The following is a 72089-nucleotide window of genomic DNA, read 5'->3' on the forward strand; positions in this document are numbered from 1 at the left end:
CTTTTCACAAGGAGCTGCCCAAACATTCACCATGTCACAAGCCATCTATGGCCAGCTCACCTTTAGTTCATTCACACCATAAGCAGCTCAAACATGAAGGGACACCTTTCTCAAACATTGTGACCTTTCATGAATGATGCTGCCCATGAAGATGCCTTTTCATCAAGGAGCACGTTGGTGAAGGAATTGCTAGCATTGGAAGCTTAAATCACCAAGAGACTTGAGATAGAGCTCCAAGCCTATTCGGTCACACCACATGCCTTGCACATGGAAGCTTTGGCGCCAAACATGATAAGGCACATGACTATTCAGCCAAGGAGAGGAAATTGGCGCCAAAATGAACAAGCATGCACCATTCGGCCAAGGGAGATGTCTCTCCACCCTTTGACCGAATCATTAAGGCCTTTCATGAAGAGTTAGCCGAACCATCACAAGCCCAAAGGACTTATTCATTCATCTCAAGCATTATGTATTTTCCTAAAGACATGTTTCTAGCCGAAACATCATGTAACTATTCGGCCAAGCCCTCTCATTTCCTATAAATAGAGTGGCTTGCCTTCATTTGTACTCATCTCATCTCTTATATAAAATATACTCTTGTGAGTTATTTCTCTTCAAAGTTCTTTGTGAACTTTATCGATTAAACAAGTATAGTTCCTATACTTGTGGCGTCATTCCTTCCATTTTGATTCCAAAATTCCTAGATTGATATCTAGTGGGTTGAAGACACTATCACCACCCCTCAAGCAAGTTTGTGAAGACCGGGATTGTGCTTCATAGCATAGTTTCCTCTTTGGCGTGTTTGAGATACAACATCACCACCATTTCCATTTCATCATCACCATCATCCATCTCTTCCATCAATTCCGCAGCCATCTCTATCATTTCTTTATTTCATTTCATTCTTATTATTTATTTTCATTACTTATATTATTATCCCCTTTATTAATTCCATTATTAACCATTCTTTTCTTATCTTATTTTGCAGCCCAAACTTATAAATTCAAGGACATCAGTACTTGTCAATCCTAGATCGGTACAAAATAAGGCTATCTACTCTCTTCCATCAAAGCGTGTAGATTCGCCTTACATCACATCTTCAAAGCCGAATTCATCCTCTCTTGATGTGAACATGTTATTTCATTTCCTTGCATGAATTTGGAGGAATGTTTCATTGTAGGTTCGGCCCCCTTTCGAATGCATGCACCAAGTGTGAACGTGACTCATAGGCTCCCTTCATGTACTTTGATTTGGTGAATGAGTTTGAAAATAATGCATCCATCTCCCTTGAATGTGAACAAGTCCTTTAGCCTCATTGTATGATTGTACACGCCATAAATGGATTCATGAAGGTGGAAATGCATCAGGTGTGAACATGGCTCTTTATTTGGTGTAAATCGCGTACTTATTTCCAGCCTGCATTGTCTTATTTAATCTGGGCATATCTTGAGATCCCAATATCGGATTTATATTATTCAAAGTGCGTTGGAAAGATAAGAGATAGGGGATTAAATTTTAAGAGACTTTAGCACCCAAATATGCTTGGAACATGTTCAAAAATGATGATCAATCTGACTGACGTGAACTGTCCATCCAACTCTTCATTTGCCTTTTATTCTACTTAGCATCCAATGTACCTAGACAAAGTATGTAAACAAATAATTAGATAGGAATTGAGCTATTATAATTATGAATGTATGCTTCCACCTATGCTAATAATACAAATGAGTTAATTATGAATGCATATGCATTGAATGAGTTATATAAAGATGTGAATTAATAAGTCATGCATGAATATCATATATTATACATATAAATGACAGAATATAATATTCAAAAAAAATCAAGAATAAGATAAACATATTTGCATGACATGTAATGCATAAATGAGTAAATAAATAATAAAATAAGGAAAGACTCCCTTGGAATCAACAAGGTAGAAGGTCCATGAAGTGATCATGTGTTGAAGAAGTTTGGTCATTGGAATGATCTCATCATTCCTGATGTGAGCACGTTTAGCACCGGCTTTCTCCGTGAAATAAACACTTCAAGGATGCTCTACCTTGATTACTCTAAGGGAGTAATTCCTTACTTTATTACTTATTTACTTATTTATGCATTACATTGCATATTAGTATTTAAGTTTGTTTTAGCATCTTAGGATAAGATTTGCATATCATTCATAATTTCATACATGTCATGCATATTACTAGTTTTGAATTCATGTAAACATGTTTCTATAATAACATCACATGCATCCATAGTTATCTCATTTGCATATCATGCTACTATATTAGTTTTGTATCATCTTAGCATGTTCACGTGTTATTCATGTACTCATGTTCTTACTTTCACATGATTGCATTTCGTTTATATTGTTCATTGCATTCCAATATGTTTCACGTATATTCATAATATGCATTCAACATAAAACAGCATGTTTATCATTTATTTTAACTCATGTGCATTCAATTAGTTTCTTGAATTTTGTTTACATGTTCATGGCATTTTCTAGTTATTAAATCATGCATGTTAGCTCCTAAGTAAACACATACACACACGGAAATTAACCCAGTCCAGTACACTTCATTAGATTATCTTATATGCATCTTTCACGTGTTATTTATTTAGTTTAGTGTTAAAGCAACTTGGTTCCATGGCACAAAAATCAGCAACAAGCTATTATAATATGGAAGCACGTTGGAGCCTTATTTTCACAATCAATTCCAGCTCATAACATAGCAGCATTTGTTCTTGTTTTATAACAGCACTATCACGTTAATATTAGGTCATTTGCACTTGTAGGGAACACAAAGCTCATGCTCCATACTGGACGGTTTTTGAGGAGTTCTTTAACATATCTTCATGGCACAAGACACGGCAATAATGGTATTAGAATATGGAACAAGTTGAACAGCATTTTAGAAGCATTGTCAAAGCATTTTCACGATTAATAGATGATGGAGTAAGGAGTATTAAATGGCAGCATGATAAGCACTAAAGGGGACATGAATAAAATGCCCATGATGGACGGTTTTAAGGAGCATTATCCAGATTCCTACCAGCTCATAAAACACGTATGAAAGCTAGAAAAGGGGGCACACATTTTGGAAGCTTTTTGAGGATTAAAGAAAACAAGAACAACTCATCAAATTGGATCACCGCCAGCTTCATTATTATAATCTTCCCACTAGGATCAAGCAAATTAAAATGAAGGTAATACACGCCATTTGCTGATCTGCAAACAGCCCATGTGCGTGAAAAGGAGGCACTAGACACCCCATGTGTGTGAGAAAGAAGTGATCTGCACAACCCATGTGATTCCAAAGTTGTTTGTCTCCATTTGTTCTCTAATGAAGGATGCACGTGCTAAATCAATCAAGGAGACAAGCTTCTACAACTCCACTTGCCCTTGTCTCCACGTAATGTTGTTTTCCACCAGCTATCAAAGGAACATTCGGCCATTAAGCTTTGTCCACCACTATAACCGAACCCACCCCTAAATTATGCATGAAATTATGTCTTTGAATTGTAATTATTCGACCATGCATTAGTTCATCTAGCATACATGCATTTCTAGTTCTATAAGTAGTCTTCATATTACATTGTAAGGATGGACTTTTGTTTTAATGATAATTTGAGAGTTTTCTCTTAATTGAGTCATTCGTGACTTTTATCGACTTATCAAGTAATTCGTTACTTGTGGCGTCATTCCTATCACCTTGATACTTATGGTTCCTAGTTCTTATAACTAGCGGGTCAAAGTCCGAATTACCATCCCTTATCGAAGCAATATAAATTTGGGTCGTTGTTCTATAACATCGGTTCTTCTTTGAGTCTTGTTTAAGATACTATCGTTTTTACCATTCCATATTTCATTATCCATATTATTACCACAACCGAGTCTTCCGCTACCATTTCTTAAACCGACCATATACCATCACCTTTACCACCGTAAATTATCCGTTTCTTATGTTTATCTTATGCAGGTTGGTTCGCTTCCTTCCTAGATCCATAATCGATCGTCGAGGCCCGACGTGATCGCGTCATTTGGTATCAGAGCTAGTTGGAAGAAGCACCATACATCAAGCGAGATTATCGTATCATGCGATAATCAGAGTTTTGGTGGAAGAAGCAACGCACAACGAAAATACAAAAAAAATACAAAAAAAGTGCAACTCTCTTGTGCAAGAAAAGGAAATCGAAAATTACAAGTTGCAAGTGAAAAAAATCGAAAATCAGCAAAAGAAAGAAAAGTCGAAGCATTCATCAACAAGTTTATCACCGAGCCATTCAAAGAAAGCCTTTGATTGATTGTGGTGATAGAAAGGTTGTGAAGTAACGTGTGTAAGTAACATTTTTTTTTCTTTCTATTTCTAAGACACCTTTGTATATTTTTGTTTTCCATTCCTACTAACCTTTTTTGTAGCCGACGCACATCGAGTAAAATCTACTTGATACGGTTTTGAGTAAAGTCATTTTAGGACTTGACATAAAGAGAATTGAGCGGTAAAAGGCAAGAGTGAACATCAAGGGTAAAAAGCCATCCCGAGTTAAACACGAGTGTTGAACGACATTCAAAGTTTTCTTTGGAGTGTATTGGTGATATTCTTTTTATGTTAGTGACATTTATTTTTTATTTTTATTAACCTATTTCTTTTCATTATGTCTCGAAAGTACACAAGACCAAATGATTATACAGGAGATAACGAACGAGATTTTTTATCAAATTCTCAATTTCAAGATTTCAGTCGAGAATTGAGGAGTTTGCTCAAAGAAAATCTCAACCCAATCATAAAGACGATGGATCGTATAATCGAAAAACGTTCTTGTTCACAAACACCTCCGCCGAAGATCAAAGGCGAAATCAAGAGGAGAGACGACACTCAATCCTGTTCTAGTTCTATACGCAATTGTAGCAGAAGATCTTACCAGGAGGATTCCAATTTTCTAACAAGAAGCAATGTTAAAATTTCAACGAGAAGAGAGCCAAGGAATTTTGCATGTTTTAATCCCGAAAGTCTAGCTTGTCTTCAAAAGTGTGTTGACAATTTCGTCAAAGAAACACAATTGCAAGAACAACTACAAAAAGAAAGTGTTTGAAAAAAAGAAGAAGAAGTAAAAGTTGAAACCGACATTGAGAGCAATAAAAAAATTGATGAGAGAAATGTTGGAGTCCAAAGTGAGAACGAGAGTGAAAATAAAGAGCTTGAAAAAGAAATTGTTTGTGCAAAAGAAAAAGAGTGTCAAATTTCAATTTGCACTAACACCCTTAACAATTCTTCTTCTATTCTTGAATTTTCATTGTTGCAGGATGACGTGAGGAGTACCTCCAGAAACATGTCAAACACATTGATGATCGAGCATCGTCATGTTTCAAAGAAGGAAGTTGTACCCAATGATATCATTAAGCTTCATCCAAGGTTTGCTCTTTCCAAACCTTTTGTTATTGATTTACCTACTAACTTTTATTTACCATTTGGAGGGACGATTCAAAAACGTGGAATTGATGTATTGAGTTGCGAAGATAAGTTTCTTTGAAATCTTGATAAGAAATTACCACTCTCCAATTTGCAAATAAATGTTGTGAAAGAAAAGCTATCAATCCACCCTCATGATGATTCAAGGAAATATAAAGTTACCAAATACGAAGTCAAGGGGTTGACCATTGGAGGAAGGTATGAGGATTCAATCCATCCTACATCAAGAAGGTCTTCAATGAGAAATCATTTCGATTTGAGGACAAATCGCCAAAAAGAAAGGGAGGATGATGTGAGCACGTTTAGCATCGGCTTTCTCCGTGAAATAAACACTTCAAGGATGTTCTACCTTGATTACTCTAAGGGAGTAATTCCTTGCTTTATTACTTATTTACTTATTTATGCATTACATTGCATATTAGTATTTAAGTTTGTTTTAGCATCTTAGGATAAGATTTGCATATCATTCATAATTTCATACATGTCATGCATATTACTAGTTTTGAATTCATGTAAACATGTTTCTATAATAACATCACATGCATCCATAGTTATCTCATTTGCATATCATGCTACTATATTAGTTTTGTATCATCTTAGCATGTTCACGTGTTATTCATGTACTCATGTTCTTACTTTCACATGATTGCATTTTGTTTATATTGTTCATTGCATTCCAATATGTTTCACGTATATTCATAATATGCATTCAACATAAAACAACATGTTTATCATTTATTTTAACTCATGTGCATTCAATTAGTTTCTTGAATTTTGTTTACATGTTCATGGCATTTTCTAGTTATTAAATCATGCATGTTAGCTCCTAAGTAAACACATACACACACGGAAATTAACCCAGTCCAGTACACTTCATTAGATTATCTTATATGCATCTTTCACGTGTTATTTATTTAGTTTAGTGTTAAAGCAACTTGGTTCCATGGCACAAAAATCAGCAACAAGCTATTATAATATGGAAGCACGTTGGAGCCTTATTTTCACAATCAATTCCAGCTCATAACATAGCAGCATTTGTTCTTGTTTTATAACAGCACTATCACATTAATATTAGTTCATTTTCACTTGTAGGGAACACAAAGCTCATGCTCCATACTGGACGGTTTTTGAGGAGTTCTTTAACTTATTTTCATGGCACAAGACACGGCAATAATGGTATTAGAATATGGAACAATTTGAACAGCATTTTAGAAGCATTGTCAAAGCATTTCCACGATTAATAGATGATGGAGTAAGGAGTATTAAATGGCAGCATGATAAGCACTAAAGGGGACATGAATAAAATGCCCATGATGGACGGTTTTAAGGAGCATTATCCAGATTCCTACCAGCTCATAAAACACGTATGAAAGCTAGAAAAGGGGGCACACGTTTTGGAAGCTTTTTGAGGATTAAAGAAAACAAGAACAACTCATCAAATTGGATCACCACCAGCTTCATTATTATAATCTTCCCACTAGGATCAAGCAAATTAAAATAAAGGTAATACACGCCATTTGCTGATCTGCAAACAGCCCATGTGCGTGAAAAGGAGGCACTAGACACCCAATATGCGTGAGAAAGAAGTGATCTGCACAGCCCATGTGATTACAAAGTTGTTTGTCTCCATTTGTTCTCGAATGAAGGATGCACGTGCTAAATCAATCAAGGAGACAAGCTTCTACAACTCCACTTGCCCTTGTCTCCACGTAATGTTGTTTTCCACCAGCTATCAAAGGAACATTCGGCCATTAAGCTTTGTCCACCACTATAACCGAACCCACCCCTAAATTTTGCATGAAATTATGTCTTTGAATTGTAATTATTCGACCATGCATTAGTTCATCTAGCATACATGCATTTCTAGTTCTATAAGTAATCTTCATATTACATTGTAAGGATGGACTTTTGTTTTAATGATAATTTGAGAGTTTTCTCTTAATTGAGTCCTTCGTGACTTTTATCGACTTATCAAGTAATTCGTTACTTGTGGCGTCATTCCTATCACCTTGATACTTATGGTTCCTAGTTCTTATAACTAGCGGGTCAAAGTCCGAATTACCATCCCTTATCGAAGCAATATAAATTTGGGTCGTTGTTCTATAACATCGGTTCTTCTTTGAGTCTTGTTTAAGATACTATCGTTTTTACCATTCCATATTTCATTATCCATATTATTACCACAACCGAGTCTTCCGCTACCATTTCTTAAACCGACCATATACCATCACCTTTACCACCGTAAATTATCCGTTTCTTATGTTTATCTTATGCAGGTTGTTTTGCTTCCTTCCTAGATCCACAATCGATCGTCGAGGTCCGACCGTGATCGCATCAATCCCCCCTTCTTTAGAGCGATTTGTCCTCAAATCGAAGGCTTATTTCATTGATTGATACATTGGTGTAAGAAAGTATAAATGAAGATCATTATGTCTATTAGGGTATGCATGAATTTCTTTGAATCCTTCAAGTAGGTAAGTCACGCCAACTTTATTCTTTGTACCCTTCCACATTATGAATCTTGAATAGTTGGATAATGCTCGCTTCTTTTCCTTGAATTGATGATCACAATCAAGAACACTTGCAAGTAAATGATTCAATGTGCTGCAAAAAAGAAATAAGTTAGAACATGAAACATTATTAACAATGTGAATGAACGTACAAGATTCATTAAAGTTCATGAATGAAATTTGGTTCGTTGAAACTTCCCTTTCATAAGGTTGTTTGAACTTTGAATGTAGAATGAATGTACATCGAATGTCAAAGAGCACATGCTTTGGAATACCAAATGTTACAACCTTTGGAACTTCAAAGGACAAATGTGATTCATCAATTTGCAATGGTATGGCCTTTGGAATAACCTACAAATCAAATGAAAGAATAGGAAGAAAAGACTGATTAGTATAGAGTAAAACTTCCTTCTCCTCACATTCTTTTCTCTCATGCTCATGTTTGTTTTGAATTCTCTCTTCAATCTCACTCTCATGTTTTACAACACACTCATCTTCACTCTCAATGCTCTTACTCTCATTTTCAATTACTTCAATGGATTTCTCACGCAAAATCACTGATACAGTTCAACCTAGCCTCACTTGGATAGATGGTGAAGTTAAGGTTGTACCTTTGATTGTTTCGATCTAGGAAAGCAACAAGGATCCTGCACAAACAAGAAAGATCAAAAAATAGTTAAATGGAAGTAATGAAATGGAAAGATAAATATGACAGCGGAAAGTATATATAAGTTGGTGATATGTTTAAAGGAAATGATGAAGTATGGTAATGGAAATAGAATGAAGGTGATGGAGATGAATATGAAAAGTAGTATCTCAAAGAAGACTCAAAGAAGAACCAATGTTAAAGAAAAAAGTCCCAGACTTTATATTACTTCTTTAAGGGATGGTAAACAAGGACTTTGACCCGCTATCTATAAAGAGATAGGAACCATAAGTATCAGGGTGACATAGATAGGGGTGACGCCACAAGCATAAGCTTGATAAGTCGATAAAGTTCACTTAAGAAATAAAGAGAGAAACTCTCACAAATATTTGATTAAACAAAGTGAATTGGTTTATTTTACAAATGAATGGAAAGCTATTTATAGGCCTAAGAGTGCATGGTGTGAATACAAAACATTTAATGAGTGAACCTTCATGGATGAGTGTTCATACTTTAAGTAGATACAAAGCATGGCTTAGGTGAATGAATTTTGATGAATGGATATTCATCTTTTAATGGAATACATCCTTTGGCCGAATTCATCCCACCTTGTGTGAACTTGTTGATTTGTCTTCTATGGATGAATGTTCATGAATGTATCTTGGCTGAAATTCTTCCCCCTTGTGTGAACATGACTATTTGGCTTCTTGCATGAATAGATGAATTTAAAAGCCTTTGAATGAATCCTTGCACCTCCTCACAAATGTTCTGATTCATTTTAATATTCTTTTCTTGTCCATGCATGTCTTCATTAATTCCTCCCATGCATAAGTCCTTTAAAGGAGATGAATGGTTGCAAATCCCGTATTAATTTCCAGCCTGCATTGTCTTCAGTAATCTAGACATATCTCAAGTTCTCAATATCGGATTAATGTGATTAAAAATGATTTGGAAAGCTACGAGATAGGGGATTAAATATTAAGAAGACTTCATCACCAAAAGATGCTTGGAACATGTTCAAAAATGTAGATCAATCTGACTGACGTGAACTGTCCAACCAACTCTTCAATTGCCTTTAGTCTTCTTAGCATCCAATGAACCTAGACAAAGTATGTAAACAAATAATTAGATAGGAATTGAGCTATGATAATTATGAATGCATGCTTCCACCTATGTTAATAATGCAAATGAGCTAACTATGAATGCATATGCATTGAATGAGTTATATAAAGATGTGAATTAATAAGTCATGCATGAATATCATATATTATACATATAAATGACAGCATATAATATTCCAGCAAAAATTAAGAATAAGATAAACATATTCACATGACATGTAATGCATAAATGAGTAAATAAATAATAAAAATAAGGCAAGACTCCCTTAGAATCATCTTGGAAGAACTTGAAAGTTGTGAGCATGTTTTGTTTGAACTTGGTGGTCGGTAGGATCACATCATCCCCCCATTCTTTAAGGTGATTTGTCCCCAAATCGATGCTTGGTACATAAGGGAACAACTTTGATGTTCTTTTTAATGGAAATTCTTTCATTCTCATCTTTCATCGTTTTCTTTGCTCAAAATGCTTTACATGTTCAAGTCTTTGCTTTTGAATCAACAATCTGAAAAATAGAACAAAGTTATCAAAGGAAAGGAAAGGATTAAATTCATGAATGAATGAGTTTGGACTCTTAATGTTCTCCATGGTTAGGTTCATTGAATCTTCCCTTTTATAAGGTTCATTAGATCTTGAGTATGAGGTGAATGTACTTTGAAGGTTAATGAACATGTTCTTTATAATTTTAAGTGACACATCTTTTGGAATTTCAAAAGAAATTATGCTTGAATCATCTTGAATGTCCCTTGGAATGACCTGCAAATTCAAAGAATGAATAGAAGAAAAAAATTGATTAGTATAAAGCAAAACTTCCTTCTCCTCGCATTCGTTCCTTTCATGCTCATGTTTTTCAACACACTCATCTTCACTCTCATTTTCAACTCTAAATGTCTTGGTTTTCGCACAATGTTCTCCTTTGATTTGTGCATGTTCAACTCCATCATATATTTTAACCAAAACCTCACTTGTAATCTTTTCATTTTCTCTTCTACACGCACTTCACCCTTTGCTCCCAAATTCAATCTTTTCAACTTTCTCATTTTCGACTCCAGCGTTGCTCACATCAATTTTCTCATTTTCATTCTTATCTCCCTCCACTATTATTTGTTTCTCACGTGAAACTTCTCTTTCAACTTTCTTCATGGCTTTAGTTTTCTTCCATTCCTCTATACGTGATTTGACGATAACTTGGCATTCTTAGACTTGATTTGGGCACATTGGAACCAACGTGATCTTTCTCCCTTGGTGTGTGAATGAATACTTGTTGGAGAACCCATCATACAATGCTCGTTTATCAAACTGCCACGGACGTCCGAGGAGAAGATGGCTTGAATTCATGGAAACAACATCACACAAGACCTCATCTTCATATCTCCCAATTGAAAATGACACAAGTACTTGGTCTATGACTTCTAACTCTTCATCTTCATTTAATCCTTACAAAACATATGGACTGGGATGTTTGGATGTTATAAGCCCCAACTTCTCAACCATGTATGTGCTTGCAAGATTTGCACAACTTCCACTATCAATGGCTACAAGGCATACTTTATCATTCACATGAAAATGAGTATGAAATGGATTACTCCTTTGCTGTTTGTATTCCATTTGAAAGATGGGAGAATTGTTAGTGAAAATTTAATAGTTGAATAAGATTAAAGGACCTTACTAATAATCACTCACAAATCCTCACGATCACTCCAAAAAAATGATGATGCTCCACTCAACGCTCATGTTTTCACTCGGGAATATAAATTGGCTTTTGCAATTCCCCTTCTGATCTCACACACTCAGTTAGTCTTTTTCCACTTGTTCCTCTCTTGTAAAGTTCTTAAAAGAACTAACTCGAGACCTTTCAAGTGCTATGGGCATCGGCTGAAAAATTTGTTAGTGTAGAGGAAAAAAAAGAGAAAGGTAGAAAGATTAAATAATGAAGGGTGGTCTTATAAAAGGAAGAAAAAGAAAGAAAAGTTCACTTACTATGCAAAGATACTCACCACCTTCCTAGAAGAAACAATCAAAGGTCTTGAAGACTACTTTAGGATTGGTTGCAATGATGATGTTGCTTGTCACCTTTGGAACCTCTTTGCATTTTTCTTTCTTTGTTTCCTTTCTTTAGTTTTTCTTCACTTGGAATCCCTTGTTGATGTTGGGATTAACTTGCTGATTTTTTTTTTTGCACTTCTTTTTTATTATCTTTTTATTGAATGGTAGGATGTTGCTTTTGCTTGTTCTTGTTGCAATCCACCTCGACTCTGATTACCATATGATACAGTTCAACCTAGCCTCACTTGGATGGATGGTGAAGTTAAGGTTGTACCTTTGATTGTTTCGATCTAGGAAAGCAACAAGGATCCTGCACAAACAAGAAAGCTCAAAAAAATAGTTAAATGGAAGTAATGAAATGGAAAGATAAATATGACAGCGGAAAATATATATAAGTTGGTGATATGTTTAAAGGAAATGATGAAGTATGGTAATGGAAATAGAATGAAGGTGATGGAGATGAATATGAAAAGTAGTATCTCAAAGAAAACTCAAAGAAGAACCAATGTTAAAGAACAAAGACCCAAACTTTATATTGCTTCTTTAAGGGATGGTAAACAAGGACTTTGACCCACTATCTATAAAGAGATAGGAACCAGAAGTATCAGGGTGACATAGATAGGGGTGACGCCACAAGCATAAGCTTGATAAGTCAATAAAGTTCACTTAAGAACTAAAGAGAGAAACTCTCACAAATATTTGATTAAACAAAGTGAATTGGTTCCTTTTACAAATGAATTGAAAGCTATTTATAGTCCTAAGAGTGCATGGTGTGAATGCAAAACATTTAATGAGTGAACCTTCATGGATAAGTGTTCATACTTTAAGTAGATACAAAGCATGGCTTAGGTGAATGAATTTTGATGAATGGATATTCATCTTTTAATGGAATACATCCTTTGGCCGAATTCATCCCACCTTGTGTGAACTTGTTGATTTGTCTTCTATGGATGAATGTTCATGAATGTATCTTGGCTGAAATTCTTCCCCCTTGTGTGAACATGACTATTTGGCTTCTTGCATGAATGGATGAATTTAAAAGCCTTTGAATGAATCCTTGCACCTCCTCACAAATGTTCTGATTCATTTTAATATTCTTGTCTCGTCCATGCATATCTTCATTAATTCCTCCCATGCATAAGTCCTTTAAAGGAGATGAATGGTTGCAAATCCCGTATTAATTTCCAGCCTGCACTGTCTTCAGTAATCTGGACATATCTCAAGTTCCCAATATCAGATTAATGTGATTAAAAATGTGTTGGAAATCTAAGAGATAGGGGATTAAATGTTAAGAAGTCTTCATCACCCAAAGATGCTTGGAACATGTTCAAAAATGTAGATAATTCTGACTGACGTGAACTGTCCAAGCAACTCTTCAATTGCCTTTAGTCTTCTTAGCATCCAATGAACCTAGACAAAGTATGTAAACAAATAATTAGATAGGAATTGAGCTATGATAATTATGAATGCATGCTTCCACCTATGTTAATAATGCAAATGAGCTAACTATGAATGCATATGCATTGTATATAAAGATGTGAATTAATAAGTCATGCATGAATATCATATATTATACATATAAATGATAGCATATAATATTCAAGAAAATATTAAGAATAAGATAAACATATTCACATGACATGTAATGCATAAATGAGTAAATAAATAATAAAATAAGGCAAGACTCCCTTAGAATCATCTTGGAAGAACTTCAAAGTTGTGAGCATGTTTTGTTTGAACTTGGTGGTCAGTAGGATCACATCAATCACACTCTCATTTTCAACTCCAAATGCCTTGGATTTCTCATGATGTTCTTCTTTGATTTGTGCATGTTCAACTCTCTCCACTCTTATTTGTTTTTCATGTAAAACTTCTCTTTCAACTTTCTTCATGGCTTTAGTTTCCTCCCATTCCTCTATACGTGACTTAAGGGTCTCTTGGCATTCATGGACTTGATTTGGGCACATTGGAACCAACGTGATCTTTCTCCCTTTGTGTTTGAATGAATACTTATTAGAGAACCCATCATATAATGCTTGTTTATCAAACTGCCAAGGTCGACCGAAAAGAAGATGGCTTGAATTAATGGAGGCAACATCACAAAAGACTTCATCTTCATATCTCCCAATTGAAAAGGGCACAAGTACTTGCTCTATGACTTCGAACTCTTCATCTTCATTTAATCCTTGCAAAATGTATGGGATGGGATGTTTGAATGTTGTAAGTCCTAACTTCTTGACCATGTATGTGCTTGCAATGTTTGTACAACTTGCACTATCAATGGCTACAAGACATACTTTGCCATCTTTACCGTTTACATGGCAATGAGTATGAAATGCATTCTCTCTTTGTTGAATGTTCTCCATTGCTTGGGAAGAGGAAAGATTAAATAACATTGTTAGTAAAAATTTGAAATGTGAAAATTAGGACCTTACCAAATTTCACACAACAAAACCTCACGGACACTTCAAAAAAAACATTGTGATGTCACTCCACTCAAGCACTCGTGTGTCACTCGGGAATATGTCTTTGGCTTTTTTAATTCCCTTTCTGATCTCACACACTCGATTAGCCTTTTTCCACTCGTTCCTCTCTTGTAAAGTTCTTAAAATAACTAACTAGAGACCTTTCAAGTGCTATGGACGTCGGCTGAAAATTTGTTAGTGTAGAGGAAAAAATAGAAAGGTAGAAAGATTAAATAATGAAGGGTGGTCTTATAGAAGGAAGAAAACGAAAGAAAGGTTAACTTACTATGCAAAGATACTCACCACCTTCCTAGAAGAAACAACCAAAGGTTTTGAATACTACTTTAGGATCGGTTAGAATAATGATGTTGTTTGTCACCTTTGACGCTTCTTTGCATTTTGCTTTCTCTGTTTCCTTTCTTTAGTTTTTCTTCACTTGGAATCCCTTGTTGATGTTGGGATTAAATTGCTGATTTTTTTCTTTTGGCACTTCTCTTTTTTTATTTTCTTTTTATTGAATGGTAGGATGTTTCTTTTACTTGTTATTGTTGCAATCCACCTTAGCTCTGATACCATTTAATACAGTTCAACCTCGCCTCACTTGGATGGATGATGAAGTCAAGGTTGTACCTTTGATTGTTTCGATCTAGGAAAGCAACAAATATCCTGCACAAATAAGAAAGCTAAAAAAATGGTTAAATGGAAGTAATGAAATGGAAAGATAAATATGGCAGCGGAAAATATATATAAGTTGGTGATATGTTTAAAGGAAATGATGAAGTATGGTAATGGAAGTAGAATGAAGGTGATGGAGATGAATATGAAAAGTAGTATCTCAAAGAAGACTCAAAGAAGAACCAATGTTAAAGAACAAAGACCCAGACTTTATATTGCTTCTTTAAGGGATGTTAAACAAGGACTTTGACCCACTATCTATAAAGAGATAGGAACCAGAAGTATAAGGATGATATAGATAGGGGTGACTCCACAAGCATAAGCTTGATAAGTCGATAAAGTTCACTTAAGAACTAAAGAGAGAAACTCTCACAAATATTTGATTAAACAAAGTGAATTGGTTTCTTACAAATGAAATGGAAAGCTATTTATAGGCCTAAGAGATGTCTAGGATGCACATACAAGATTTAATGATTGAACATTCATGGATGAATGTTTATCCTAAAGTAGATACAATGTACGTCCCCTATGCAAGTTCATGGACTAATAAAGTAAATGAATGTTCATCCATTTAAGTGAATACATCTTCATAGCCGAATTCATCCTCTCTTGATGTGAACATGTTGGTTCATTTCTATGCATAAATTTGGAGGAATGTTTCATTGTATGTTCGGCCCCCTTTAGAATGCATGCACCAAGTGTGAACGTGACTCATAGGCTCCCTTCATGTACTTGGATTTGGTGAATGAGTTTGAAAATAATGCATCCATATCCCTTAAATGTGAACAAGTCCTTTAGCCTCATTGTATGATTGTGCACGCCATAAATGGATTCATGAATGATGTGATCCTCTCTAGCACCAACTTTCTGCATGACATACTCACATCATTGAAAATCCATCAAACTCAATATAAGGGAGTTCTACCTTACTTTATATTATATTTACTCATTTATGCACTATATATTATTATGAGCATACATTTTCATATTAGACTATGCTTGAATTATCATAACATGTGCATTCATTCATTATGTCCTCTGGTTTGCATCATTGATTGATATTCATGCATATAATCTATAGTTATAATAATAATATTCATTCATGAGTTATTATTATAACCTATAGTTCACATCTTTATAATATGCACATTCTTATTACTTTATAATAATTCATATACTTAGCTTATATTATGCTTTCTTTTGTAGGTGCATGTTCGGCCATATGATGGGAGCTGACTTAAAGCTAGCATTGGAGTCCAAGAGCTATGGAAACTTAACTAGGACAACTCCGGGACAACCCAAGAACATTTTTGGACAAAGTTGCCAGCTGACCCCCGAGCTCATAGCTCACTTGAACTGGACTTTTGAGCTAGCTAGAGACCTTATTTCAGCTTGAGAGTTGCACCGTCATCTTCACCACACAGAACACTTCAAATATGGTGTATGTCAATTTTTGTGGATTCGTATCTTTTCGCGAATAGTTGTCATTCCAAAAGGTTCCTTTTCACAAGGAGCTGACCTATGACTCATCTTCATGTAATTCATCTATGGCCAGCTCATCTTCAGTTCAAACACTTGTAAAGTAGCTCAAATGATGAAAGGTTACCTTCAACATAATGTGACCTTTCATGACAAGTTGCTGCACATTGAAGGCCATGACACCTAGATGCATGTTGGAAGCCAAGTCACGCCTAGTTGCTGCCATATTCATTCCATGGACTTCATGATAGGGAAGCGGTGGCGGATTGATGAACGTTGCTCTTGTTGAAGAATCAAACCTAGAAAGCTCTAGACTCGATGAAGAACAAAGGGGATGAATAGGGGAAGGTGGCGGTAATAATTAGGATTATTTAGGGTTTCTTTTATGTGCTGGAATCAAGGCAATAAGATTAGAATAAAATAAAAAAAAGATAAATAAACGGAAGATGAAATAAGATAATAAAGAAATCAGAAGATCTCCCTTATGAAGGTGAACGGTAAAGATGATTGATGGTGCAAATGGATTTGTGGATAATAGATGGATAAGTGTCCTATCGAGCCCTCCTAGTCGCAATGAAAAGGCAAACACGATAAATGGCTCTAACCAACCCTCCTATTCGTGATGAAAAGGCAAATTGGAGTGTGAAGATTAATCTCCCTCACAAGAACTTGAAAGAACTCCAGGAGAAGAAGCTTCGAAGGCACAAGGCAATCAGCACTTGCAAAAACAAACTCTCGTTGTATTATTGATCAACGAAATCTGATTTACAAAGTTGAATGAAGCCTCCTTTATATAGGAGCTGAATTCTAAAGGTCCTAAATAACTAAAGAATAAAATATTATTAAACTAAACATGTTTTAACTCTAATTCCTAATAAAATAATAATAACTAAAAATATTGTTTTAACCCAACCTTAATTCCTAATAAAATAATAAATCTGATCCTAAAAGATAATTAATCATCCTATATTAAATTATATTACAAATAATCAATATAAATATTGAAAATTCGTAATATTTACAAAATAACGTATTAATCCCGTATAGGATTTCTTGCATGCACCGTCTTCAGTAAAATGATCATATCTTGAGTTCCCGATATCGGATTGATGCGATTCAAGAACCGTTGGAAAGATAAGAGACAGACGGTTGTATCTCCAGAAGACATATCGACCGGATAACAACTGGATACCCTTCAAAAAGTTGTTACAAATATGCTGCTATTAGACCCTTCCGGATGAATGCTTAAACTGCGATTTGAAGCTTGTCTTTAAGAAGTTTGGTCCGGCCTCATGTGATAGGGCCAAGTGGTATAGTAAATTCATCATCCTTAGCTTTAGGGCATGTGGTGCATGTATCATCTCCCCCTTCCTTAAAAGGATTCGTCCTCGAATCTGAAATATCAAAAGGAGATAAGTCAGAAACATTAAAGGATGCACTCACGTTATACTCACCGGGAAGATCAATGCAGTAGGCATTGTCATTGATTCGTTCAAGAAATTGGAATGGGCCATCGCCTCATGGGTCTAGCTTGGATTTCCTTTGTGTCGGGAACCTTTCTTTTCTCATGTGAACCCATACCCAATCTCCTGGTTCAAAGGTGACATGTCGTCGGCCCTTGTTAACTCGGTTTGCGATTGCCTCGTAGGTTTTCTCCATCTTGAGTTTGGCTTTGGCGTGAATGTCTTTAACAAGGGCAGCCTTCTTTTCACCATCTAAACTGGCAAGCTGATCTAAAGGTAAGGGAATAAGATCCAAAGTAGTTAGTGGGTTAAAACCATAAACTATTTCGAATGGAGAATAAACTGTTGTGGAGTGAATGGATCGATTATAAGCAAACTCAACAAAAGGTAAACATTCTTCCCAATTATGGGTATTCTTACCTACCACAGTTCTTAGCAAAGATCCTAGAATCCGATTTATTACTTCGGTTTGTCCATCGATTTGAGGATGACAAGAATTGGAATAGAGAAGTTTTGTGCCAATCTTACCCCATAATACCTTCCAAAAGTGGCTTATGAACTTAGTGTCACGATCGGACACAATGGTGCGTGGAATGCCATGAAGGCGGACTATTTCTCGAAAGAATAAATTAGCAGTATGTGTGGCATCTTCCGTTTTATGGCAAGGAATGAAGTGTGCCATCTTTGAGAATCTGTCCATAACCACAAAAATACTATCTCGTCCTTTCTTAGTGCGGGGTAAGCCAAGTATAAAATCCATCGATAAATCGATCCAAGGAGAAGAAGAAATTGGTAAAGGCGTATACAAACCATTAGGATTTACATTTGACTTTGCTTGTTTGCACGTGATGCATGATGCACAAATCTTTTCCACTGTTTTACGCATGTGCGGCCAAAAGAAGTGTTCGATGACCATATCATGTGTTTTGTGAATACCGAAGTGTCCCATAAGTCCTCCGGCATGTGACTCGTGAACCAAGAATTCTCGCAAAGAGCTTTGTGGTATACACAACCTGTTCATGCGAAAAAGAAAGCCATCTACAAGATAAAACTTGTTAAAAGCACCTTTTACACATTGTTTATAAATCTCAGAAAAATCTGGATCGTTAGGATAAAGTTCTTTGATATGTGCAAAACCCAGAACAATAGCATGCATTCGAGTGATAAGTGTGTATCGTCGGGATAATGCATCAGCTACGATGTTATCTTTCCCTTGTTTGTATTTGATGATGTAAGGGAAAGATTCAATGAACTCACCATTGGTGCTCGGACGAGTGCAAGAAGTTCCTTATCGTAGGTAGAGTAGTTCAATTGTGCACCTTTTAACTTCTCACTAAAGTAAGCGATAGGTTGTCTTTCTTGCATGAGGACGGCACCAATGCCTATGCCTGAAGCATCACATTCTAGCTCAAAGGTGTTAGAAAAATTGGGAAGACGAAGAATAGGGCAGAACATAACTTATCTTTAAGAAGTTCAAAAGCTTTTTGTTGTAGTGGTCCCCATTTGAATTCAACTGACTTTTTGATGATCTCGGTTAATGGTGCAGCAATGGTTGAGAAATCTTTGACAAAGCAATGGTAGAAACTTGCCAAACCATGAAAAGATCTTACCTCGGTAATGGAAGTAGGCATGGGCCATTCTTGAATTGCCTTGACCTTCTCTTTATCTACATGAATACCCTATACACTAACTATAAAGCCTAAAAACATAAGCTTATCACTGCAAAACACACACTTATCCATGTTAGCATATAAATGTTCTCGTCGAAGAACTTTGAGAACCATTCGAACGTGAATGACATGAGAATCAAAAGAAGATGAGTATATAAGAATGTCATCAAAGTAAACGACAACAAATTTACCTATAAACTCCTTAAGAACGTAATTCATTAATCTCATGAAGGTGCTTGGAGCGTTTGTGAGTCCAAAGGGCATAACAAGGCATTCATACAAGCCGAACTTTGTCTTGAATGCTGTTTTCCATTCGTCACCTTCTTTCATTCGAATTTGATGGTAACCACTCTTTAAGTCAATTTTGGTGAAGATACTTGCACCATGTAGTTCATCCAGCATATCATCTAGGCGTGGAATAGGATGCCTATACTTGATTGTTATCCGATTGATAGGTCGACAATCTACACACATTCGGAATGTGCCATCTTTCATTGGAACTAGAATGACGGGAACTGCACGAGGACTAAGACTCTCACGGATGTGTACTTTTTGTAATAATGAATCTATTTGTCGTTCCAATTCCTTCGTTTCCTCAGGATTGCATCGGTAAGCAGGGCGGTTTGGTATGGTTGATCCAAGGATGAATTCGATTTGATGTTCGATTCCTCTTGTAGGTGGTAAACCATCCGGTGGGTTGCTTAAGGCATCTTGAAACTCCTGTAATAAAGAAGAAAACACACTAGGCAAATCTGTGATGTTAGTGATAGTTGATAAAATGGAGTCCTTGAAACGGACTAGAACGCACGACCTATTTTGAAAAAGGGTATCTCTCATGTCTTTTGCACTCGCATAAATGTTTTGAGACACTCTTTTATTTTCACATTGAGGTTCACTCACCACCCGTGGGTCATTTGTTTGGCTTTTATCGGTTGTGACCTCTTTTGCCTTTTGTTTCAAATTCCCTGTTTCCTTGAGAATTCGTTGTTGATCTATGAGAATCTCTTTGGGGGGTAGGGGGTTAAGTCAGAACGGTTTACCTTTTATTGGAATTGTGTAAATGTTCTTTCGACCATAATATGTGACGTCATTGTCGTATTGCCAAGGTCGTCCTAAGAGAATGTGGGATGCTTGCATCGGAATTACATCACACCATACGTCGTCACAATACTTTCCCATCTTGATATTAACGAGGCATTGTTTAACCACCTTCATCTCGGCACTCTCATTAAGCCATTGTAAGCAATAAGGTTTCGGATGTCGTTGGCAAGGAAGTTTGAGTGATTCAACAACATTGGAGCTAATGACGTTGACACAACTACCATTATCAATGATGATGGAGAATGGTTGTTCCTTGATTAGGCAGCGTGTGTGGAAGATGTTGGAACGTTGTATGTCAGACTCGTCGGATGCTTGGATGTTCAATGTATGACGGATCACCAAGATTGTGCCATTATACTCATCGCTTCCATAGTCATCACTATCTTCTTTGGCTTCGGCATGTGCTGGAATGTCAGTGAGGTCGTCATCAGAGTCAGAATTGTAAGATCCATCACCTAGTATGGTTAAGGTCCTCGTGTTTGGACAATTGCGGCTGATATGGCCTCTTCCTAAGCATTTAAAACACTTGATGTCTCTTGCTCGGGTGTCGTCTTTAGGGGCTGGAAGTGTCTCATTCTTCGCTGGTTGTTTTTTTCTTTGTCGAGTTTGTCATCTCTTGACTTTTTTTGAGAAGATAGAGTAGAAGATGAGGAAGGATTTGAAGTATTACCTTGGTAAGAGAATGAAGTACCTTGGTAATGTTCTCTGAATCGGAATCTCCTTTGTATTTGTGCTTCGATTGTCATTGCTTTCTTTAGTGTATCTTCGAGGTTTTCGTACCCATGGAGATCAAGAAGTTCAGTGATGTTTGAGTTTAAGCCAACGACGAATCTTGACATGACGTCCTCTTCTTCTTCAGTTATGTTAGCCCTATTGAGTAAGGACTGCATCTCCTTGTAGTAATCTTCAACTGAACTTCTACCTTGTCGAAGTCGGTGTAGTCGTTGTTTAACTTCTCGTGTATAATGTGTCGGTAGAAATCGGTTCCTCATGGCATGTTTGAGTTCGGTCCAAGACGTGATTGGTTGAATTTGGTAGTTGTCGATCTTTTTCCTTGTTTACATCCACCAAGTGTGAGCATATCCTTCGAATTCCAAGGTGATGAGGGGAACTTGTTCAGCTTGGGGGCAGTCATGGTATGCGAACAAGAGATCAACTTTTCCTTCCCAATCGATGTACTTGTCTGGGTCGTAGTCTCCTTTAAAAGACGGGATCGTGAACTTTGGTCTTGCAAAGAGTTTGGGTGTTTGAAAACGTGGTTGTGCTCGCCTGGGGGCCAAAAGTTTAGCATTGTTTGGCCTTGGATTCTGGTTTGGTTGATCCAGTTGTAGTTCTTGCCGTTCTCTCAAGGCATTGTTAAGTTGATCAAATTGAGTTGTGAGTCGTTCAAGTGCGGCTAAGATAGCCGTAAGTGTCTCATTGTTATTGTCGCCCATCCTGCAATTATAACACTCAAAAGAAGATTTTAAAGTAGAATAAAATAAAATAAATTCAACAAAGCAATAAACCTCACAAGTCACTCCAAGAAAGTAACACAATGAGAGGCAAGTAAGCCGATCTTGTACTCTTTAAAACTCACTTTACCAAGTAGTCTTTCACAGTTCGTATCGGAGTTTGATTACTAGCAAAGGCGATAAGAAAAACCTAAAAGCTCTAAGAGGCCAAACAAAGGTTAGACTCCAAGAGAACGAGAATGCAAAGAAGGAAGAAGTATGCAAACTCTTTAGTCCTACTAACACAAAGAAGATAATGTGTTAGATAATGCAAAAGAACAATAACAAGGAAAAACAAAAGAACCTAAAGCACTAAGAGTCAAAGAAAAAGGGACCAAACCAGAAAACCTAGAAAACGCTGGATCAACTTGAGCAACGTTTTTGAGAGGGTTACTGGTGTCCAAAAATTCTGAAAAATTTCTTGAATGTCTTTCGATGCGTTAAGAAACCACCTGTAAAATTTCAGAACCAAATACCTTCAGTAGTATCCAGTAGACTCTGTTGAACGGTGAGTCCTCAAACAATCTATTTTTCTTGATCACTTTTTTCGAAGTTGTTCTTGATCTTCAAAAATTCTGATATTTTGTGTGAATTATCTTCAATATATGAAGTTTTAATCTGGAAATTTTCACCACGAAATTCATCCTGTAAAATTTTCAAGAAATTCGACAAGATTCTAAACCGAATCTGCCGATGAAACTTGAATGATGTATTTGAAGGCTCCAATGAACTCCGATTGGGGTGAAATTTGGAGTGGGGATTATTATTAGAATGAATATAATATGTGAATAAAATCAACCCTAAATACCTTCGTTTGCAATTTTTTTTGAAATTTTGGCTTTTTTGGTTTTTTTTTTGTTTTTTTTGTTTTTTTTTTTGAAAAAAAATAGCAAACTAACAAGAAGGATTTAAATCTAAATTAAAATTAAATAAAAAGAACCTGAAACGCTGAATCGTTTGTGAACTAGCTCCGTTGGGGTACCTTGACGGTTTTGTGTGCAAGAACAAGCAAGATTGCTTGTTTCGCTCCAAGAATCGGCCCAAATCTTATACCAATTGATAGGGAAGCGGTGGCGGATTGATGAACGTTGCTCTTGTTGAAGAATCAAACCTAGAAAGCTCTAGACTCGATGAAGAACAAAGGGGATGAATAGGGGAAGGTTGCGGCAACAATTAGGATTATTTAGGGTTTCTTTTATGTGCTGGAATCAAGGCAATAAGATTAGAATAAAATAAACAAAAGATAAATAAACGGAAGATGAAATAAGATAATAAAGAAATCAGAAGATCTCCCTTATGAAGGTGAACGGTAAAGATGATTGATGGTGCGAATGGATTTATGGATAATAGATGGATAAGTGTCCTATCGAGCCCTCCTAGTCGTAATGAAAAGGCAAACACGATAAATGGCTCTAACCAACCCTCCTAGCCGTGATGAAAAGGCAAATTAGAGTGTGAAGATTAATCTCCCTCGCAAGAACTTGAAAGAACTCCAGGAGAAGAAGCTTCGAAGGCACAAGGCAATCAGCACTTGCAAAAACAAACTCTCATTGTATTATTGATCAAAGAAATCTGATTTACAAAGTTGAATGAAGCCTCCTTTATATAGGGCTGAATTTTAAAGGTCCTAAATAACTAAAGAATAAAATATAATAAACTAAACATGTTTTAACTCTAATTCCTAATAAAATAATAATAACTAAAAATATTGTTTTAACCCAACCTTAATTCCTAATAAAATAATAAATCTGATCCTAAAAGATAATTGATCATCCTATATTAAATTATATTACAAATAATCAATATAAATATTGAAAATTCGTAATATTTACAAAATAACGTATTAATCCCGTATAGGATTTCCTGCATGCACCGTCTTCAGTAAAATGACCATATCTTGAGTTCCCGATATCGGATTGATGTGATTCAAGAACCGTTGGAAAGATAAGAGACAGAAGGTTGTATCTCCAGAAGACATGTCGACCGCATAACAACTGGATCCCCTTCAAAAAGTTGTTTCAAATCTGCTGCTATTAGACCCTTCCGGATGAATGCTTGAACTGCGATTTGAAGCTTGTCTTTAAGAAGTTTGGTCCGGCCTCGTGTGATAGGGCCAAGTGGTATAGTAAATTCATCATCCTTAGCTTTAGGGCATGTGGTGCATGTATCACTTCAAGACACCATCCTATGGTTGTAACATCACCAAAGCCTTACAAGAAGACCCATGTGCATTCAAGTAGGCTGCCATGTGCATCATTCAAGTAGGATGCATTCAAGCATCCTAAGGGATGCTTCCTATTCGGCCAAAGACTCTTTCCTCTTCATTTTGGCGCCCAAATAACTTCCAAATGCATTCAAATCAATCTTAGGGCCAAACCAACACATAACCATTCGGCCAAGAGCATGTATCTTCATTTAAATCATGTATTTTCATCAAAAATCATGTATTTTCAAAGGGGTTTCAACCTTGGCCGAACCATCAAGTATCTATTCGGCCTAAACCATTTGAAAACTACAAATAGGCTATTGCATTTCATTTGTAACAACCCTTTGATCAATTAAAAAATCCTTTGTGAGATTATTCTATCTTCAAGTTCTTTTTAGAACTATATCGATTAAGCAAGCTTTTTATAAAGCTTGTGGCGTCATTCCTTCACCTTGATACTTCTGGTTCCTAGTTTAAATAACTAGAGGGTCAAAGTCCTTTCATACCATCCCTTATAAAACTTATAAGAAACGGGTCTTTGCTCCTTTATAGCATTGGTTCCTTCTTAGTTTTATAAGATACAATCTGTCCATCACCATTATCACGCCTATATCATCACCATAGTCCATCACCATTATCACGCCTATATCATCACCATATTCCATCACCATATCACGCCTACATTATCACCAACTTATAAATTTCCATTTCTTCATCTTTGAATTATCCTTCATCCTCAACAAGGCATTCGTCCATCACCACCATTGGAGGCCGAATCCATCATCACTTGAAGGATCATTCTACAACACTTCCGCAGCCCTTCTTTGATAACTATTCTATCCATTTCAATTTTTTCCATTTCCATTTACTTTTCATTTCTTAATTATCATATTACTTAATCAATTCTTCTTCTTTTGTGCAGATTACTTTCAATCCAAGGTGTAGCATTTGGTGTCTCTCCTAGATCGGGAAACAACAAGGTTTCCAACTTCTCCATTATTGAAGAAGCCTGGTTAGCCTTACATCAAGTGGTATCAGAGCTTTGGTGGATTGACATTCAAAGTGCTACAACAAAAAGCAACAAGAAAGAAGAAAAAAATAAAAAGAAAAGAAAAAGACTCCTACATCAAATTTGGAGTGCAAAAGAAAGAAAAGAAAAAAAAGAATAAAAAAGCAAAGAAAAAGTGAAGCCAAATTATAAATACACTTAAAGAGAAGCACAATACAATCTGCCCCAACATCAAACTTGAAGAAGGTATCCTTGTTGTTTCTTGTGAAGGAAGATAGTAAGTGTTGCAACTTGAGTTGTAAGTTATCTTCACTTTCTTACTATTTCATTTCCTTTTCTTTCATCTTTTATTATTTCATTACTTTATCCTTTTCTTAACCTTTTCTATCCTACCTTTACCATAACCATTTCTATGCCCTAACCATATTATTTTAAGCCGACGCACAAACTAAGAAACTTGCTCAATATTGAGTTAGTTCTTTAAAGGACCCATAAGAGTGAATTGAGCGGTAAAAGGCAAACGAGAGGGTGAGATCAGAAGGGGGATCAGAAAAAACCAAGAACATATCCCCGAGTGCAAACACGAGTGCGAGTGGAGTGAAGTCTTAAATATCTTTGGAGTGACCAAGTGAGGCTTTTGTGAGTGTACTGGTAAGGTTTTAATTTTTTTTTATACTAACAATGTCTTGTGATCTTCCATCTTTCCAAACATTGGAGGATGAACAACAAAGAACAAACACATTTCACACTCGTTGCCATGTAAATGGTAAAAGTGTGTCTTGTAGCTATTGATGGAGGAAGTTGTACAAACATTGCAAGCACATACATGGTCAAGAAATTGGGACTTACAACATTCAAACATCCTAGCCCATATGTTTTGCAAGGATTAAATGAAGATGAAGAGTTCGAAGTCATAGAGCAAGTACTTGTGCCCTTTTCAATTGGGAGATATGAAGATGAAGTCTTCTGTGATGTTGCTTCCATAAATTCAAGACATCTTCTTTTCAGTCGACCTTGGCAGTTTGATAAACGAGCATTGTATGATGGATTCACAAATCGATATTCATTCTACCACAATAAAATAAAAATCATCTTGACTCCATTATCCTCTAGCCGAGTAAATGAAGATCAAAACATCTTGAGGGAACGCATTAAAACAATGAAGGAGCAACTTGAAGAAGAACGTTTGGAAGAAAGTTGCAGTGAAGGAATGCAATTTGAAATTGAACAAAACATTGAAAATTATGAAAATCAGAGAGTGGATGAAGAACACATTGGAATTAAAAATGAGGGGAATGAGATTGGAGTAGAAAAGGAGACTTTTGAACAAATTTTATCTAACTTTACTCCTTCTCCTTTTTTTCCTTATGTTTTGCAGGGAAATTCAAAAGACATATCTTTTAGAGGAGATGATTCAAGAATCATGGCTTTTGGAGGACTAAAAGATGTGACTTTTGAAGAACCAATAGTCATGAGTTTTGGTGAATCACAAAACATGTCTTTTGATATTTCAAAGGTTATACCATTTGAAGTTCCAAAAGAAGGATTCCTTGAAGTGCCAAGAGTTATGTTCGTTGACATTCCAAGTGCATTGTCAACAATGAAAAGAATTCAGCAACCAACTCCCATTAAACATCTACCCTGGTTTGATATGTCCATTCATCTTGTCAATAGTTTTTCATTTACTTATTTTGATTCATTTTGCAGCAATTTGATTCATGTATGTGGCATTATTTTATCAATTTATGATGGCAAGGATGATTTAAAGAACATAATTTTTCAAGGAAAAGAGCCAAAGGACGTTACTCTTCAAGAATCTAAGGCTGTGACTCTTCAATCAAAGGACATGATTTTTGGAGGACCAAAGAATGTGTCTTTTAGAATGCCAAAAGTTATGAACGTTCAAAGCAACATCTCTTTCGATTCAAAAGACATCACTCTTGGTCATCCAAAAGATGTGAACAGGGAGTATACTTTTAACCTAACAATGATTCATAATTCCCTTACTTATGAAAGTTTTCTTTCTTTTCAGGATAAGGAGGTTCAAGATACTTATTCAAGGTTCATGACTTTTCACAAGGATCCTTTCATAGATCTTTTCGAAAGGGAATGTCTTGAACAAGTTACTATTGAATGGATATATTTAGAATACAAATCAACAACGATTGAAGGGGTGTACAATTTGGAGAAGTCACATTTTGATTTGAGGACAAATAGCATAAAAGAAGGGGAGGATGATGTGATCCTCTCTAGCACCAACTTTCTGCATGACATACTCACATCATTTAAAATCCATCAAACTCAATATAAGGGAGTTCTACCTTACTTTATATTATATTTACTCATTTATGCACTATATATTATTATGAGCATACATTTTCATATTAGACTATGCTTGAATTATCATAACATGTGCATTCATTCATTATGTCCTATGGTTTGCATCATTGATTGATATTCATGCATATAATCTATAGTTATAATAATAATATTCATTCATGAGTTATTATTATAACCTATAGTTCACATCTTTATAATATGCACATTCTTATTACTTTATAATAATTCATATACTTAGCTTATATTATGCTTTCTTTTGTAGGTGCATGTTCGGCCATATGATGGGAGCTGATTTAAAGCTAGCATTGGAGTCCAAGAGCTATGGAAACTTAACTAGGACAACTCCGGGACAGCCCAAGAACATTTTGGGACAAAGTTGCCAGCTAACCCCCGAGCTCATAGCTCACTTGAGCTGGACTTTTGAGCTAGCTAGAGACCTCATTTCAGCTGGAGAGTTGCACCGTCATCTTCACCACACAGAACACTTCAAATATGGTCTATGTCAATTTTTGTGGATTCGTACCTTTTTGCGAATTGTTGACATTCCAAAAGGTGCCTTTTCACAAGGAGCTGACCTATGACTCATCTTCATGTAATTCATCTATGGCCAACTCATCTTCAGCTCAAACACTTGTAAAGTAGCTCAAATGATGAAAGGTTACCTTCCACATAATGTGACCTTTCATGACAAGTTGCTGCACATTGAAGGCCATGACACCTAGATACATGTTGGAAGCCAAGTCACGCCTAATTGCTGCCATATTCATTCCATGGACTTCAAGACACCATCCTATGGTTGTAACATCACCAAAGCCTTACAAGAAGACCCTTGTGCGTTCAAGTAGGCTGCCATGTGCATCATTCAAGCATGTGCACTCCATGTGACATCAAATTGGCGCCAAAACACCAAGGGATGCTTCCTATTCGGCCAAAGACTCTTTCCTCTTCACTTTGGCACCCAAATAACTTCAAAATGCATTCAAATCAATCTTAGGGCCGAACCAACACATAACCATTCGGCCAAGAGCATGTATCTTCATTTAAATCATGTATTTTCATCAAAAATCATGTATTTTCAAAGGGGTTTCAACTTTGGCCGAACCATCAAGTATCTATTCAGCCTAAACCCTTTGAAAACTATAAATAGGCTATTGCATTTCATTTGTAACAACCCTTTGATCAATTAAAAAATCCTTTGTGAGATTATTCTCTCTTCAAGTTCTTTTAAGAACTATATCGATTAAGCAAGCCTTTTCTAAAGCTTGTGGCGTCATTCCTTCACCTTGATACTTCTGGTTTCTAGTTTAAATAACTAGAGGGTCAAAGTCCTTTCATACCATCCCTTATAAACTTATAAGAAACGGGTCTTTGCTCCTTTATAGCATTGGTCCCTTCTTAGTTTTATAAGATACAATATGTCCCTCACCATTATCACGCCTATATCATCACCATAGTCCATCACCATTATCACGCCTATATCATCACCATATTCCATCACCATATCACGCCTATATTATCACCAACTTATAAATTTCCATTTCTTCATCTTTGAATTATCCTTCATCCTCAACAAGGCATTCGTCCATCACCACCATTAGAGGCCGAATCCATCATCACTTGAAGGATCATTCTACAACACTTCCGCAGCCATTCTTTGATAACTATTCTATCCATTTCAATTTTTTCCATTTCCATTTACTTTTCATTTCTTAATTATCATATTACTTAATCAATTCTTCTTCTTTTGTGCAGATTACTTTCAATCCAAGGTGTAGCATTTGGTGTCTCTCCTAGATCGGGAAACAACAAGGTTTCCAACTTCTCCATTATTGAAGAAGCCTGGTTAGCCTTACATCAATGAAGGTGGAAATGTATCAGGTGTGAACATGGCTCTTTATTTGGTGTAAATCCCGTACTTATTTCCAGCCTGCACTGTCTTATTTAATCTGGGCATATCTTGAGATCCCAATATCGGATTGACATGATTTAAAGTGCGTTGGAAAGATAAGAGATAGGGGATTAAATGTTAAGAATACTTTAGCACCCAAATATGCTTGGAACATGTTCAAAAATGACGATAAATCTGACTGACGTGAACTGTCCATCCAACTCTTCAATTGCCTTTAGTCTACTTAGCATCCAATGTACCTAGACAAAGTGTGTAAACAAATAATTAGATAGGAATTGAGCTATTATAATTATGAATGTATGCTTCCACCTATGTTAATAATGCAAATGAGCTAACTATGAATGCATATGCATTGAATGAGTTATATAAAGATGTGAATTAATAAGTCATGCATGAATATCATATATTATACATATAAATGACAGAATATAATATTCAAACAAAATTAAGAATAAGATAAACATATTTTCATGACATGTAATGCATAAATGAGTAAATAAATAATAAAATAAGGTAAGACTCCCTTAGAATCAACAAGGTAGAAGGTCCATGAAGTGATCATGTGTTGAAGAAGTTTGGTCATTGGCATGATCACATCACAAGATGCCATGTCAAGGACAAGGTGTGCACAATGATCATCGATGGAGGAAGTTACACAAACGTAGCCAGTACTCTTATGGTTGAAAAACTTGGATTGGCCACATCAATGCATCCTACTCCATATAAACTCTAATGGCTCAATGAAGTAGGTGAGTTAAACGTTACCAAACAGGTTCTAATTCCTTTTTCAGTTGGTAGGTACAAGGACGAGGTGCTTTGTGACATTGTCCCTATGCATGCTAGCCACATCTTACTTGGAAGACCATGGCAGCATGACAAAAGGGCCATTCATGATTGTTATCACAATCAATACATTTTTAAGCATGATGGACGCAAGGTAACCTTGATGCCTTTGACGCCAAAAGAGGTATAACAAGATCAGTTGCATATGCGAAAGAGTGTACAAGCATGGCGCAAAGACAAAACCCCAATGAAGAAGAAGAGGAATGAAACATGACACCAAAATTCTTCATAGAGAAACATGATGGTTCAAGGTTGGAAAATGAAGGGGTTCCTACGAAAATTGGTGATGATTGGAATTTAAAGACATAACTCTTCATCAAGGGTTTTAATCACCAAAAGGTAAGTAACCCTTCATTTGAAACCTCTTCTCTCCTCACTTTTCAGGACCAATCACGTGAAAGGTCACTTCCAAAAAGAATATCCTTAAAGGAAGATCACTCTCAAAAGGTACCTATTGGTAAATCAAATTCCAAAGAAAGGCTTAAAGGGAAATCTTATGAAAGGATACCTAATGGAAGAACACAACCGTTCAAAGGATTCTTTCTTTTAGCAAGGAGACGTGAAGTTATGCAAGGACAGAATGAACTCGATTTGAGGACAAATCGCCCTAAAGAAGGGGGGATGATGCAAGCACGTTTTATCAATAAAGGGAGTACTCTTTAACACCTTTATATTGAAATTACTATATATATTAGTTATATACTACATGCTCTTATAATACAATTCATGATAAGAATTCTTGTTATATAGATAAAGAATAACTTAGTATGAACACAATATGCACATTGATATTTAAGCATATTAGGATAGTTTTATAATAATATAAAACATGATTACCTTATATACATCAAAGCAACATTATTATAATTCATTTTTATTGGTTCATATGCATTCGTATTAGCTCTTAAGCTTCATGCATTATCTTACACACATAATGAGATGATATATTTAGCTCATGACCTTCAATCATAGGTCACATTACCATATTCTTACATGGCAGCAAGGTATTTAGCTCATAACAGCTCAATACCATGGACTTACCTTGTTTTCTTACACATATAGGTACATTGGAGTGTGATGCATGATGAGGTAGCTTGGTGGATGATTTGGACGTCATAAGTAGCTCACAAACAACTCAAAAAGTACAAGGTAACTCATGGAACACTAAGGAAAGCTCGATTCAGCTGGAGGAGCTTAAGACTAGCTAAACTCAGCTAGTTGGACTATTTGGAGCTGAGTTGCCAAAAGTGATGTCAAAGGTAGCTGAGTGTAGCTGAACATGTTGTTATAGAGCTCACAAGGAGTCGACTAGGAAGCTTGCTCACGAACAGCCCATAATTGCTAAGATAGCTCCACACTCAAGCTAGCTTGGAAGAAGACACATGCACGCCCAAGATGGAGCACATGACCAGCCATCATTCCATGCACAAGGCTACACCACAAGGTTCCCTAGGACACCCGTGCATGCCATATGACCAACCCCCATGTGCCTTGCATGTGGACTCATTTAGGCACCAAGATGAAGAGCTCTCTCCCTATTCGACCAAGCATCATCTCCCATCCAATTTGGCACCAACATGAAGGGGCACTAGAGCTATTCGGCCAAGGGTTATCACCCTCCATTTAAACTGAAACATCATCTCTATTTTGTAATTAATTATATCACTATAGGAAGGCACAAGGCTGGCCGAACCCCCTTGTAACCATTCGGCCATACCTCTCCATTTCCTATAAATAAGAAAGCATATGAGATTATTCTTTTCCTTAAGTCCTGGTGACTTTTATCTACTTATCAAGTATTTTTATACTTGTGGCGTCAACCCCTTTCTTTTCACCTTGATACTTCTGGTTCCTAGTTCATATAACTAGTGGGTCAAAGTACTTAATACCAACCCTTGAAGAAGCAATATAAAGTCTGGATAGCATTGGTTCTTCTTTGAGTATTCTTTAAGATACTATCCTCACAACCATCCCTTTGTTTCATCAGCCATAACTATAGCCATAACAACCATCTTCCGCTTCCATCTCTCATTTTAAACAGCCCACCTATTCACCATACATCTACCACCCTTAACCTTCTCTTTTTGAGCCATTCACTTGTGCAGGTTGTTTGCTTTCTTCCTAGATCCACAATCAATTTGTTAAGGTACAAGTGCCTTACATCACATGTTCAACCTATTGGCTTCAAATCTGGTAACTTCACGTCCTTTGATGTGAGGACACAATGTTTGGGAATCATCACATGTCCTTTGAACAAGAGAGACATAGCCCTTCACGAACCAACTTGATCCTTTTTCTTTATTCTTTGAATCATCACAATGCTTGGAAATGACCTCTATATCTTCATTTCCTCCTTTTTAATTCGTCATGCTTGTTGGTGAAAAGGTTTGTCTCTTGGTTGGAGTCATCACGTCGCTTGGTGAAGATAAGTGTTCTTTGAATGACTCATTGGTGATGATTTAAATCATCATGTCCTTTCACCTTTGTGCCTCTCCAAATTATTGCCTTGAAGGTTGGTATGATTTCTTCACCATAAGGATGAAACAAGTTGCTACAAAATAAATCAAAGTTAGTAAATGAAAAACTATTAACAAGGTGAATGGAAATAGCAAACTAGTGTGGATGTTTAATGGGCATTGGTTGCTTAATGATGGAAAACTCCATTGGTTGCTGAATTCCCTTCAATGTATGCAATGTATTTGGAGCCTGAATGATCTCAACTTTTGGTACTTTAATTGGTACATTCTTTTGATTTTCAAGAGGTACATCTTTTAAAATGTCAAAGAACATGTCTTGTGGATCACTTAAAGTCACGTCTATTGATTCTTCAAAAGACATGTTTATTGAATCTCCAGCTTGAAAGATATGTCTCTTGGAATATCCTGCAAGGAAAAGGAAATAGTAGAAAAATATTTGTTAGGTAAAACTTCACTCTGCTTCTCTTCTCTACACTCATCCTTTTCAAATATGCCATTTTCAGTTTGCTCCATTACTTGCAAAACATCCTTTTCAACTTCAACAGCTTCATTTCCAATTCTTCTTGTCTCTTCAAAACATTCTTCTTCAATGGTATTTTCTTTGATTTGCTCATTTCTCCTCATATCTACAATACTTTTCTTCATGGCCTTCGTTTTCTCCCATTCTTCTATGCGTGACTTAAGGGTCACTTGACATTCATGGACTTGGCCTGGAAACATAGGCGCCAATATGATTTTCTTTCCTTGATGTTGGAAAGAGTACTTGTTAGAAAATCTATCATGGTTAGCCTTCTTGTCAAACTGCCATGAACGTCCTAGTATAAGGTGTGATACGATCCCGGTCGGAACTCGACGATCGATTGTGGATCTAGGAAGGAAGCGAAGCAACCTGCATAAGATAAACATAAGAAACGGATAGTTTACAGTGGTAAATGGTCGATTTAAGAGATGGTAGCGGAAGACTCGGATTTGGTAATAATATGGATAACGAATTGTGGGATGATGAAACGATAGTATCTTAAAGAAGACTTAAAGAAGAACCGATGTTAAAGAACAACGACCCAAATTTATATTGCTTCGATAAGGGATGGTAAATCGGACTTTGACCCGCTATCTATAAAGAGATAGGAACCATAAGTATCAAGGTGAAATGGAATGACACCACAAGTAACGAGTTACTTGATAAGTCGATAAAAGTCACGAAGGACTCAATTAGAGAAAACTCTCACAATTTCATTAAAACAAAGTCTATCATTACAATGCAAAATGAAGCTATTTATAAGACTAGAAATACAAAGGCTAAAATTATAACATGCATGGACATATGGTACAAAATGCATGGCTGATTGTTTCAATTTGCATGGCCTCTTGGTGCTTGTTGACGTGGACTCCTTTAGACATAATTTCAGCTCAAATTCTTGCATGATTTTCGGTCATATGGTTGGTGGAGTGTGTTGGCCGAATCTCATTAAAAGATGTCTAGTGGAGATTAAACAAAGTGGAGACAAGTGAGCACATGGGCTGTTGGAGTGTTTCACGCACATGGTTGTCTTCAAGTGTGATTTGGCGTGTAGTGGCCTTCTTTGTGAGTGATGGTCTAGTCATGGCTGATTAAATAATACATGAGCTGTTGGAGTGTTTCACGCACATGGGATGTCTAGTGCCTCCTTTTCACGCACATGGGCTGTTCCCTTAAGTGCTTTGGCTTGTATGCTTTGCAATATAAAGCTCACGTGGATTTGTCTTCATCTTTTCCCAAGTGGAGATAATAGTTTAATCAAGGAAAAAGGCTGGTGGTGAATTTCCAACCAAATTCATTCTCCCCAAATGCTCATATTCTGTCGTGAATTGTTGAATAGGTGGGTGAGCCATTCTTAATCCTTTAAATGCTGGAACGTGCTGGAAATGTGTTTAAAATAATGCTCCATTAACCTTCCAAAACGTTCTCCATTCTTTATCAACACACATGGTCGTGTTATGTGCTGGATTTGTGTTCAAAGAATCCCTTAAAAACCGTCCAGCATGGGGCTGATCACTTGGTGTTCCTATATGATTAAAATAACAAGTTATTTTAATGTATAGTGCTGTTATAACAAGAACAAGTGCTGCCCATCACATGTTGTCTCCCACATATCCTTAATTGCCGTAGAGTGAGCTGGATAAGAGCTTCAATACGCTGCTCCAACTTGTGCTATATTTTAATAGCCTTGTTGTCGTTTTGTACCATGAAAATATGTTAAATAACCTCCTCAAAAACCGCCCAGTATGGAGCATGAGCTTTGTGTTCCCTACAAGTGCAAATAAACTAATATTAACGTGATATTATAAGTGATAAAACTTGCTGCCATGTGTGTCTTGTGTCTTGTGAGCCTTTGTTTGCATTAAAGAGCACGTGAACTTATTTTATAAATGAGCTAAATGTTTAATATGTATGATTACTAAAATATGCAAGGATGATTGCAAATGCACGGCAAATGAAACATAAATGCAGAATAACACGTTAAAATAAGTTACACAAGTGATATGCTGAAACGTGAAAACATGAATAAGTAATTTTATTTCTCATGAACAAACACATATGCATGAATGCTAAGATGACAAATATTAATGAGCTAACAAATAATTAAATATGAATGCAAATGAATTGCACAATGATATGTGAACAACACGTGAACTTAGTTGAATAACCTAGGAACTAAGTTGAATGCAAATTAGCTACAAGTATGCTGTTTATGGAAACATGTTACATAACACGTGAACATCTTAAATACTAAGATGAAATGCAAAACTAATATGATACAATAATATGCTTGACATGAATGATGATTGAACGAAAATGTGAAACATGATATGCAAAGCTACTCTAACATACTAAACAACTTAATTACTAATATGCAATGTAATGCATAAATAAGTAAATAAGTAATAAAGTAAGGAATTACTCCCTTAGAGTTAATAAGGTAGAACGTCCTTGAGGGGTTTTCGTCATGGAGAAAACCGGCCCTAAACGTGCTCACATCATCCTCCCTTTCTTTTTGGCGATTTGTCCTCAAATCGAAATGATTTCTCATTGAAGACCTTCTTGATGTAGGATGGATGGAATCCTCATACCTTTCTCCAATGGTCAACCTCTTGACTTCATATTTGGTAACTTCATATTTCCTTGAATCATCATGAGGATGGTGGGATAGCTTTTCCTTCAAATCGTTTATTTGCAAATTGGAGAGTGGCAATTTCTTATCAAGATTGCAAAGATACTTATCCTCGCAACTCAATACATCAATTCCACGTTTTTGTATCGTCCCTCCAAATAGTAAATAAAAGTTAGTAGGTAAATCAATAACAAAAGAGTTAGAAAGATTAAACCTTGGATGATACTTGATGATATCATTGGGTACCAGTTCCTTGGGAATAGAAATTTTCATTAAGTCCTTCTTTGAAACATTGCTAGAGCATGGACGATGCTCGATCATCAATAGGGTTGGCGATGTGTTTATCATGTTTCTGGAAGTACTCGTCTTGTCCTCCTGCAACAATGAAGATCCAAAAATAGAAGAAGAATGGTTAAGGTTGTTAGTGCAAATTGAAATTTTACACTCTTTCTCCTTTGCACAAACAATTTCTTTTTCAAATTCTTCATTTTCACTCTCATTCTCATTTTCGACTCCAACATTTCTCACATCGATTTTCTTATTTTCATTGCTCTCAATGTCGTTTTCAACTTTCACTTCTTTATTTTTGCAAACACTTTCTTTTTGTAGTTGTTCTTGCAATTGTGTTTCTTTGACGAAATTGTCAACACACTCTTGAAGACGAGCTAGACTTTCTGGATTAAAACATGCAAAATTTCTTGGCTCTCTTCTCGTTGAACTTTTGACATTGCTTCGGAAATTGGAATCCTCTTCGTAAGATCTTTCGTTCCAATTGGATGTAGGAACGGGTCGAGTGTCGTCTCTCCTCTTGATTTGGCCCCTGATCTTCGGCGGAGGTGTTTGTGAACAAGAACGTTTTTCGATTATACGATCCATCGTCTTTATGATTGGGTTGAGACTTTCTTTGAGCAAACTCCTCAATTCTCGACTGAAATCTTGAAATTGAGAATTTGATAAAAAATCTCGTTCGTCATCTACTGTATAATCATTTGATCTTGTGTACTTTCGAGACATAATGAAAAGAAAAAGATTAATAAAAATAATCAAAATAACTGTTAGTAACATAAAAAGAATCTCACCAATTCACTCCAAAGAAAACTTGAATGTCGCTCAACACTCGTGTTTAACTCGGGATGGCTTTTACCCTTGGTGTTCACTCTTGCCTTTTACCGCTCAATTCTCTTTATGTCAAGTCCTAAAATGACTTTACTCAAAACCGTATCAAGTAGATTTTACTCGATGTGCGTCGGACAAAGTTAATTCACAACCTTTCTATCACCACAATCAATCAAAGCTTACTTGAATGGCTTGGTGATAAGTCTTGTTGTTGAACGTTTTAATCTTCTTTTGCTGATTTTTTTCGTTTTTCACTTTGCACTATACTTGCACTTCTCTTTTTGTATATATTTTTTTTATTTTCGTTGTATGTTGCTTCTTCCAACTAAAAGCTCTAATTACCGCAAGATACGATAATCTCGCTTGATGTACGGTGCTTCTTCCAACTAGCTCTGATACCAAATGATACGATCCCGGTCGGAACTCGACGATCGATTGTGGATCTAGGAAGGAAGCGAAGCAACCTGCATAAGATAAACATAAGAAACGGATAGTTTACAGTGGTAAATGGTCGATTTAAGAGATGGTAGCGGAAGACTCGGATTTGGTAATAATATGGATAACGAATTGTGGGATGATGAAACGATAGTATCTTAAAGAAGACTTAAAGAAGAACCGATGTTAAAGAACAACGACCCAAATTTATATTGCTTCGATAAGGGATGGTAAATCGGACTTTGACCCGCTATCTATAAAGAGATAGGAACCATAAGTATCAAGGTGAAATGGAATGACACCACAAGTAACGAGTTACTTGATAAGTCGATAAAAGTCACGAAGGACTCAATTAGAGAAAACTCTCACAATTTCATTAAAACAAAGTCTATCATTACAATGCAAAATGAAGCTATTTATAAGACTAGAAATACAAAGGCTAAAATTATAACATGCATGGACGTATGGTACAAAATGCATGGCTGATTGTTTCAATTTGCATGGCCTCTTGGTGCTTGTTGACGTGGACTCCTTTAGACATAATTTCAGCTCAAATTCTTGCATGATTTTCGGTCATATGGTTGGTGGAGTGTGTTGGCCGAATCTCATTAAAAGATGTCTAGTGGAGATTAAACAAAGTGGAGACAAGTGAGCACATGGGCTGTTGGAGTGTTTCACGCACATGGTTGTCTTCAAGTGTGATTTGGCGTGTAGTGGCCTTCTTTGTGAGTGATGGTCTAGTCATGGCTGATTAAATAATACATGAGCTGTTGGAGTGTTTCACGCACATGGGATGTCTAGTGCCTCCTTTTCACGCACATGGGCTGTTCCCTTAAGTGCTTTGGCTTGTATGCTTTGCAATATAAAGCTCACGTGGATTTGTCTTCATCTTTTCCCAAGTGGAGATAATAGTTTAATCAAGGAAAAAGGCTGGTGGTGAATTTCCAACCAAATTCATTCTCCCCAAATGCTCATATTCTGCCGTGAATTGTTGAATAGGTGGGTGAGCCATTCTTAATCCTTTAAATGCTGGAACGTGCTGGAAATGTGTTTAAAATAATGCTCCATTAACCTTCCAAAACGTTCTCCATTCTTTATCAACACACATGGTCGTGTTATGTGCTGGATTTGTGTTCAAAGAATCCCTTAAAAACCGTCCAGCATGGGGCTGATCACTTGGTGTTCCTATATGATTAAAATAACAAGTTATTTTAATGTATAGTGCTGTTATAACAAGAACAAGTGCTGCCCATCACATGTTGTCTCCCACATATCGTTAATTTCCGTAGAGTGAGCTGGATAAGAGCTTCAATACGCTGCTCCAACTTGTGCTATATTTTAATAGCCTTGTTGTCGTTTTGTACCATGAAAATATGTTAAATAACCTCCTCAAAAACCGCCCAGTATGGAGCATGAGCTTTGTGTTCCCTACAAGTGCAAATAAACTAATATTAACGTGATATTATAAGTGATAAAACTTGCTGCCATGTGTGTCTTGTGTCTTGTGAGCCTTTGTTTGCATTAAAGAGCACGTGAACTTATTTTATAAATGAGCTAAATGTTTAATATGTATGATTACTAAAATATGCAAGGATGATTGCAAATGCACGGCAAATGAAACATAAATGCAGAATAACACGTTAAAATAAGTTACACAAGTGATATGCTGAAACGTGAAAACATGAATAAGTAATTTTATTTCTCATGAACAAACACATATGCATGAATGCTAAGATGACAAATATTAATGAGCTAACAAATAATTAAATATGAATGCAAATGAATTGCACAATGATATGTGAACAACACGTGAACTTAGTTGAATAACCTAGGAACTAAGTTGAATGCAAATTAGCTACAAGTATGCTGTTTATGGAAACATGTTACATAACACGTGAACATCTTAAATACTAAGATGAAATGCAAAACTAATATGAAACAATAATATGCTTGACATGAATGATGATTGAACGAAAATGTGAAACATGATATGCAAAGCTACTCTAACATACTAAACAACTTAATTACTAATATGCAATGTAATGCATAAATAAGTAAATAAGTAATAAAGTAAGGAATTACTCCCTTAGAGTTAATAAGGTAGAACGTCCTTGAGGGGTTTTCGTCATGGAGAAAACCGGCCCTAAACGTGCTCACATCAAGGTGGCTTGCACTCATGGGCACCACGTCACAAAGGACTTCATCATTGTATCTTTCAATTGAGAAAGGTACAATAACTTGTTTGGTTACCTTGGCTTTACCCACATCGTTGAACCACTGAAGTTTGTATGGATGAGGATGCTTGGAAGTCTTGAGACCCATCTTTTCCACTATGTGAGTATTTGTTACGTTTGTACAACTTTCTCCATCAATGATCACCACGCAAATTTTATCTCCCACGTGACATTTGGTATTGAAGATGTTCTCTCTTTGTTCATCTTCTTGACTTTGAATGTTTGAAGTCCTTTTGACTACAAATATGTTAGATAGAAGAGACATGTTAGCAAATAAGGAAAAACGAAATGTGTGTTGGACCTTACCAGAATATACTCTCACAAAGCCTCACGAGTCACTCCAAGGAACTTGAATGTCACTCAATCTGCTCGTATTTGCACTCTAGGACTTTAATGGCTTTTATTTGTCCTCTTATGATATCACACACGCTCTAGCCTTTTTCCTCTCAATTCTCTTATCTCAAGTTCTAGAGAACTTTACTCAAGACTGTATCAAATAAATTTTTACTTGTTTGGCGTCGGCTGCAAAAAGGTTAGTAGGAAGGGGAAAATAAATATAATGAAAGGGTGGCTTAGAAATAGGAAGAAAAGAACAAAAGGGGTTACTTACACAAGTCACTTCACAACCTTCTATCAATTTAAACGGCTTACTTAATTGCTTGGTGATGAGAATTGTTGATGAGTGCTTCAACTTATTTCTTTTCTTTTCTTCTTTTTGATTGCTGGATTTTTCTTTCTTTTGAGTGCTTCACTTTGTTTTCTGATTTTTCTTGATTTCTTTGACTTTGCACTTCTTTTTGTATTTTTCTTTTTATTGTTGTTGCACGTTGCTTTCTTCCACCAAAGCTCTGATTACCGCATGATGTAAGGCATTTGTACCTTAACAAATTGATTATGGATCTAGGAAGGAAGCAAACAATCTGCAAGGGAATAATTTGGAGAGGCACAAAGGTGAAAGGACATGATGATTTAAATGATCACCAATGAGTCATTCAAAGAGCACTTATCTTCACCAAGCGACGTGATGACTCCAACCAAGAGACGAACCTTTTCGCCAACAAGCATGGTGAATTAAAAGGAGGAAATAAAGATATAGAGGTCCTTTCCAAGCATTGCGATGATTCAAAGAATAAAGAAAAATGATCAAGTTGGTTCATGAAGGGCTCTGCCTCTCTTGTTCAGAGGACATGTGATGATTCCCAAACATTGTGTCCTCTCATCAAAGGATGTGAAGTTACCAGATTTGAAGCCAAGAGGTTGAACATATCGTGTGAATCATCTATTGGAGAAAAACATAAGGATTCAATCCTTCCTACATCAAGAAGGTCTTTAATGAGAAACTACTTCGATTTGAGGACAAATCGCCTAAAAGAATGGGAGGATGATACGATCCAAACTAGCTCCAACTTTCTCCATGACTTGAACACACCATGGATGTTCTTCATTGCTGTTTGTAAGGGAGTTCTTCATTACCCTATCTTATATTATATCATTTATACATTCTATTCTATCATGAGCATGCATTCACATTTTAGTATAAATCATCATATTATTATTTCCATCCTATGTATAGTTGATCATGTTTTTCATATCATTGAAATATATGCTATGATTACATATCATTTCTTAGGATATTATTATTACATGTTTCCATTTATCATTTATGAATACCATGTCATATGATATTCATGCATACAACATATACCCACATCTTTATGATTGATACACAATATTATAAGTACGTTAGATTAATCTTACATCCATTTAAGCATGATTCATTAAATTCATGAAATGGCAGCATGCTTAATCATTCATTTGTTAGCTCATATGCATTCATTTTAACTCTTAGGTCTTACACATTAGCTTACATATGTTATCATTATGTACATAGCTCATGACATGCATTCATAGCTTATATCACTCAAACACCTCACGAAAACATGCATTTTACCTTAAATGAGCTCACACATTGCTTAATTTGTTTGTTTGTTGATTCCTATAGGTAAAACACAAAGCAAGGCATATTATGGTAGCTTGGTTAGCTAAAAGGACAAGCATAGCAGCTCACAATAGCTCATGAATGTTATGACAGCTCATTTAATCACTTAAGGAGTTTCAACTTAGCTAGAAGAGCTAGCATGCAGCTGAACTTAGCTGGAGGAGTTCTTTGGACTAAATTAATGAAAAGTGGACTAAAGGTAGCTGGGAGAGTAGTTGAGGAGCTGAGAAGACCAAAGCTAACTAGCTTGAGTTCATCAAGCTATAGCTTACCTAGTAAGCTACCAAGATACTCACCTAACTTACCTTGAAGCTAATTCATCTCTAGGCTGCCCAAGGACTTCAAGACATCATCCTATGGTTGTAACCTCACCAAAGCATTGCAAGAAGACCCATGTTCATTCAAGTCGGCTGCCATGTAAACCATTCAAGCATGTGGACTCCATGTGACATCAAATTGGTGCCAAAACACCAAGGGATGCTTCCTATTCGGCCAAAGTCTTCTTCCTCTTCATTTTGGCGCCAAATAACTTCCAAATGCATTCAAACCATCCTTAGGGCCGAACCAACACATAACCATTTAGCCAAGAGCATGTATTTTCATTAAAGTCTTATTTTTCATTAAAATTCAAGTCATTTTAGGAAGGTACAAGGGCTGGCCGAACCAACATGTACATATTCGGCCAAGTCCCTTCAAAAACTATAAATAGGCTTTCCTATTTCATTTGTAAGGAGACCTTTTTGATTAATATAAGTGATATTATTCTCTTTCTTAAGTCCTGGTGACTTTCATTTGTTTCCTATTTCATTTGTAAGGGATGCCAAGGACGCCCGAGTATAAGGTGGCTCCCACTCATGGGTACCACGTCACAAAGGACTTCATCTTGGTATCTTCTAATTGAGAAAGGTAAAACAACTTGTTTGGTTACCTTGGCTTCACCCACATCGTTAAGCCATTGAAGCTTGTAAGGATGAGGATGCTTGGAAGTCTTGAGACCCAACTTTTCCACCATGTGAGTACTTGCTACGTTTGTGCATCTTCCTCCATCAATGATCACCACACAAACTTTATCTCCCACGTGACATTTGGTATGGAAGATGTTCTCTCTCTGTTCATCCTCTCGACTTTGAATGTTCAAATTCCTTTTGACTACAAGGATGTTGGATGGAAGAGACATGTTAGCAAATAGGGAAAAATGAAATGTGTGTAGGACCTTACCAGAATGTACTTTCAAAAAGCCTCACGAGTCACTCAAAGGAAATTTGAATGTCACTGAATCCACTCGTATTTGTACTCTAGGACTTAATGGCTTTTACTTGTCCTCTTCTAATCTCACACACTCTCCAGCCTTTTTCCTCTCGATTCTCTTGTCTCAAGTTCTAGAGAAATTTACTCAAGACTGTATCAAGAAAATTCTACTTGTTTGGCGTCGGCTGCAAAAAGGTTAGTAGGAAGGGAAAAACAAATATAATGAAAGGGTGGCTTAGAAATATAAAGAAAAGAACAAAAGGGGTTACTTATACAAGTCACTTCACAACCTTCTATCACTACAATCAATTTAAATGGCTTACTTGTATTTTTCTTTCTGTTGTTGTTGCACGGTTCTTTCTTCCACCAAAGCTCTGATTACTACTTGATGTAAGGCATTTGTACCTTAACAAATTGATTATGGATCTAGGAAGGAAATAAACAACCTGCACAAGTGAATGGCTCAAAAAGAGAGGGTTAAGGGTGGTAAACGTATGGGTGAATAGGAGGGATGTTTAAATAATAAATGATGGAAGCGAAAAATGGTTGATATGGCTATGGTTATAGCGATGAAACAAATGGGATGATAGTGAGGATAGTATCTTGAAGAAGTCTCAAAGAAGAACCAATGCTATAGAGAGCAAAGACCCAGACTTTATATTTCTTCTACAAGGGGTGGTATTAAGTACTTTCACCCACTAGTTATATGAACTAGGAACCAAGAGTATCAAGGTGAAAAGAAAGGGGTTGGCGCCACAAGTATAAAAATACTTGATAAGTCGATACAAGTCACCAGGACTTAAGGAAGAGAATAATCTCACTTATATTAATCAAAAAGGTCTGATTAAAAATGAAATATGATGGTCTATTTATAGTTTTCAAAGGGTTTAGGCCGAATAAACACTTGATGGTTCGGCCTAGGTTAAAACCTGATAGGGAAGTGGTGGCGGATTGATGAACGTTGCTCTTGTTGAAGAATCAAACCTAGAAAAGCTCTAGACTCGATGAAGAATAATAAGGAATGAATGAGGAAGGTGGCGGCAATAGCTAGGATTCTTTAGGGTTTCTTTTAGTGCTAGAAACAAGAAAAGAAACAAGATTAAAATAAGATAAACAAAAGATAAAGGAATTAAGAATAGAGAAAATAACCAAGAAATCAAAGATCTCCCTTATTAAAGTGAACGGTAAAGATGATTGATGGCGTGGATGGATGTGGAAAATCGATGGATAATGTCTTATCGAGCCCTCCTAGTCGCAATGATAAGGCAAACACGATAATATGGCTCTAACCAACCCTCCTAGTCGCGATGAAAAGGCAAATTGGAGTGTGAAGATTAATCTCCCTCACAAGAACTTGAAAGAACTCCAGGAGAAGAAGCTTCGAAGGCACAAGGCAATCAGCACTTGCAAAAACAAACTCTTGTTGTATTATTGATCAAAGAAATCTGATTTACAAAGTTGAATGAAGCCTCCTTTATATAGGGGCTGAATTCTAAAGGTCCTAAATAACTAAAGAATAAAATATTAATAAACTAAACATGTTTTAACCCTAATTCCTAATAAAATAATAATAACTAAAAATATTATTTTAACCCAACCTTAATTCCTAATAAAATAATAAATCTGATCCTAAAAGATAATTAATCATCCTATATTAAATTATATTACAAATAATCAATATAAATATTGAAAATTTGTAATATTTACAAAATAACGTATTAATCCCGTATAGGATTTCCTGCATGCACCGTCTTCAGTAAAATGACCATATCTTGAGTTCCCGATATCGTATTGATGCGATTCAAGAACCGTTGGAAAGATAAGAGACAGATGGTTGTATCTCCAGAAGACATTTCGACCAGATAACAACTGGATCCCCTTAAAAAAGTTGTTGCAAATCTGCTGCTATTAGACCCTTCCGGATGAATGCTTGAACTGCGCTTTGAAGCTTGTCTTTAAGAAGTTTGGTCCGACCTCGTGTGATAGGGCCAAGTGGTATAGTAAATTCATCATCCTTAGCTTTAGGGCATGTGGTGCATGTATCATCTCCCCCTACCTTAAAAGGATTCGTCCTCGAATCTGAAATATCAAAAGGAGATAAGTCAGAAACATTAAAGGATGCACTCACGTTATACTCACCGGGAAGATCAATGCGGTAGGCATTGTCATTGATTCGTTCAAGAACTTGGAATGGGCCATCGCCTCGTGGGTCTAGCTTGGATTTCCTTTGTGTCGGGAACCTTTCTTTTCTCATGTGAACCCATACCCAATCTCCTGGTTCAAAGGTGACATGTCGTCGGCCCTTGTTAACTTGGTTTGCGATTGCCTCGTAGGTTTTCTCCATCTTGAGTTTGGCTTTGGCGTGAATGTCTTTGAAAAGAGCAGCCTTCTTTTCACCATCTAAACTGGCAACCTGATCTAAAGGTAAGGGAATAAGATCCAAAGTAGTTAGTGGGTTAAAACCATAAACTATTTCGAAAGGAGAATAACCTGTTGTGGAGTGAATGGATCGATTATAAGCAAACTCAACAAAAGGTAAACATTCTTCCCAATTACGGGTATTCTTACCTACCACAGTTCTTAGCAAAGATCCTAGAATCCGATTTATTACTTCGGTTTGTCCATCGGTTTGAGGATGACAAGAAGTGGAATAGAGAAGTTTTGTGCCAATCTTACCCCATAATACCTTCCAAAAGTGGCTAATGAACTTAGTGTCATGATCGGACACAATGGTGCGAGGAATGCCATGAAGGTAGACTATTTCTCGAAAGAATAAATTAGCAATATGTGTGGCATCGTCCGTTTTATGGCAAGGAATGAAGTGTGCCATCTTTGAGAATCTGTCCACAACCACAAAAATACTATCTCGTCATTTCTTAGTGCGGGGTAAGCCAAGTATAAAATCCATCGATAAATCGATCCAAGGAGAAGAAGAAATTGGTAAAGGCGTATACAAACCATTAGGATTTACCTTTGACTTTGCTTGTTTGCACGTGATGCATGATGCACAAATCTTTTCCACTGTTTTACGCATGTGCAGCCAAAAGAAGTGTTCCATGACCATATCAAGTGTTTTGTGAATACCGAAGTGTCCCATAAGTCCTCCGGCATGTGACTCGTGAACTAAGAATTCTCGCAAAGAGCTTTGTGGTATACACAACCTGTTCATGCGAAAGAGAAAGCCATCTACAAGATAAAACTTGTTAAAAGCACCTTTTACACATTGTTTATAAATCTCAGAAAAATCTGGATTGTTAGGATAAAGTTCTTTGATATGTGCAAAACCCAGAACAGTAGCATGCATTCGAGTGATAAGTGTGTATCGTCGGGATAATGCATCAGCTACGATGCTATCTTTCCCTTGTTTGTATTTGATGATGTAAGGGAAAGATTCAATGAACTCAACCCATCGAGCATGTCGTTTGTTTAACTTACCCTTTCCATTTAACCATTTGAGTGATTCATGGTCCGTGTGAATGACAAACTCTTTAGGGAGAAGATAGTGTTGCCACACTTCGAGTGCTCGGACGAGTGCAAGAAGTTCCTTGTTGTAGGTAGAGTAGTTCAATTGTGCACCTTTTAACTTCTGACTAAAGTAAGCGATAGGTTGTCTTTCTTGCATGACGACGGCACCAATGCCTATGCCTGAAGCATCACATTCTAGCTCAAAGGTGTTAGAAAAATTGGGAAGACGAAGAATAGGGGCAGAACATAACTTATCTTTAAGAAGTTCAAAAGCTTTTTGTTGTAGTGGTCCCCATTTGAATTCAACTGACTTTTTGATGATCTCGGTTAATGGTGCAGCAATTGTTGAGAAATCTTTGACAAAGCGACGGTAGAAACTTGCCAAACCATGAAAAGATCTTAACTCGGTGATGGAAGTAGGCGTGGGCCATTCTTGAATTGCCTTGACCTTCTCTTTATCTACATGAATACCATGTACACTAACTATAAAGCCTAAAAACATAAGCTTATCACTGTAAAACACACACTTATCCATGTTAGCATATAAATGTTCTCGTCGAAGAACTTCGAGAACCATTCGAACGTGAATGACATGAGAATCAAAAGAAGATGAGTATATAAGAATGTCATCAAAGTAAACGACAACAAATTTACCTATAAAATCCTTAAGAACGTGATTCATTAATCTCATGAAGGTGCTTGGAGCGTTTGTGAGTCCAAAGGGCATAACAAGCCATTCATACAAGCCGAACTTTGTCTTGAATGCTGTTTTCTATTCGTCACCTTCTTTCATTCGAATTTGATGGTAACCACTCTTCAAGTCAATTTTGGTGAAGATACTTGCACCATGTAGTTCATCCAACATATCATTTAGGCGTGGAATAGGATGCCTATACTTGATTGTTATTCGATTGATAGGTCGACAATCTACACACATTCGGAATGTGCCATCTTTCTTTGGAACTAGAATGACGGGAACTGCACAAGGACTAAGACTCTCACGGATGTGTCCTTTTTGTAATAATGAATCTATTTGTCGTTCCAATTCCTTCGTTTCCTCAGGATTGCATCGGTAAGCGGGGCGGTTTGGTATGGTTGATCCAGGGATGAATTCGATTTGATGTTCGATTCCTCTTGTAGGTGGTAAACCATCCGGTGGGTTGCTTAAGACATCTTGAAACTCCTGTAATAGAGAAGAAAACACACTAGGCAAATCTGTGATGTTAGTGATAGTTGATAAAATGGAGTCCTTGAAACGGACTAGAATGCACGGCCTATTTTGAAAAAGGGTATCTCTCATGTCTTTTGCACTCGCATAAATGTTTTGAGACACTCTTTTATTTTCACATTGAGGTTCACTCACCACCCGTGGGTCATTTGTTTGGCTTTTATCGGTTGTGACCTCTTTTGCCTTTTATTTCAAATTCCCTGTTTCCTTGAGAATTCGTTGTTGATCTATGAGAATCTCTTTGGGGGGTAGGGGGTTAAGTTGGAACGGTTTACCTTTTATTGGAATTGTGTAAATGTTCTTTCGACCATAATATGTGACGTCATTGTCGTATTGCCAAGGTCGTCCTAAGAGAATGTGGGATGCTTGCATCGGAATTACATCACACCATACGTCGTCACAATACTTTCCCATCTTGATATTAACGAGGCATTGTTTAACCACCTTCATCTCGACACTCTCATTAAGCCATTGTAAGCAATAAGGTTTCGGATGTCGTTGGCAAGGAAGTTTGAGTGATTCAACAACATTGGAGCTAATGATGTTGACACAACTACCATTATCAATGATGATGGAGAATGGTTGTTCCTTGATTAGGCAGCGTGTGTAGAAGATGTTGGAACGTTGTATGTCAGACTCGTCGGATGCTTGGATGTTCAATGTATGACGGATCACCAAGATTGTGCCATTGTACTCATCGCTTCCATAGTCATCACTGTCTTCTTTGGCTTTGGCATGTGCTGGAATGTCGGCGAGGTCATCATCAGAGTCAGAATTGTAAGATCCATCACCTAGTATGGTTAAGGTCCTCGTGTTTGGACAATTGCGGCTGATATGGCCTCTTCCTAAGCATTTAAAACACTTGATGTCTCTTGCTCGGGTGTCGTCTTTAGGGGCTGGAAGTGTCTCATTCTTCGCTGGTCGTTGTTTTCTTTGTCAAGTTTGTCATCTCTCGACTTTTTTTGAGAAGATGGAGTAGAAGATGAGGAAGGATTTGAAGTATTACCTTGGTAAGAGAATGAAGTACCTTGGTAATGTTCTCTGAATCAGAATCTCCTTTGTATTTGTGCTTCGATTGTCATTGCTTTCTTTAGTGTATCTTCGAGGTTTTCGTACCCATGGAGATCAAGAAGATCAGTGATGTTTGAGTTTAAGCCAACGACGAATCTTGACATGGTGTCCTCATCTTCTTTAGTTATGTTAGCCCTATTGAGTAAGGACTGCATCTCCTTGTAGTAATCTTCAACTGAACTTCTACCTTGTCGAAGTCGGTGTAGTCGTTGTTTAACTTCTCGTGTATAATGTGTCGGTAGAAATCGGTTCCTCATGGCATGTTTGAGTTCGGTCCAAGATGTGATTGGTTGAATTTGGTAGTTGTCGATCTTTTTCCTTGTTTGCATCCACCAAGTGTGAGCATATCCTTCGAATTCCAAGGTGATGAGGTGAACTTGTTCAGCTTGGGGGCAGTCATGGTATACGAACAAGAGATCAACTTTTCCTTCCCAATCGATGTACTTGTCTGGGTCGTAGTCTCCTTTAAAAGACGGGATCGTGAACTTTGGTTTTGCAAAGAGTTCGGGTGTTTGAAAATGTGGTTGTGCTCGCCTGGGGGCCAAAAGTTCAGCATTGTTTGGCCTTGGATTCTGGTTTGGTTGATCCAGTTGTAGTTCTTGCCATTCTCTCAAGGTATTGTTAAGTTGATCAAATTGAGTTGTGAGTCGTTCAAGTGCGGCTAAGATAGCCATAAGTGTCTCATTGTTATTGTCGCCCATCCTGCAATTATAACACTCAAAAGAAGATTTTAAGGTAGAATAAAATAAAATAAATTCAACAAAGCAAGAAACCTCACAAGTCACTCCAAGAAAGTAACACAACGAGAGGCAAGTAAGCCGATCTTGTACTCTTTAAAACTCACTTTACCAAGTAGTCTTTCACAGTTCGTATCGGAGTTTAATTACTAGCAAAGGCGATAAGAAAAACCTAAAAGCTCTAAGAGGCCAAACAAAGGTTAGACTCCAAGAGAACGAGAATGCAAAGAAGGAAGAAGTATGCAAACTCTTTAGTCCTACTAACACAAAGAAGATAATGTGTTAGATAATGCAAAAGAACAATAACAAGGAAAAACAAAAGAACCTAAAGCACTAAGAGTCAAAGAAAAAGGGACCAAACCAGAAAACCTAGAAAACGCTGGATCAACTTGAGCAACGTTTTTGAGGGTGTTACCGGTGTCCAAAAATTCTGAAATATTTCTTGAATGTCTTTCGATGCGTCAAGAAACCACCTGTAAAATTTCAGAACCAAATACCTTCATTAGTATCCAGTAAACTCTGTTGAACAGTGAGTCCTCAAACAATCTGTTTTTCTTGATCACTTTTTTTGAAGTTGTTTTTGATCTCCAAAAATTCTGATATTTTGTGTGAATGATCTCCAATATATGAAGTTTTTAATCTGTAAATTTTCACCATGAAATTCCTCCTGTAAAATTTTCAAGAAATTCGACAAGATTCTAAACCGAATCTGCCAATGAAACTTGAATGATGTATTTGAAGTCTCCAATGAACTCCGATTGGGGTGAAATTTGGACTGGGGATTAATCTTAGAATGAATATAATATATGGATAAAATCAACCCTAAATACCTTCGTTTGCAATTTTTTTGAAATTTTGGTTTTTTTGGCTTTTTTTTTGTTTTTTTGCCTCTTTGTTTTTTGCCTTTTTTTTTGTTTTTTTGGAAAAAAAATAGCAAACTAACAAGAAAGATTTAAATCTAAATTAAAATTAAATAAAAAGAACCTGAAACGCTGAATCGTTTGTGAACTAGCTCCGTTGGGGTACCTTGACGTTTTGTGTGCAAGAACAAGCAAGATTGCTTGTTTCTCTCCAAGAATCGGCCCAAATCTGATACCAATTGATAGGGAAGCGGTGGCGGATTGATGAACATTGCTCTTGTTGAAGAATCAAACCTAGAAAAGCTCTAGACTCGATGAAGAACAATAAGGAATGAATGAGGAAGGTGGCGGCAATAGCTAGGATTCTTTAGGGTTTCTTTTAGTGCTAGAAACAAGAAAAGAAACAAGATTAAAATAAGATAAATAAAAGATAAAGGAATTAAGAATAGAGAAAATAACCAAGAAATCAAAGATCTCCCTTATGGAAAGTGAACGGTAAAGATGATTGATGGCGTGGATGGATGTGGAAAATCGATGGATAATGTCCTATCGAGCCCTCCTAGTCGCAATGAAAAGGCAAACACGATAATATGGCTCTAACCAACCCTCCTAGTCGCGATGAAAAGGCAAATTGGAGTGTGAAGATTAATCTCCCTCACAAGAACTTGAAAGAACTCCAGGAGAAGAAGCTTCGAAGGCACAAGGCAATCAGCACTTGCAAAAACAAACTCTTGTTGTATTATTGATCAAAGAAATCTGATTTACAAAGTTGAATGAAGCCTCCTTTATATAGGGGCTGAATTCTAAAGGTCCTAAATAACTAAAGAATAAAATATTAATAAACTAAACATGTTTTAACCCTAATTCCTAATAAAATAATAATAACTAAAAATATTGTTTTAACCCAACCTTAATTCCTAATAAAATAATAAATCTGATCCTAAAAGATAATTAATCATCCTATATTAAATTATATTACAAATAATCAATATAAATATTGAAAATTCGTAATATTTACAAAATAACATATTAATCCCGTATAGGGTTTCCTGCATGCATCGTCTTCAGTAAAATGACCATATCTTGAGTTCCCGATATCGGATTGATGCGATTCAAGAACCGTTGGAAAGATAAGAGACAGACGGCTGTATCTCCAGAGACATGTTGACCGGATAACAACTGGATCCCCTTCAAAAAGTTGTTGCAAATCTGCTGCTATTAGACCCTTCCGGATGAATGCTTGAACTGCGCTTTGAAGCTTGTCTTTAAGAAGTTTGGTCCGGCCTCATGTGATAGGGCCAAGTGGTATAGTAAATTCATCATCCTTAGCTTTAGGGCATGTGCTGCATGTATCAAAACCCCTTTGAAAATACATGATTTTTGATGAAAATACATGATTTAAATGAAGATACATGCTCTTGGCCAAATGGTTATGTGTTGGTTCGGACCGAAGGAAGATTTGAATGTATTTGGAAGTTATTTGGGTGCCAAAATGAAGAGGAAAGAGTCTTTGGCCGAATAGGAAGCATCCCTTAGTGTTTTAGCGCCAATTTGATGTCACATGGAGTGCACATGCTTTAATGATTCACATGGCAACCTACTTGAATGAACATGGGTCTTCTTTCAATGTTTTGGTGAGATTGCAACCATATGATGATGGTCTTAAAGTCCATGGGCAGCCTAGAGATGAACTAGCTTCAAGGTAAGCTAGGTGAGTGTCTTTGATGTAAGGCTAACCAGGCTTCTTCAATAATGGAGAAGATGCCAACCTTGTTATTTCTCGATCTAGGAGAGACACCAATTGCTACAATTGAATCAATATGTAATCTACACAAAAAGTAAAAGAAAGAAATGATTAAAAATAGAATATGGAAGAAGGAAACAAATGATAAGAAAGAAAATGGATAGAAAAGTTATCAAAGATGGGTTACGGAAGTGTTGTTGAAGAATCCTTCAAGAGTTGATGAATTCGGCCTCCAAATGATGTTGCTGGACGTATGCCTTGTTGATGTTTGAAGGATAATTCAAGATGAAGAAATGGAAATGGAATATGGTGATGATATATGCGTGATATGATGATGGACTATGGTGAAGATATAGGCGTGATAATGGTGATGGAAGATGGTGATGAGCAGATTGTATCTTATAAAACTAAGAATGAACCAATGCTATAAAAGAGCAAAGACCCGTTTCTTATAAGTCTTATAAGGGATGGTATTAAGGACTTTGACCCGCTAGTTATAAGAACTAGGAACTAGAAGTATCAAGGGATAGGAATGACGCCACAAGCTTTAGAAAGGCTTGCTTAATCGATATAGTTCTAAAAACAACTTGAAGAGAGAATAATCTCACAAAGGATTTTTAATTGATCAAAGGGTTCCTTTACAAATGAATGCCAAAGCCTATTTATAGATTTGTAAAGGCTTGGCCGAATAGATATATGCCTTTTCGGCAAAGTACATGTCTTAAAATGAAAATAAATGTTGCTTGGATGAGGGGAGATGTCTTTGGCCGAATTGTTCCCTTGTCTCTTCATCTTGGCACCAATTTGAAACAAGATGATGCTTTGGCCGAATGGTTAGAAGCCTCTTTATTTTGGCACCCATTTCATCCACATGCATGGCACATGTGTGGGCTGTTCATGAGGCACTCACATGGGTGGCATAGGGGCTTATGGTGTGGCTTCTTCTTGGCATGAATTTGAGCAGCAACTTAGGCATGACTTGGCATCAAACTTGCATCTAGGTGACATGGCATCAATGCGGCAGTAACTATTTATGAAAGGTCACATTTTTGGAAGGCAACCTTTCATCATTTGAGCTACTTCCCATGTGTTTGAGCTGAAGATGAGCTGTCCATAGATGCAATACATGTCAATGAGTCTTAGGACAACTCCTTGTGAAAGGGAACTTATTGGATTGGAAACTCTTCGCGAAAAGATACGAATTCACAAAATTTGACCTAGACCATATTTTTAGTGCTCTATGTGGTGAAGATGATGGTGCAACTGTCCAGCTGAAAAGAAGTCTCTAGCTAGCTCAAAAATCCAGCTAAAGTGAGCTATGAGCTCGGAGGTCAGCTGACAACTTTTCATTATTTGTTCTTCATGATCTCCCGAGTCATCTTATGGAAGTTTTCCTAGCTCATTGACTCCCATGCTAGCTTTAAATTAGCTCCCAACATGTGGCCGAACATGCACCTACAAAAGAAAGCATAATATAAGCTAAGTATATGAATTATTATAAAGTAATAAGAATGTGCATATTATAAAGATGTGAACTATAGGTTATAATAATAACTCATGCATCATACGATAATGAATGAATATTATTATTACAAGTATAGATTATATGCATGAATATCAATCAATGATGCAAACCATAGGACATAATGAATGAATGCACATGTTATGATAATTCAAGCATAGTCTAATATGAAATTGTATACTTATAATAATATATAGTGCATAAATAAGTAAATATAAGATAAAGTAAGGTAGAACTCCCTTAGAACCAGATTTGAATAAACTCCATGGTGTGATCAAATCATGGAGAAATTTGGAGCTAGACAGGATCACATCATCCTCCCCTTCTTTTAGGCGATTTGTCCTCAAATCGAAGTAGTTTCTCATTGAAGACCTTCTTGATGTAGGAAGGATTAAATCATTATGTTCTCCTTGAGAAGATTCTCCCCATGAAATGTTCAATTTCATTGTTCCATCTCGTTTGTGTTGCTTTGGTTCAACATTTCTCTCTGTAAAGACTTGCATCTCTTGGAGTCCTCCTTGATGTCCTTTGGAAACATCATATCCTTCATCGATGAAGAATGTCTTTTGATCAAACTTTTTACTTGAAATAACACATCCTTTGGAGAAGGTATATAACTCTTCGTCTTCTCTCTTGGAATCATCATGATGGTTGGTGAAGAGTCTTAACCCTTGAAATCCTTCAAGTAGGTAGATCACGTCAACTCCTTGGTGTTGTTTTGAAACATCATGTGCTTTTGCCTTTATATCTTTCCAAATGATCACCTTTGATTCAATGGAAATAACCATTAACGAGCTAGGCATGGTAGGAACAAATTTTGTATCATCTTCTTTGTTTCCTCTCATCTTCCGGTGCAACTCTTTCTCAAACTTATGTCTTCTTTCATTTCCTATAACCACAATCAGAATAGTAGAAAAGAAAATCAATTCCAAAAGAGTAGAGAAAACAAACCCATTAATGCTTATGAATGGAAGTGAACGCTTGTTCATGATGGACAATTGTATTGGTTCATCCTTTGAAGTACTTTCATTATCATGCATCAAAGAAAAATCAAGAATAAGAGAAAAAGAATCATCAGATAAAATCGGTTGTTTATCCTTCTTATCTCCAAATTCATTCTTTTCAACTCTCTCATTTTCAACTCCAACGTCTTCTTCATCCACTCTTTGATTTTCATCATTTTTTTCAATTTCAAATTGCATTCCTTCACTTGAACTTTCTTCCAAACGTTCTTCTTCAAGTTGCTCCTTCATTGCTTCAATGCGCTCTCTCAAGGTGTTTTGATCTTCATTTATTTGGCTAGAGGATAGTGGTGGCAAGACAAATTTTCTTTTATCGTGGGTGAATGAATAGCGATTTGCGAATCCATCATAGATAGCCCGTTTGTCAAATTGCCATGGTCGTCCAAATAGCAAATGACTTGTACTCAAAGGCACCACATCGCATAGAATCTCGTCTTTGTACTTTCCAATTGAGAATGGAACCAGTACTTGTTCAGTGACCATCAACTCTTCCTTGTCATTAAACAATTGCAATTCATATGGGTTGGAATGTTTAATCTTTGAAATCCCCAATTTGTTCACCATGTATGTGCTTGCAATGTCTGTACAACTTCCTCCGTTAGTATCTACAAGACACACTTTACCATCTACATGGCAACGAGTGTGAAATGCATTCATTCTTTGCTGTTCATACTCCATTGAAAAGATGAAAAATTGTTAGTGAAATAAAGAATGAAAATGTGAAAAGGACCTTACCAAGAACACTCTCACAAAACCTCACAGTAACACTCCAAAGAAATTAAAATGTCACTCAACACTCGTGTTTGCACTTGGGGATATGTTCTTGGCTTTTTTTTCTTGATCCCCCTTCTGATCTCACCCTCTCGTTTGCCTTTTACCGCTCAATTCTCTCTTGTGGGTCCTTTAAAGAACTAACTCAAGATTGAGCAAGTTTCTTAGTTTGTGCGTCGGCTTAAAACAATATGGTTAGGGTATAGAAATGGTTATGGCAAAGGTAGGATAGAAAAGGTCAAGAAAAGGATAAAGTAATGAAATAAGAAAAGATGAAAGAATAAAGAAATGAAATGATAAGAAAAATGAAGATAACTTACAACTCAAGTTGCAACACTTACTATCTTCATTCACAAGAAACAACAAGGATACCTCCTTCAAGTTTGATGTTGGGCAGATTGTAATATGCTTCTCTTTGAGTGTACTTTGCAACTTTGCTTCACTTTTTTTTTCTTTTGCTTTGAATTTTCTTCTTTTCTTTTATTTCTTTTGCACTCCAAATTTGATGTAGGAGTCTTTTTCTTTTCTTTATTTTTCTTATTTCTTTTTCTCTTTTTGTTGCTTTTGTTGTAGCACTTGATTGTCAATCCACCAAAGCTCTGATTACCGCTTGATGTAAGGCTAACCAGGCTTCTTCAATAATGGAGAAGATGCCAACCTTGTTATTTCTCGATCTAGGAGAGACACCAATTGCTACAATTGAATCAATATGTAATCTACACAAAAAGTAAAAGAAAGAAATGATTAAAAATAGAATATGGAAGAAGGAAACAAATGATAAGAAAGAAAATGGATAGAAAAGTTATCAAAGATGGGTTGCGGAAGTGTTGCTGAAGAATCCTTCAAGAGTTGATGAATTCGGCCTCCAAATGATGTTGCTGGACGTATGCCTTGTTGATGTTTGAAGGATAATTCAAGATGAAGAAACGGAAATGGAATTTGGTGATGATATAGGCGTGATATGATGATGGACTATGGTGAAGATATAGGCGTGATAATGGTGATGGAAGATGGTGATGAACAGATTGTATCTTATAAAACTAAGAATGAACCAATGCTATAAAAGAGCAAAGACCCGTTTCTTATAAGTCTTATAAGGGATGGTATTAAGGACTTTGACCCTCTAGTTATAAGAACTAGGAACCAGAAGTATCAAGGGATAGGAATGACGCCACAAGCTTTAGAAAGGCTTGCTTAATCGATATAGTTCTAAAAACAACTTGAAGAGAGAATAATCTCACAAAGGATTTTTAATTGATCAAAGGGTTCCTTTACAAATGAATGCCAAAGCCTATTTATAGATTTGTAAAGGCTTGGCCGAATAGATATATGCCTTTTTGGCAAAGTACATGTCTTAAAACGAAAATAAATGATACTTGGATGAGGGGAGATGTCTTTGGCCGAATGGTTCCCTTGTCTCTTCATCTTGGCACCAATTTGAAACAAGATGATGCTTTGGTCGAATGGTTAGAAGCCTCTTCATTTTGGCGCCCATTTCATCCACATGCATGGCACATGTGTGGGCTATTCATGAGGCACTCACATGGGTGGCATAGGCGCTTATGGTGTGGCTTCTTCTTGGCATGAATTTGAGCTACAACTTAGGCATGACTTGGCATCAAACTTGCATCTAGGTGACAGGGCATCAATGGGGCAGCAACTATTTATGAAAGGTCACATTTTTGGAAGGTAACCTTTCATCATTTGAGCTACTTCCCATGTGTTTGAGCTGAAGATGAGCTGTCCATAGATGCAATACATGTCAATGAGTCTTAGGACAACTCCTTGTGAAAGGGCACTTATTGGATTGGAAACTCTTCGCGAAAAGGTACGAATTCACAAAATTTGACCTAGACCATATTTGTAGTGCTCTATGTGGTGAAGATGTTGGTGCAACTCTCCAGCTGAAAAGAAGTCTCTAGCTAGCTCAAAAGTCCAGCTAAAGTGAGCTATGAGCTCGGAGGTCAGCTGACAACTTTTCATTATTTGTTCTTTATGATCTCCCGAGTCATCTTATGGAAGTTTTCCTAGCTCATTGACTCCCAGGCTAGCTTTGAATTAGCTCCCAACATATGGCCGAACATGCACCTACAAAAGAAAGCATAATATAAGCTAAGTATATGAATTATTATAAAGTAATAAGAATGTGCATGTTATGAAGATGTGAACTATAGGTTATAATAATAACTCATGCATCATACGATAATGAATGAATATTATTATTACAACTATAGATTATATGAATGAATATCAATCAATGATGCAAACCATAGGACATAATGAATGAATGCACATGTTATGATAATTCAAGCATAGTCTAATATGAAATTGTATACTTATAATAATATATAGTGCATAAATAAGTAAATATAAGATAAAGTAAGGTAGAACTCCCTTAGAACCAGATTTGAATAACCTCCATGGTGTGATCAAATCATGGAGAAATTTGGAGCTAGACATGATCACATCATCCTCCCCTTCTTTTAGGCGATTTGTCCTCAAATCGAATTAGTTTCTCATTGAAGACCTTCTTGATGTAGGAAGGATTAAATCATTATGTTCTCCTTGAGAAGATTCTCCCCATGAAATGTTCAATTTCATTGTTCCATCTCGTTTGTGTTGCTTTGGTTCAACATTTCTCTCTGTAAAGACTTGCGTCTCTTGGAGTCCTCCTTGATGTCCTTTGGAAACATCATATCCTTCATCGATGAAGAATGTCTTTTGATCAAACTTTTTACTTGAAATAAAACATCCTTTGGAGAAGGTATATAACTCTTCGTCTTCTCTCTTGGAATCATCATGATGGTTGGTGAAGAGTCTTAACCCTTGAAATCCTTCAAGTAGGTAGATCACGTCAACTCCTTGGTGTTGTTTTGAAACATCATGTGCTTTTGCCTTTATATCTTTCCAAATGATCACCTTTGATTCAATGGAAATAACCATTAACGAGCTAGGCATGGTAGGAACAAATTTTGTATCATCTTCTTTGTTTCCTCTCATCTTCCGGTGCAACTCTTTCTCAAACTTATGTCTTCTTTCATTTCCTATAACCACAATCAGAATAGTAGAAAAGAAAATCAATTCCAAAAGAGTAGAGAAAACAAACCCATTAATGCTTATGAATGGAAGTGAATGCTTGTTCATGATGGACAATTGTATTGGTTCATCCTTTGAAGTACTTTCATTATCCTGCATCAAAGAAAAATCAAGAATAGGAGAAAAAGAATCATTAGATAAAATCGGTTGTTTATCCTTCTTATCTCCAAATTCATTCTTTTCAACTCTCTCATTTTCAACTCCAACGTCTTCTTCATCCACTCTTTGATTTTCATCATTTTTTTCAATTTCAAATTGCATTCCTTAACTTGAACTTTCTTCCAAACGTTCTTCTTCAAGTTGCTCCTTCATTGCTTTAATGCGCTCTCTCAAGGTGTTTTGATCTTCATATACTTGGCTAGAGGATAGTGGTGGCAAGACAAATTTTCTTTTATCGTGGGTGAATGAATAGCGATTTGCGAATCCATCATAGATAGTCCGTTTGTCAAATTGCCATGGTCGTCCAAATAGAAAATGACTTGTACTCAAAGGCACCACATCGTATAGAATCTCGTCTTTGTACTTTCCAAATGAGAATGGAACCAGTACTTGTTCACTGACCATCAACTCTTCCTCGTCATTAAACAATTGCAATGCATATGGGTTGGAATGTTTAATCGTTGAAGGCCCCAATTTGTTCACCATGTATGTGCTTGCAATGTTTGTAGAACTTCCTCCATTAATAGCTACAAGACACACTTTACCATCTACATGGCAACGAGTGTGAAATGCATTCATTCTTTTCTGTTCATACTCCATTGAAAAGATGAAAAATTGTTAGTGAAATAAAGAATGAAAATGTGAAAAGGACCTTACCAAGAACACTATCACAAAACCTCACAGTAACACTCCAAAGAAATTAAAATGTCACTCAACACTCGTGTTTGCACTCGGGGATATGTTCTTGGCTTTTTTTTCTTGATCCCCCTTCTGATCTCACCCTCTCGTTTGCCTTTTACCGCTCAATTCTCTCTTGTGGGTCCTTTAAAGAACTAACTCAAGATTGAGCAAGTTTCTTAGTTTGTGCGTCGGCTTAAAACAATATGGTTAGGGTATAGAAATGGTTATGGTAAAGGTAGGATAGAAAAGGTCAAGAAAAGGATAAAGTAATGAAATAAGAAAAGATGAAAGAATAAAGAAATGAAATGATAAGAAAAATGAAGATAACTTACAACTCAAGTTGCAACAATTACTATCTTCATTCACAAGAAGCAACAAGGATACCTCCTTCAAGTTTGATGTTGGGCAAATTGTAATATGCTTCTCTTTGAGTGTACTTTGCAACTTTGCTTCACTTTTTTTTTTTCTTTTGCTTTGAATTTTCTTCTTTTCTTTTCTTTCTTTTGCACTCCAAATTTGATGTAGGAGTCTTTTTCTTTTCTTTATTTTCTTATTTCTTTTTCTCTTTTTGTTGCTTTTGTTGCAGCACTTGATTGTCAATCCACCAAAGCTCTGATTACCGCTTGATGTAAGGCTAACCAGGCTTCTTCAATAATGGAGAAGATGGAAACCTTGTTATTTCCCGATCTAGGAGAGACACCAAATGCTACACTTGAATCAATAAGTAATCTACACAAAAAGTAAAAGAAAGAAATGATTAAAAATAGAATATGGAAGAAGAAAACAAATGATAAGAAAGGAAATGGATAGAAAAGTTATCAAAGATGGGTTGCGGAAGTGTTGTTGAAGAATCCTTCAAGAATTGATGAATTCGGCCTCCAAATGATGTTGCTGGACGTATGGCTTGTTGATGTTTGAAGGATAATTCAAGATGAGGAAATGGAAATGGAATTTGGTGATGATATAGGCGTGATATGATGATGGACTATGGTGATGATATAGGTGTGATAAAGGTGATGGAAGATGGTGATGAACAGATTGTATCTTATAAAACTAAGAAGGAACCAATGCTATAAAAGAGCAAATACCCATTTCTTATAAGTCTTATAAGGGATGGTATTAAGGACTTTGACCCGCTAGTTATAAGAACTAGGAACCAGAAGTATAAAGGGATAGGAATGACGCCACAAGCTTTAGAAAGGCTTGCTTAATCGATTTAGTTCTAAAAAGAACTTGAAGAGAGAATAATCTCACAAAGGATTTTTAATTGATCAAAGGGTTCCTTTATAAATGAATGTCAATGCCTATTTATAGATTTGTAAAGGCTTAGCCGAATAGATATATGCCTTTTCGGCAAAGTACATGTCTTAAAACGAAAATAAATGATGCTTGGATGAGGGGAGATGTCTTTGGCTGAATGGTTCCCTTGTCTCTTCATCTTAGCGCCAATTTGAAACAAGATGATGCTTTGGCCGAATGGTTAGAAGCCTCTTCATTTTGGAGCCCATTTCATCCACATGCATGGCACATGTGTGGGCTGTTCATGAGGCACTAACATGGGTGGCATAGGGGCTTATGGTGTGGCTTCTTCTTGACATGAATTTGAGCAGCAACTTAGGCATGACTTGGCATCAAACTTGCATCTAGGTGACATGGCATCAATGGGGCATCAACTATTTATGAAAGATCACATTTATGGAAGGCAACCTTTCACCATTTGAGCTACTTCCTATGTGTTTGAGCTGAAGATGAGCTGTTCATAGATGCAATACATGTCAATGAGTCTTAGGACATCTCCTTGTGAAAGGGCACTTCTTGGATTAGAAACTCTTCGCGAAAAGGTACAAATTCACAAAATTCGACTTAGACCATATTTGTAGTGCTCTATGTGGTGAAGATGATGGTGCAACTCTCCAACTGAAAAAAAGTCTCTAGCTAGCTCAAAAGTCCAGCTCAAGTGAGCTATAAGCTCGGAGGTCAGCTGACAACTTTTCATTATTTATTCTTCATGATCTTCCGAGTCATCTTATGGAAGTTTTCCTAGCTCATTGACTCCCATGCTAGCTTTAAATCAGCTCCCAACATGTGGCCGAACATGCACCTACAAAAGAAAGCATAATATAAGCTAAGTATATGAATTATTATAAAGTAATAAGAATGTGCATATTATAAAGATGTGAACTATAGGTTATAATAATAACTCATGCATCATACGATAATGAATGAATATTATTATTACAACTATAGATTATATGCATGAATATTAATCAATGATGCAAACCATAGGACATAATGAATGAATGCACATGTTATGATAATTCAAGCATAGTCTAATATGAAATTGTATGCTTATAATAATATATAGTGCGTAAATAAGTAAATATAAGATAAAGTAAGGTAGAACTCTCTTAGAACCAGATTTGAATAACCTCCATGGTGTGACCAAATCATGGAGAAATTTGGAGTTAGACAGGATCACATCACTCATGGTAGCTAAGTAGGTGAGCTATGACTTGATGAACTCAAGCTAGTTAGCTTTGGTCTTATCAGCTCCTCAGCTACTCTCCTAGCTACTTCCATCTATCTTTATTCCACTTTTTCAGTACTTTGGTCTAAAGCTCTCCTCCAGCTAAGTTCAGCTACATGCTAGCTCCTCCAGCTAAGTTGAGCTTTCCTTAGTGTTCCACGAGCTGCCATGACATTTGTGAGCTGTTTGTGAGCTGCATATGATGTTCAAATACTCTACCAAGCTATCCCAACATATGCCATGCTCCAATGTACCTACATTTACAAAGAAAACAAGGTAATTCAATGGCATTGAGCTTGTATGAGCTAATTTCCTTGCTGCCGTGCATGATCATGGTCTTGTGAGCTATTAATGCATGACATGAGCTAAGTATATCATCATATACTATATGTGAGATAATGTATATGACTTAGGAACTGAAATGAATGCAAATGAGCTAACAAATGAATGATTAAGCATGCTGCCATGTCATGAATGTATTGAAACATACTTAGATGAATTCAAAACGAATATGAAACAATAACATGCTTGAAGTATCATTGTGTAGCAATTAATATAAACATGTGGATATGTTATATGCATGAATATCATACAACATGATATTCATAATAAATGATAAATGGAAACATGTAATAATAATATCCCAAGAAATGATATGCAATCATAGCATAGTTATGAATGATATGGAAAACATGATGAACTAAATATAGGATAGTATGAATGATATGATAGTTTACACTAACATGTGAATGCATTATTATGATAGAATAGAATGTATAAATTATATAATATAAGATAAGGTAAGAAAGAACTCCCTTAGAATCATCTTTGAATAACATCCATGGTGTGTTCAAGTCATGGAGAAAGTTGGAGATAGTTTGGATCGTATCAAGAGGTCTCTAGCTAGCTCAAAAGTCCAGCTCAAGTGAGCTATGAGCTCGGGGGTCAACTGGCAACTTTGTCCCAAAATATTCCTGAGCTATCCCGGAGTTGTCCTAGTCACGTTTCCTTAGCTCGTTGACTCCAATGCTAGCTTTAAGTCAGCTCTAATGATGTGGTCGAACATGTACCTACAAAAGAAAGCATAATATAAGCTAAGTATTTAAAGATATAATCATGTAAATATATGGTTCATAATAATAACTTCATACATTCATAATATCATCATCATAACTATAAATATAATGTATGTAAGCTATTATCATAACTATGATATAAAGAAAGATTAAGTTAAAGAAAATCCCCCTTAGATTATTGAGAAAGGTTGGAGATGCAAGTCCATTTTTGATTCTGAATTGATCACATCATCCCCCCTTCTTTAAAGTGATTTGTCCTTAAATCGAAGGGTGGTTTCTTTTCAATGTTCATCCATTCCACATTTGTTGTTTCGTCAAAAATTGGGAACCCTTCAATAGGCTCTAGAGTGAGATATGTCCATGTAATTTTTCTTTGAACGTTTAGGTCCCTTGATTTCCCAAAAGTGATGTCTCTTAATACTCCAATAGGCATGATCATTGAATCCTCATGGGTCACGTCCATTGGTTCTTCCAAAGACACTTTCTTTGAATGAAAAATTATGTCCTTTTACTGCTCAATGGATATATCTTTTGGATTTCCAAAGGTCACGTCTCCTAAACCTTTCTTTTGGAAAATGGCGTCTCTTGGTACATCCTGCAAGTCAAAGAAAAAATATGTATGTTCAAAGTTAGAATAATCATCTTTAACCTTACATTCTGTCAATAGACATTCTCGAATCAAGCACTTTGAAGAATAAGAACTATTTCTCTGATCAATTTCCTCCATGACTGTTGCTTTTCCTTTCCTTATAGCCTCAACAATTTGCTTCATTTTGGCTTGATCATTCTGGACTTGTTTAGGCGTTAAAGGAGTAAGGATAATCTTCTTCCCTTTATGGCTGAACGAGTATTGATTGGTAAAGCAATCATGAATAGTTCTTTTGTCGTATTGCCATGGCCTTCCAAGAAATAGATGGCTAGCGTGCATAGGGAAAACATCACACATAACCTCATCTTTATTTTTGCCAATGGAAAAAGGAACTAACACCTGTTTACTAATGTTGAGTTCTCCTCGTTCCTTAAGCCACTGTAACTTATATGGTTTCAGGTGCTTCATTGTTTTCAAACCAAGCTTTTCCACCATTATTGTACTGGCCACGTTAGTACAACTTCCACCATCTATAATAACAAAACATACCTTTTCATTCACATGGCATCGGGTATGAAAAATGTTCTCTCGCTGTGCATTATTGATGTGATCCGATTCAGCATCAAAAATGGACTTGCATCTCCAACCTTTCTCAATGTTCAAAGGGGGATTTTCTTTAACTTAATCTTTCTTTATACCATAGTTATGATAATGGCTTACATACATTATATTTATAGTTATGATGATGATATTATGAATGTATGAAGTTATTATTATGAACCACATATTTATATCTTATATTACTTAGCTTATAAATGCTTTCTTTTGTAGGTACATGTTCGGCCACATCATGGGAGCTGATTTAAAGCTAGAATTGAAGTCAATAAGCTAGGAAACCTTACATAGGATGACTTGGGAGATCATGAAGAACAAATGGTGAAAAGTTGTCAGCTGACCCTCGAGCTCATAGCTCACTTGAGCTGGACTTTTGAGCTAGCTAGAGACTTCATTTCAGCTGGAGAGTTGCACCATCATCTTCACCACACAGAGCACTACAAATATGGTCTAGGTCAAATTTTGTGAATTCGTACCTTTTCGCGAAGAGTTGCCAATCCGAGAAGTGACCTTTCACAAGGAGCTGTCCTATGACTCATCTTCATGCAATTCATCTATGGCCAGCTCATCTTCAGCTCAAACTCATGGGAAGTAGCTCAAATGATGAAAGGTTGTTTCACACAAATGTGACCTTTCATAATTAGTTGCTGCCCCATTGATGCCAAGTCACCTAGACACATGTTTGATGCCAAGTCACACCTAAGTTGCTGTTCATCTACACACCATGGAAGAGTCCGCGCCTTAAGCATTCAACACCAACCATGTGAGTGCCACATGACCAGCCACCCATGTGCTTTGCATGTGAATGAATTAGGCGCCAAGATGAAAAGGCTTCTCTCTATTCGGCCAAGCCATCATCATGCTTCAAATTGGCGCCAAGATGAAGAGTTATGGGAACCATTCGGCCAAAGACATCTCCCCTCATCCAAGCATCATTTATTTTCGTTTTAAGACATGTACTTTGCCGAAAAGGCATCTATTTATTCGGCCAAGCCTTTACAAAACTATAAATAGGCTTTGGCATTCATTTGTAAACTCAACCCTTTGGTAATTAAAATCCTTTTGTGAGATTATTCTCTCTTCAAGTTCTTTTTAGAACTATATCGATTAAGCAAGCCTTTCTAAAGCTTGTGGCGTCATTCCTTCACCTTGATACTTCTGGTTCCTAGTTATTATAACTAGAGGGTCAAAGTCCTTTCATACCATCCCTTATAGAACTTATAAGAAACGGGTCTTTGCTCCTTTATAGCATTGGTTCCTTCTTAGTTTTATAAGATACAATCTGTCCATCACCATATCCCATCACCTTCACGCCAAATCTATCTCCATTTCAATACCATCTTCATCACCAATTAAAACAACCTTCATTCATCATTAAGGCATACGACCAGCAACATCATTGGTGGCCGAATTCTCTTGCATTGAAGGATAAATCAACATTACTTCCGCAGCCCATCTTTGATAACATTCCTTTCCATTTCAATTCTTTCCATTTCCATTTACTTTTCATTTCTTAATTATCATATTATTTAATCAATTCTTCTTCTTTTGTGCAGATTACTTTCAATCCAAGGTGTAGCATTTGGTGTCTCTCCTAGATCGGGAAACAACAAAGTTGCCAACTTCTCCATAATTGAAGAAGCCTGGTTAGATCGCATCAAGCGGTAATCAGAGCTTTGGTGGATTGACATTAAAAGTGCTACAACAAAAAGCAACAAGAAAGAAGAAAACAAAAGAGAAAAGAAAAGACTCCTACAACAAATTTTGAGTGCAAAAGAAAGAAAAGAAAAGAAGAAATTCAAAAGCAAAAGAAAAGTGAAGCAAGTTGCAAAGTACACTCAAAGAGAAGCACCATACAATCTGCCCAACATCAAACTTGAAGGAGGTATCCTTGTTGTTTCTTGTGAAGGAAGATAGTAAGTGTTGCAACTTGAGTTGTAAGTCATCTTCACTTATTTACTATTTCATTTCCTTTTCTTTCATCTTTTCTTATTCCATTACCTTATCATCTTTCTTAACTTTTTCTAGCCTATCCTTTATCCTATACCTTAACCATTTCTAAACCGACGCACAAACTAAAGAAACTTGCTCAATCTTGAGTTAGTTCTTTAAAAGGACCCACAAGAGAGAATTGAGCGGTAAAAGGCAAACGAGAGGGTGAGATCAGAAGGGGGATCAGAAAAAGCCAAGGATCATATCCCCGAGTGCAAACACGAGAGTGAGTGGAGTGCAATCTGAATTTTCTTGGAGAGACCAAGTGAGGTTTTTGTGAGTGTGCTGGTAAGGTTTTTAAATTACTTTATTTCACTAACTATGTCTCAAAGTCCCCGAAGAAATGTAGGAACACCAAACTTACAAATGCAGGCACTCATTGGTGAAATGATGAGAATGTTTCGTGAAGAGTTCGATGCTCTTCATGAAAAGATAGATCAACGCCATGATTTACCACCAACCCGACATAATGGAGCCAATAGAAGGCAACAACAACCACCCCCTCCAGAAGAAGATGTTCAAGAAAATTTTGATGAGGGTGAACAAGCAGCATTCCAAGGCCCTAGACGTGCCATTATTGATGACAATTTGAGCAACATTAAGATCAAAATTCCTCAATTCCAAGGAAAGACTGATCCTGAAGCCTATCTTGAATGGGAAAGCAAAGTGGAACATGTTTTTAGTTGCCATAACTATTCCGAGATGAAGAAAGTAAGATTGGCAGCCATGGAGTTTATAGACTATGCCTTAATATGGTGGGATCAACTTACCCTTAACCGAAGGAGGAATGGAGAACGACCGGTCTCAACTTGGCATGAAATGAAAGGTATTATGAGAAAACGATTCATTCCTGTTCACTATCACCGTGACTTGTTTCAAAAGTTACAGAATCTTAAACAAGGCCATAGGAGTGTGGAGGACTACTACAAAGAGATGGAAGTGGCTATGATCCGAGTCAACATTGAGGAGGATCGTGAAGCAACTATGGCAAGATTCCTTGCTGTACTTAATCCCGAAATTGCCAATACCTTAGAGTTGTATCATTACATCGAATTAGATGAGATGGTACAAATGGCAATGAAGATTGAAAGGCAACTGAAGAAGAGACATACATCTCGTAATGTTGCGCCAACACCATCAAAATGGAGTCCAAACGTAAAGACACCTACTCCTCCTGTTAAAGAACAAGCTGAATCTTCAAAGACTCAACAAGTAAGTAAAGACCCCAACCGAGGAAAGCAAACCACTGAACGATCAAGAGACATTAGATGTTTTAAATGTCTTGGAAGGGGCCATATAGCTACACAATGTCCTAACCGGAATACCATGCTCTTACTTGGAAATGGTGAAATAGAATCAGAACCAGAAGAGGAAGAAGAGGCACCCCTTGAAGTCAATGAAGAAATAACTCTTGCTGATCCCGTTGATCAAGGAGAAGCCTTGGTAATTAGAAGGAGTTTGAATCTTCAAGTTGCGAAAGACAATGCACAACGAGAGAACATATTCCATACCCGATGTCATATAAATGAAAAGGTATGTTTTGTTATCATAGACGGTGGAAGTTGTACTAATGTGGCTAGTACAATAATGGTGGAAAAACTTGGTTTGAAAACAATGAAGCACCCAAATCCATATAAGTTGCAGTGGCTCAATGAACGAGGAGAACTCAACGTTAGCAAACAGGTGATAGTTCGTTTTTCCATTGGCAAATACAAAGATGAGGTTATGTGTGATGTTGTCCCTATGCACGCTAGCCATCTACTTCTTGGAAGGCCTTGGCAATATGACAAAAGGACTATTCATGATTGTTTTACCAATCAATACTCGTTCAGCCATAAAGGAAAGAAGTTTATCCTAACTCCTTTAACGCCTAAACAAGTTCAGAATGATCAAGTCAGAATGAAACAGAGTGTTGAGGCTATGAGGAAAGGAAAAGCAACAACTGTGGAAGAAACTGTGGAAGAAACTGATCCAAAAACAAGTGCTTATTCTTCAAAGTGCTTGATTCGAGAATGCCTATTGACAAAATGCAAGGTTAAAGATGATTATTCTAACTTTGAACATGCAGATTTTTCCTTTGACTTGCAGGATTTACCAAGAGGCACCAATTGCCAAAAGGAAGATTTAGGAGACGTGACCTTTGGGAACCCAAAAGATGTGTCCATTGAAAAGCAAAAGGACATCAATTTTCATTCAAAGAATGTGTCTTTAGAAGAACCAATGGACGTGACCTATGAGAATCCAATGATCATGCCTATTGGAGTATTAAAAGACACCACTTTTGGGATATCAAGGGACCACAATATTCAAAGCAAAATTACATGGGCATATCTCACTCAAGAGCCTAAAGAAGGGATCCCAATTTCTGACGAAACAACAACTATGGAATGGAGGAATGTTGAAAAGAAACCACCCTTCGATTTGATGACAAATCGCTTTAAAGAAGGGGGGATGATGTGATCTGATTCAGCATCAAAAATGGACTTGCATCTCCAACCTTTCTCAATGTTCAAAGGGGGATTTTCTTTAACTTAATCTTTCTTTATACCATAGTTATGATAATGGCTTACATACATTATATTTATAGTTATGATGATGATATTATGAATGTATGAAGTTATTATTATGAACCACATATTTATATCTTATATTACTTAGCTTATAAATGCTTTCTTTTGTAGGTACATGTTCGGCCACATCATGGGAGCTGATTTAAAGCTAGAATTGAAGTCAATAAGCTAGGAAACCTTACATAGGATGACTTGGGAGATCATGAAGAACAAATGGTGAAAAGTTGTCAGCTGACCCTCGAGCTCATAGCTCACTTGAGCTGGACTTTTGAGCTAGCTAGAGACTTCATTTCAGCTGGAGAGTTGCACCATCATCTTCACCACACAGAGCACTACAAATATGGTCTAGGTCAAATTTTGTGAATTCGTACCTTTTCGCGAAGAGTTGCCAATCCGAGAAGTGACCTTTCACAAGGAGCTGTCCTATGACTCATCTTCATGCAATTCATCTATGACCAGCTCATCTTCAGCTCAAACTCATGGGAAGTAGCTCAAATGATGAAAGGTTGTTTCACACAAATGTGACCTTTCATAATTAGTTGCTGCCCCATTGATGCCAAGTCACCTAGACACATGTTTGATGCCAAGTCACGCCTAAGTTGCTGTTCATCTACACACCATGGAAGAGTCCACGCCTTAAGCATTCAACACCAACCATGTGAGTGCCACATGACCAGCCACCCATGTGCTTTGCATGTGAATGAATTAGGCGCCAAGATGAAAAGGCTTCTCTCTATTCGGCCAAGCCATCATCATGCTTCAAATTGGCGCCATGATGAAGAGTTATGGGAACCATTCGGCCAAAGACATCTCCCCTCATCCAAGCATCATTTATTTTCGTTTTAAGACATGTACTTTGCCGAAAAGGCATCTATTTATTCGGCCAAGCCTTTACAAAACTATAAATAGGCTTTGGCATTCATTTGTAAACTCAACCCTTTGGTAATTAAAATCCTTTTGTGAGATTATTCTCTCTTCAAGTTCTTTTTAGAACTATATCGATTAAGCAAGCCTTTCTAAAGCTTGTGGCGTCATTCCTTCACCTTGATACTTCTGGTTCCTAGTTATTATAACTAGAGGGTCAAAGTCCTTTCATACCATCCCTTATAGAACTTATAAGAAACGGGTCTTTGCTCCTTTATAGCATTGGTTCCTTCTTAGTTTTATAAGATACAATCTGTCCATCACCATATCCCATCACCTTCACGCCAAATCTATCTCCATTTCAATACCATCTTCATCACCAATTAAAACAACCTTCATTCATCATTAAGGCATACGACCAGCAACATCATTGGTGGCCGAATTCTCTTGCATTGAAGGATAAATCAACATTACTTCCGCAGCCCATCTTTGATAACATTCCTTTCCATTTCAATTCTTTCCATTTCCATTTACTTTTCATTTCTTAATTATCATATTATTTAATCAATTCTTCTTCTTTTGTGCAGATTACTTTCAATCCAAGGTGTAGCATTTGGTGTCTCTCCTAGATCGGGAAACAACAAGGTTGCCAACTTCTCCATAATTGAAGAAGCCTGGTTAGATCACATCAATTATCTTCCGAGACTTGAACATTCAAACTTCTTTTAATTAACAAAGTTTCTCCTTGATCAACGGGATCTGCAAGAGTGATTGCTTCATTGACTTCAATAGGTGCCTCTTGTTCTTCCTCTGATTCAGATTCTATTTCACCATTTCCAAGTAAAAGCATGGTGTTCCGGTTAGGGCATTGTGTAGATATGTGGCCCCTCCCAAGACATTTAAAGCATCTAATATCTCTTGAACGTTTAGTAGTTTGCTTTCCTCGGTTGAAGTCTTTATTTACTTGTGATTCTTTGAAGATGAGGCTTGTTCTTTGACAGGAGGAGGAGTTGCCTTCTTGATGTTGTTTGGACTCCATTTGGATGATGTGGTGCAATATTGCGAGATGTATGTCTCCTCTTTAGTTGCCTTTCAATTTTCAATGCCATTTGCACCATCTCATCCATTTCGATGTAATGATACAACTCCAAGGTATTGGCAATTTCGGGATTAAGTCCGACAAGGAATCTCGCCATAGTTGCTGATGCAAACACGTTTTCATCTATAAAGGGAGTATTATTGAACATCTTTATATTAAATTTACTTTATACTAGTCTTATAATATATGCTATTATAATACATATCATGCTAATGATATTAGTTATGTACTTAAAGAATAGCTTAAGTATGAACACAACTTGCACATTGTTATTTTAATATGATAAACATGTTAGGATAGTTTTATAATCATATTAAGCATGATTATTATATATACATCAAGGCAGCATACTTATAATACATTTCATTAATTCATATGCATTCATATTAGCTCTTAAGCCTCATGCATAATCTTACACATATTATGAGATGATATAATTAGCTCATGGCATTCAAACTTAGCTCACATTACCATAATCAAACATGGCATCAAGGTATTTAGCTCGTCTTAGCTCAATATCATGGACTTACCTTGTTTCCTTGCACATATAGGTATAATGGAGTGTGATGCACGTTGAGGTAGCTTGGTGAATGATTTGGACGTCATATGCAGCTCACAAACAGCTTACAAAGTACAAAGCAGCTCAAGGAACACTAAGGGAAGCTCGATTCAGCTGGAGGAGCTTAAGGCTAGCTAAACTTAGCTAGTTGGACTATTTGGAGCTGAGTTGCCAAAAGTGATGTCAAAGGTAGCTGAATGTAGCTGAACATAATGATAAGGAGCTCACAAGGACTTAGCTAGGAATCTTGTTCACAAATAGCCCATGTTTGCTAGCTAGCTCCACAACTCAAGCTAGCTTGGAGGAGACACATGCACGCCCAAGAGAGAGCACATGACCAGCCATCATTCCATGCACAAGGCTGCACCACAAGTGATGTGATCCTACCGACCACCAAGTTCAAACAAAACATGCTCACAACTTTGAAGTTCTTCCAAGATGATTCTAAGGGAGTCTTGCCTTGTTTTATTATTTATTTACTCATTTATGCATTACATGTCATGTGAATATGTTTATCTTATTCTTAATTTTTGCTTGAATATTATATGCTGTCATTTATATGTATAATATATGATATTCATGCATGACTTATTAATTCACATCTTTATATAACTCATTCAATGCATATGCATTCATAGTTAACTCATTTGCATTATTAACATAGGTGGAAGCATGCATTCATAATTATCATAGCTCAATTCCTATCTAATTATTTGTTTACATACTT

The 72089-nt window shown here is 36.6% G+C and overlaps 1 protein-coding gene and 1 long non-coding RNA gene across 2 annotated transcripts; one reads left to right on the top strand and one right to left on the bottom strand.

Annotated features, from left to right (window-relative positions):
- Nucleotides 1-3701: 3701 nt before the first annotated feature.
- On the top strand, nt 3702-6905 carry LOC120155736. Its single transcript, XR_005518994.1, has 3 exons — nt 3702-4347; nt 4678-5847; nt 6573-6905. It is a non-coding gene; the product is annotated as an uncharacterized LOC120155736 (long non-coding RNA).
- Nucleotides 6906-34873: 27968 nt separating this feature from the next.
- On the bottom strand, nt 34874-37241 carry LOC120155735. The gene is made up of 2 exons (XM_039167220.1): nt 35874-37241; nt 34874-35219 (listed from the first exon to the last, which is right to left on the bottom strand). The coding sequence occupies exons 1-2, from the start codon at nt 37146-37148 to the stop codon at nt 35181-35183; spliced, it is 1314 nt and encodes a 437-aa protein (XP_039023151.1). The 5' UTR covers nt 37149-37241; the 3' UTR covers nt 34874-35180.
- Between the last annotated feature and the right edge of the window lie 34848 nt (nt 37242-72089).

The sequence above is a fragment of the Hibiscus syriacus genome, unplaced genomic scaffold (assembly GCF_006381635.1).
Source record: "Hibiscus syriacus cultivar Baekdansim isolate YM2019G1 unplaced genomic scaffold, ASM638163v2 tig00111207_pilon, whole genome shotgun sequence".
Taxonomy (NCBI): Eukaryota; Viridiplantae; Streptophyta; class Magnoliopsida; order Malvales; family Malvaceae; genus Hibiscus; species Hibiscus syriacus.

Coding starts and splice junctions, on each gene's coding strand:
- LOC120155735 (XM_039167220.1), bottom strand. CDS start 37,148: ATGTTACTAACAGTTATTTTGATTATTTTTATTAATCTTTTTCTTTTC. Junction 35,220..35,873: donor ACCTTATTAACTCTAAGGGA/GTAATTCCTTAC, acceptor TTGCACTTGTAG/GGAACACAAAGCTCATGCTC.